Source organism: Gobius niger (assembly GCF_951799975.1).
Source record: "Gobius niger genome assembly, chromosome: 4".
NCBI lineage: Eukaryota > Metazoa > Chordata > Actinopteri > Gobiiformes > Gobiidae > Gobius > Gobius niger.
In genome coordinates, this window is record NC_136855.1 from 13,125,801 (window position 1) to 13,197,889 (window position 72,089).

General features: G+C 42.6%; 1 protein-coding gene across 2 annotated transcripts; it reads right to left on the reverse strand.

Annotated features, from left to right (window-relative positions):
• Window positions 1-17,939: 17,939 nt before the first annotated feature.
• sema6d (semaphorin 6D) lies at window positions 17,940-47,208 on the reverse strand. Of its 2 annotated transcripts, XM_079554823.1 has the most exons (20): window positions 46,956-47,208; window positions 37,408-37,573; window positions 34,986-35,097; window positions 33,454-33,514; window positions 33,230-33,292; window positions 32,754-32,855; window positions 32,490-32,580; window positions 31,541-31,660; window positions 30,566-30,654; window positions 27,764-27,981; window positions 27,371-27,502; window positions 25,434-25,589; window positions 25,017-25,190; window positions 24,313-24,453; window positions 23,839-23,916; window positions 23,696-23,754; window positions 23,027-23,083; window positions 22,335-22,514; window positions 20,923-21,164; window positions 17,940-20,812 (listed from the first exon to the last, which is right to left on the reverse strand). In XM_079554823.1, the coding sequence occupies exons 2-20, from the start codon at window positions 37,526-37,528 to the stop codon at window positions 19,739-19,741; spliced, it is 3,270 nt and encodes a 1,089-aa protein (XP_079410949.1). In that variant the 5' UTR covers window positions 37,529-37,573; window positions 46,956-47,208; the 3' UTR covers window positions 17,940-19,738. The 2 variants fall into 2 exon arrangements, with proteins under 2 accessions (XP_079410949.1, XP_079410950.1); XM_079554824.1 differs by lacking the exon at window positions 22,335-22,514.
• Window positions 47,209-72,089: the final 24,881 nt, after the last annotated feature.

Below are 72,089 nucleotides of genomic sequence, written 5' to 3' on the forward strand. Positions count from 1 at the left end.
CAACACACGGTAACCAAGGATCGGTGCTCTGTAAAGATCTGCGGGCGCGACAACAACTTTTTTTTCAGTTCTTTACAAATCATTCTTCTGGTGCTAATGATTAAGAGTGGACAGGACAGGACAAGCCGGGGTTTGTTGTGATGTGGGTGGCAGGCAGTTGAAAAGGTGTGACTAAAGGCTACGTTTGATTGCACCGATCAGGCGAAAAGTCAGACCAGATCAGCAGCCCCATGAAAGTCATTTTTTTTAGTCTGACCACCCTCATTAGCCTTCAATAAACTCACACGCCTCACCTTTTGCCAATTCCTTTTGGACCGCTTCAGTCTTGGAGATGCTCTGACCCAGGTTTTGAGCCATCACCTTCATGCCAGACTCATGAACTGTGAGGACAAAATGTTCATTCTCCGCGACACTAAATCCCGAGTTTGTGTCATGATGAAGAGATAATCTGTGTCACGCGGTGTCCGATTGCGGCAGCATAATGTCAGGTCTGTCTGAGGATTTCTTAACCCTTTAGAATAGTTAGCTACTTCATCTGAACTACCTGCAGGTTTAAAGCAACGACACTTAAGGGTTTGTTCTTTCTTTGCAAGGTCTTTTTCACATTGATCAGTGTTGATTTCCACTAGATTTTCTGTTTCCAATTCCCTCATATCATCCAGTAATTATTTTTGAACACCTTTGCATTTGTAAATACCAGATAGATGTACAGTAAGTGCGTGGAAACCAGGTAAAAGTAATCCATCCCTGAACTCTGTGGACTCAAAATGCCATTGTCGTCAGCAGCAGGGCACGTGAGAGGGAGTGGAGCAGTTTAACAAAAGGCAACACCTCGCCGCGTTTTTCATGTGATAACAACGATGAAAAGTTGATTTGCCGTATTTCAGGCCACGTAGCTTTTTTGGAACAAAAGAGATTCTTGTATCATGGCGCCGTCAAGCTCAAACCCCGCTATTATTCCGGATATAGCCACCTCTGTCAGAGGAGCTAAACACGGCAACGGCAATAATGTCCGAGGAGAGAGGCCCTGGTGCGGATGCGTTTTATTATTGCCTTTTTTTTTTACTGTGAGTCACTTCAGAGGAGGCGCTGGGATGACAACAGAAAACGAAGCGCCTGGTTGTTTCCCTACAGACAAAGCAGCGGTGGGTTACATAATGATCAGATGCCTTTTGTTTTCATAATCGTGGCCGTGAACAATGACACCCAGGCTCTAGCTTGCCCCTGCACTCTCAACACTGGTAACATGCAACAGTACATGAAATATTCCAATGTATTTAATTTGGTTTAAAGGTATACAAATCTTATCGTTGTGGCACATATGTTTGAGGGGTTAGGCAATAACATAAACAAAAACAACAGCATGATGTTCTTGATACTTACAGTAAACATTATTCACTTATAAATTCTTGAACAGTTACCTAGAGCTTTATTCTGCTCTTCTTCAAGGTAATAGTTGCGTTTTCCCACTTACATAACTTGATAGAAGTAGAAATGTATCTGTTCATGTTAGAGCTACATTAAAGCAGTACTAAGTAACTTGTTTACCTTAATACATCCTTTTCGTAGTCCCTCTGGGGGTAGTACAAGTGTTAATGGGATGATTGGGGGGTCTTTCATCTCCCCCTGGTGTCTCTGGCCAGATAACCACAATTACAACTTTCCTGCCACCGGGTCGACGCCACCAATACACACTAATGGAATCACGAAGAAGAAGCTAACAGGCTAACGGGCAAAGCTAACTGCAGGCTAGCCCCACTTTAGAAGTATTTACAGCCAAGTTTGAGTGAAAAAAATGATCTTCATTCTGTAATTGGATGAACCGTATCTCTCTCTCTAGCATGCTACCACACCTGCAGTGGCGTTTATGGCCTCTAGGGGCACGAGTTGCTTAGTGCTGCTTTAAAACGGGGGGTGGGGTAGGAACTGAAATAACTGAAACTTGAAATACGGCGGTTGTCTAGTGCAAGGAAGGAAGATTAACCTCTTAACTCCCACCTGAACCAAGCACAACCAAATCTAAAAGTTTCTTGAAAAAAGCGTCAAAATTAGGAAGAAAACGCAACAAAAATGAGCCAAAAACACCACAAAAAAGCTACGAAAAAAGGTGATGACAAAGCAACAAAAAAGCCACAAAAGAGCGACAAAAACGTGATGAAAAAAAGCAACAATAACACAACAAAAGAAACTATGAAAACACGTCAAAAGAGCAACATAAAACCAGCAACGCATCAAAAAAGTTACAGTTTTGTAGGCCTCAGCTTTCAAATTAGGCGTTACACGTTTGCCCTGCAGACCAGAAGCTTTTAGATTTGGGCAAAGCGGCACTGTTGAAAATTAGCTCGGTAAGGCGAGGGTTAAGAGGTTAACATATGCCTAAACAATATGGCGAAGAAGACAAAAGCAAGTTGTATCCCAACGGATTATAGGATTCCCATCACAAGACATACAATATGAATCGAATATGTATTTATGGAGCTGTGGGAGCGGCCCGAGAGAAAAGTTAAAGGGTGGACCAATAACTGTCAGGTGTGGCGCTTCAGAGACGGTTTGTCCGTGCCCGTGCATTTAAAATTACAAAACAAATTAAAACATCTAGTTTGGATTTTATCTGTTTGTCATTGTTTTTCCATATGTACAATCTATGGATGGGCATTCATGACCAGACTTTTTACTTCGGTATTTTTTCATTCACCACAGTGTTTCGCCCTTTGCACGCATTCATCAACTCCACTACAATATGAAAATAAGGAGTAGTTTTCGCCATTGTCTATTTCCTGTCCTGCAGTGTAACCGGTAAACAGTTCTACTATATAAACCTAATGGGCCTGCTCCTGCTTGCCCTCTCTCACCTCCTGTATCCACACGCAGACCACACCTGGACAGGCACAAATAAGCACCTCTGCTCACAGGTGCAGGGGAGTATGTCTGTTTAAGGCTTAGTAAGCTCCAGGACGGCTCTGTACGCCGTGAAAATTGATGGTTATCACACACAGTGCACTGGCTTATCTGCGCTTTATAAATAGAACGTGCAGCCAGACCCTCAACTGTGTTTACCTGTACAGAACAGCTCCTAAAATGTAGCTCAAAAGACAAAGGCACACATCTGCCCCGGTATAGTTCTGTAAGGCCCTGGTTCTCAAACAGTGGTGCGCGACCATCAGTATTTTGGAGTGGATCATTATAGACATGGTATACTTTCCGTAATCACATTGATTTGCTTTCCAACTCACTGGTTCTCCTTCATATTAATAATGATTTGTGCATTAGAAGTTATTTTCTGTTTACCACATGGTTATACAGTTTGGGCATCATTCAGTTTTCAGTTGGTCTACTTTAGAATAGGGATGGCCGATATATCGGTGCCGCCGATATTATCGGCCGATATTTGTCCTTTTTTCACATATCGGTATCGGTCCGATATGGGAAAATATCGGCCGATATTTTTTTTTCTTTGAATTATTTACTACACCGTAATGTCATAGCGCACCTGAATGCAGCAGCAGTGTAGACGGGGCAACAATTTATTCAAATTATCTCAAATAAACAGTGGCTCTTAAAAATAAAGAACCTCCAGCATAAATTCACACGTCTCCAAAAGAAAATATGTTTTTACTAAATTTAAACAAAGTGGAGCGGACACTTGGACACCACAGAGACAGACACAAGTTGCTGCTGCAACAAACTGGACTAAAACTGCCTCCATGGACATGATTCTGAGTCAGGATTAACAGGAATCATTTTCTGATGGATTATTTGTCGCTACATCTGAGGTGAGTGTTGCGAAAGTTTCTCCGTCCTGACGCCAGATTTATAACTTTGTTTGTTAGCGCTAGCATAGCTGCTAACAGGCTAAAGGCTACGACACGTAAACATGACCTTTCTGTCATCATGTAGGTCTAACTACAGTGATGATAATGTCTGTATTCACGTTTACTCTGCTCACCTTTGTCATGATAATGACCTGTGAAAACGAGGCGTTTTGTCATGTCGCATTTTCGCGCATATTTAATTAGACGCATTTGCCATCGTTCGCGCATTTATCATTGAAAACGGTGCAGTTCAAAGCTCATGCTAATCTTGTAAATCTACTGTTTGCTTTTTGCCAGCTCTAAACCAACTCTAAATATTCAGTCTGGCCTCATAAGTTCATATAAGGTGCTGTTAAAGTGACATTATGATATTTCCAATTCCAAAGCTTCATACAGAGCTGTGTGTCCTTTATCAGATTTGTTTAAAGTTAAAACATGTAGCTTAAACAACATGGTATGCTACATATTTTAATAAGAAATACAATAAATAGTAGCCTAGCATATTCCCAGTGTCAGTGTTTACCATTAATAGAGGACATGGGTGAAAGTATAATAATAAGTAGGTCTGAGTAAATATTTAGCCAAAAACAAAATTACATTTCACTCCAACATTGCATTTGGTCTTTTTAATATTTTTCTAATAAAAAGGATTGTTTCATCCTGGTTTGTGAGATGTGTCCGAGGCATAAGCAGAAGACATTCCAATAATGGAACAATTTACAAACTTTACCACATTTGAGTAAGCCTTTCTATTGATTTTTAACGTTGAAATAAATATCGGCAAATATCGGATATCGGCCACACCAGTGAGGCAAATATCGGATATCGGTATCGGCAGAAAATTTTCATATCGGACCATCCCTACTTTAGAAGAGTTTTGATTTGAGTTTCTGACATTGATCTAGTTCGGATGGCACTTGCTATAGGTCAAATATTTGATGAGGTCCTACTTTGTGTGGAAAAGTTTATGCGCCGCTCATATTATGTGATAAACAAGCCAACTTTTACAAATCTGGTTTATATCTGGATTCAGTGTTGCCAGTGTTTGTTGTTGTCTTTTCTCAGCTAGAGTTGGTTGATCTAAACATAACCACTGTGTTATATCGTGTGACACTTGGAAATCCCATGTTGGGAACTTGTAAGGAAACTCGGGTTGTATTTTAAAACTGGTGATTACAGTCTTTTGATGCACACTCACTGTCTGGAAATCTGTATCACCTCCTCGGAAAGCATGGTCTGGTCTGGAATAATGCTTTTAACACTTAAACTTGGCATCATTGCATTATTTTACTGTTGAAAAACAAACTAGTACAGCATTGTTGTCTTTACCAAACTTCACAAGTTGCCAGATGTGTCAGAATGATGTGAGGAAACAATAAACCCTTACGGTAATGTTTCTCAAACTGGGTTGTCCTGTTCTGATTTAGATCTGCTGGTTCTCAGGAAGACAAATCTGTTTTCGGTGGTACTTGTTGTGGCCTTTAGAAACTATATGCCAGGTGTTTTGTTGAATGAGTTTTTTCTTTTGGTGAACTTTCCCACGACTGGTTTTCGAAGTTCCCAGGAGCTGATAGTGCCTTGTATTTGTGGTTCGACCTGTGGAATGTTTTAAACCAATCAATGATAAGGTTCATTTCTAGAGGCAGATGGTGTTTTCAAAGCTACAGCACATTTTACATTTTCTACAACATAATAGTTTGGGAAATCCATGTGTCCTATACCAGACTGGCCTATAAATATGTGGACATAAACTTATATGACTTTGGAGGTTTGTGCCATTTATTTTATGCTCGTAATGTAACTGCTACTATGATGTTTTTTTTAGATAAATTCAGAGGCTCAGGCTTCCCAGGCTGTTTCCTCAGGTTTTTCCAGTTTTCTTCCACTGTCAAATTACTTACATACTCTATATAGTTGCAGCTACACGACAAAGTCAAAGGTTAATTCCCCACACAACGGCTATGCAGTCTGCATGTGACTATGGGCACACAGAAGCTTTGTCAATGTACATGTCCCTTGGTTAAAACCTGCCCAGGCCCAAACAGGCATTTATAAAATCACTACCTCTGGGACAATAAGTGAGTTGCTTATCTTTAAACATGAACAACTCAAGGATCCAAGTGAAGTTTCCAAACTTTTCAAGATGGTGACCTCCCACCTATGGCAACATCCCACCTGGAAATGTAATTGATGTTAGTAATATTTATGAGCACCGTATTACCCAAATCTACTTTAATGATGTGTTTTATAATTCATCTGACCCTTACTGCCCAGTTTTCAGAACTACCATAGTAAATAAATAAATGTCTTCAATGTTTTATTGCATCTTTAACTCAGCTTTTGACCTGCGGCACCTCGTCTCACTACCCCCAGGGTGGTCCTGACTCCACTTAAGGAGGCCCTGCAGCTGTAGGTGATAGACTCTTCTTTAGTATAACCAGATATGGGCCTCGACGTAATGATTGTATGGGTAGATCATTGGTGTACTTACAAACTCATATTAGAAGCTGGGCAATAGGAATAATGATGAAAAACGTTGTTGTCCCTTTTACCTTTTAGTCCAAGTTCTAAAGTCTTGCCTCAAAGTCAATAAAAAGTACAAAGGCGTGTTAATAAATGTACGTGTGACCTTATTAAAAGCTTCATAAACAGATCCCTTGTCCTTGATGCTGTTTGATTTATGCCGGGAAAGCCCTCCGATGACTTGACATTTCTCCCCGCATTACCATAGCCGCACGGACACGCTTCGTTTGTTTGGTCCGCTCAAACTGCAAAACTCCGCTACACACTCGACTACACCACACGGCGAAAAACTTTATTATTATTTTTTTTCTACGATTTCCTCGATCTGGAGACAGCTGCTCTTTCACTCTGGCAACTTACTCCAGTAGATCCATCACAATGAGCATAACCATTGACATTTTTAGAGCGACCTTGCCCGGGTGGAGCGGAAAAGAGAAGACATGCGGGAGCTGCTTTGGTGGTCAACTCGGACTGGAATGAATCTACTGAATTTGTGACTTCTGAACCATAAGTATTTGTTGCTTTTGCACACTGTAACTATTAAGAAATGAGTCTCACGCTGAATCGCAAAGTTGGAATTGTAATGTGAATGGGTGCAATTAGCAAACCACAAAGCTATTATTAAAAGCGTGTGCAATGCCCTACAAACAACAATCAAAATCAGTCTCCATGGGGTTTTTATTATTTTTTAAATCCGGTCACCCCAGGACTTTTGAAAATGTTAATCCTGGGCAAAAAAAAAAACAAAGAAGAATGATTAGAACATGTTTTGAAGTCTTTTTGGTTGAGAACTACAACCTACGCTTACTTGGTTATGCAGAATTTTGGAAGAACCACCGGAAATGCGTCGTATTTCAGCGTTTTGCCAGAAAGAGTGGGATTGATCACATCTTTTCTTTTTTTTTTTTTTTACTGGGGATAGCTGTGAGTGTTGTCTCTGCAAGAGATCGAAAGCTACCAAGACAAGTGGTAAACGTTAGGGAGCAGTGAATATTTTTACCACTGTGATTTGTGAGGTACAAAGTGCTTAGTAATTTCCTGTAGCATCCCGACCGACGAGAATGCTGTTAGTTTGAAGTGCGCTCAGTTTTCTTTTTCATTTTGTGGTAGATGAAACCACTTGGAGGAAACTCACAGAAGCAAAACGCAAAGTCCACACAGACAAATAGTTGCAGCTACACAGCGAGGTCAAAAGTTCAATCTCTTCACAATGGCTAATCGGTCTGGAGGTTGCTTATTACCATGGGTTCAGTGGCTTTGTGAATTGGCTTGTTATTTAAACCCGCTGAAATCTGTTTTTTTCCCCCCTCTATACACAAATTGATGATCAGTAAAGCACTTGCTAACCCTTTCCACATGTTCCCATACCCCCTTAATAGCGTTGTCCCACAGTAAAACGCAGGTGGCTATGCAGATGTGTCCATAAAATCGGCACGCTGGGGTGAATTTCCTGGAGGTTATCTGGGAGCAAAGCGACCGCTCAGTGCTGGGAAGGCTTCAGTCATTATATAACCCGGCCAGCGCATTAAACCCTCCGCAGCCCAGCTCTCTGTGGGCTCTGTCTCGCGCTGTCTCTACTCGTGTTGTCAATGCCGCTGATTGGAGAGCTGCAGTTTAGCGATAGGCGCCAAGGCAAAGTCCCCCCCCCTTCAACATGCAATGATGTCTGCGCTCATCAGGCTACTTTGTTTATCCCAGCGCTTACACTAGTACGCGATGCCAGAGAAACATGTTCAGATTTGCAGCAGTCAATTCGTGAAATTGCCCTTAGATGGTTTAGGTATTTGCTATTTGAAGCCTTTTTTTGTCTCAGGAGGTTCTCTTTGACCAATCCTTCAAGCAATGGTTATTTGTGGGACTGAACAGTTCATCACAATCAATCGGTTTGATTGGTGGCCATTTGTGAATCAATATTACTGCAGTTGTTGCAGTCTTAAAGAGGGGGTATTATGCTTTTTTCAATCACATAGCACCAGTCTATAGCACATCACAATGATGACGAAACCTTCTGTTGGTCTGTAAATGCAGTAAATTAAAATAACTGCCTTGTAGTATAAAATTGCTCTCTCAAAATGGCTGGAGTGAATGTCTTGAAATAGGCCCCCGTCTCTTTAAGAACCTCTGACCCTTTCCGACACGCCCCCTCCACACTCTGTCTGTGGCATCAGTGGGGAGGGGGTTCTGCTGAGGAGCGTTATGTTGGTTACTCGGCTGGTGACGAAAGCTCGGAGGCGTCTCCAGGAGGTGGGGGCGTTCCTAGGAGGACTCAGGCAAACCTATCCCTAAGATGGCCGCCATCAGAGCTTTTACAGATTACTCAAAAATACGTGAATGTGCCAAGGCAACACTTCAGGCATGTTTTTAATGAGGGAATGACATAATAACATGATGTAAAGCTTGAAAAAGTCGATTTTGCATAATACCCCCCCTTTAATGGACTCTTCTTCATATGTGCTTACCCTGTTATTAGACCTCCAGGGTTTATGCATGATTCTGCTGAACAAGTTTAAAATAGTTTGTAATGTTTTAAAAACATCCTCTACATAAATCTGTCTTTTAGTTTTAAAGCAATACAACCGGACTTGGAAAATTTTTTCATCCAGAACAGGCAGGTTTTCGTGTCCCCCCCCCTAAAAAAAACTACTTAAAGGGACTACACGTAATTTAAAAATGCATGTGCATAAAGGGATATTTCATGATTTTTGACATTGGGCCTCATTTCCTACTTTATCCTAGCGTTGTTGATTTCTGGAGATAGTTGCTAGTGCTTGGCTAGCGCATGTCTATGGTAACTAGTAGCCTGCATTAAAAACCTCTTCAAAATCATGGGGTAGTCCTCCAATTGTTGCCATATCTGATTTGTAGAAAGCTCCTTTGTGAATTCCACGTGTGGTAAGGCCGCAAGTAAACAAACTACTGTAGATCCTGTAACTTAGCAGATCACTCCGCCGCTGCGTAGCTGACAACCAGGAAGCTGATGCTGCTCAGTTATTTTAAACACAAAATGGTTATATTTCAAAAATGATTCAGTCAACACAGACATTTATATTGGTAGTCTGGTGTTATAAGTGATTTGCCTCAGATGCACTGTGCTTGGGTCAGACTGTTTTTGATGCAGGCTACTAGTTACCATAGACATACAGAAAGAAATCCTAAGTATAAAGTAGCTTGTCAGAGCAGTGCAGCACCAACCGGCCGTTCTCCAGATCTTAATCCAGGATATTGGTCATCAGTACTGAGCCGGAAGATTTGCTCACTGCATGCTTAGCTTAGCTTAGCTTAGTTTAGTTTCGGTAAAGTACTGATTGCCACAAAGACCAGTGGCCAAATCAAAATCTTACAGCCAAATTGGCCCCATCATAATAATACAAGATGAAACATTTACTTACTGTATTGGCAAAGTGCATTATACAGCCATTGTGTTCAGGGTGACAGGGTGTCTGTATGGATAGTATCGTCTTTTTGCAAGACATTTTGCCTTGCCCAAGTGTGTTTATATCATGTGTAGTTGTGCTTTTAGTGATGATCATCCCAAATTGGCAGTCACACTCATGGGGTGTTGGTATTTTGGGATGAAGTGTACCGTTTACCCAGGGCCCAGGGCATAGAGGAGCCCCCAAAAAGCCTGATATAGAAACATGTGGCAAAGGCCCACCAAAATGATCAAGGGACTACAATTCTTTGTTGCATCCCTGCTGAAACTGTTGACTTGAAGAAGGTTCTTGTACTGAAAGTGAGTGAAGTGAGTGAATATAGAGCTCTTAAATATAAGAAACAGCAACAGCAACACAAAAGGTCTTGGCTTTTGTATGTTGCGTTTCAAATAAACTTGCCTATGCCTATGGAAAGTGGCCTGACGATTTAGATGTTGTTCCTTTGTTGTTTCAACTGTTAACGCAATTTAAATAATATTTTGACAATAAAACTGACTTTGATACGTTTATCTTTTCCAGTTGAAGCTCCACATCCATCATGCTTTACTTCGACATTGCCCTATATAGAGTCTCTGGGAGCTGAAAGAGCCAGCTTATTCACAAAAAAAAAAAAAAAAAACACACAAAGAAAGTGTCTAAGCACCTTCCCGCGTGAGAGCCTGGTAAATGTAATTGCTGGTTTCACCTCTGGGCTTTTAAGTAAAGAGGACACGGCGGAGGCGCACAGATGGATGATTTCAGCGTAATCAAATTTAAATTTCCGAGATGTACCACGCCGAGGAAGTCAGAAACGCGGAGAAATGGACCTAATAAGTCTCGGCTTTGTGAGTGGGCCGCTGCGCCGTTTCAAAGCACATTTTAATCAGTGCTTTCTGCTCATGCCATTGACTTTCATCTGAGCCCGCCGAGGGACGACCTTGGCCGGCTCCACACACACAAGACTCCCAACTCTTTCATCGCATCATTGTGTCCGTCTTAGGCCCGTCCCGTGAGAGAAGAGTGCATCCAAAAACATGCATTAGCCTCAAAATTCAGATCAATGTCACATCAAGGTATATTCAAGGTAAAGCCCGATTATATGGTCATAGACAAGGATATGTTTATTACTTAGTTTGATGGGATCATGTTGGATGTCAATCATTGTTTTATACAAAAAAAGTGGTCATTTTATCAAGAAAAGTTATTCACATAGGAAGAGCAATCATTCTGTATTCCTCATGGTCAGTTGGTAAAGTTTGTTTACAGCACGATCTTTGTCCAATAAGGAAATGAAATGATAAACATCACAAAAAAAGTAACAACAAACTCGGTAAATTATTAATTATATCATTAATATTTGTTTTATTCTACCTTGTTGTCGCAAAATACAGTACACAGGAGAGATGTGGCTCGCTAAGTTTGGTTGAGACTGAGCCATGAACTTTTGGAATAAGGGGCAAATGTCTCGAAGGACTTCACTTCTGCGTGATGACCCACTTATTGTGGTTAAAGCGACTTTACGTAGTTTAAAAATGTTCAAATTAAGTATTTCCTCCCGCTACATGTTCCAGTAATGTCCTAGTGAGTAGAATGAGCTCAGACCTGTTCACCACAACTGCCTCTAAAATCCTAAACTGTCACTCAAAATGTTGTTAATTCGGGTCTGAAGTGCCGTCATGCACGAGCTTAATATAGAAGCTGCAGTTACGCGTAAGACCTGAGGTGGCAGTAGTGAGTATAAAATGACTAACTTGCATCTAGTCCCTTTAAGTATGAGCTTTATATTAAATTGAGTTTATTTGTTTCAACGGGGAGACGATTGCAAAGTCTCTATCAGGACCAACTGACACAAGTCTGCTGATCACTGTGTGTAGGCTACATATACTTGATTTATTTATTATTGTTTTGTGTTATGAAGTCAAGGCTGATGCACATATGCACTCTTGCTGACAAAACGTTGCGTTAGTTAAGTTAATTTAGATGTGTCTCATTTTCTTTGTCACTTGTTTTTTGTTATTAGGCCGAGCGTGACTTGTTTTGGAGATACTCGTTTTTGTTTACCTTTCGTACATGTTGTAAATATTCCCTTTTGTTGGAATTGTTTTGTTACCTTTTGTTATCTTAACCTTTTACATTCCTTTTTTTAAATTACAACTTTATTTAACTTTATTTCACATCTTGGTTTTTGTAAACTTTTTGACCTAGCTGAGCCGGGTTGAATGCTGAATTTTGGACATAGTTTTCCACTAAATAAAGATACAAAGGCACGGAGAGGAGCAAAGTGGTTAAACACCCCATAAATATGTAAAAAACTGACAATGCTTACATTATCACACTCTCATTATGAATGAGAGTGTGAATGGGTGACTGGTTCCTTACTATAAAGCGCTTTGGGCCTGATAAAGGTAGAAAAGCGCTATATAAGTTGAGTCCATTTACCATTATGCTCCATGTTAACGTCATGCTACATGCTAACGCTAGCTAAAACTGCGGTTTTTCGCTTCTGCTGAACAATCTGCTGTGCAAAAACATCCATATAGACCAGATTTTGACTTGACTTTATTTGTATGTTATAAATAAGTCTATAGTCCGCCAGAAATCGGCTAAAAAGAGTGACAAATGGTGTTTCCCAAAACGTACTTCCCCCTTGCCGAGGCCACGCCCCCTTGTATGACGCGATGCCGTCTGTGTCTATACGGGCCAAGAATTATTTCAAACTAAACAAAAACGCAAAATGAATGTTAATCATTAAAGGAGTCATTTCAAACTAAACTTCTTGAATTCCAGCCATTACAAAAGCAATCCACTGACCGCAGTTGGTGCTATCTTAGCTTTAACTGGCTATTACTGAGCCTAGAGACTTGGACTTCCAAATGCACAATGCTAATGTAATGTTGAGTGCTTTTATCTGGGCTGTGGGGGTGCGCACTGCAGAGGGGGGGCTGTTTGAGGGCTGTAATGGGAGTAAAGTGTGTCCAGGCTGGAGGACAAATGAATGAAATGGCTCCAGAATCGCTAGCGCTGTTTGCCTTCGCCTCTCCTAATTCAAAGAGACCATCTGATAAATTGAGAGGATGGGATGTACCCCGGAATAGCAAGAGGCGCCTTTTTTGTTGTGCCCCATTCCCAAGCAGATCACTCCCCCCCACCCATTGCCCACCAGCCCCCACACAGCCCCTGTCAGAGCGGCCCAAAGGGGGACGTGTGCGCGTGGGAGTGTGTTGCCGCGTTGCTAGGAGGTGCGAGTTCTCGGGACGTCCTGTGGAAAGCAAATGAAGGAGCACTTGTGTCAACAGTCTGACGGCAGAGATGGGCCCGAGGAGCCTGCTGCACAAACATCCCAAAGACGGCGTCACCTCCATGTAAAAACCCAAGGGGCGCGCTCTCAAAGGCCCCTGCGCCCCTCTGTCATGAGAACACAAGAGCGAACAGTTTACCGTGGCACATCAAATGATTTCACCGGGACAGTTTGGTCCGTGCCAGGGTTTTGAAGGAGTAGAATAAAGCACTTTTGAAGCTTTTGTTTGTTTGTTTGACTGTCCAATTTGAGGCGCAAGCACTGGGATACTGGCATAATCCCACTGTTAATCCTAACGTATCCTAACAAATAGAAGTATAAAGAGCACCGTATCATAAAACTACTCTTGGTACTTGTGTAAATGTAACTGAGTACTGTGAACAGGCAAAGTGTAAAACAGGGCAAAGCAGTTGTGCTGATTTACACTCTCCATGTTAGATTTATTCATTTTTTAAATCGCTATATTTAGATGCTAGCTGCTCATGTGGTTTATTTTTCTGTCTGACAAATGCGGTGTTTACTGCCTTTGGTGGGAAATAAATAAACAAACTTTTCTACAAGACAAAAAGTCAGCTTCCCCTGCTTGGACTTTTTTATATTCTGGAGTCTGATTTACTACTTTATCAGCATTAAACCTGCAGTAGTTGTACCTTAAAGATAATAAACTGCTAAGACGGCGAGACAGCTTTAGGTGGTGATTCTGACCCTTTTTGGTTCAATCAGAAACTTGAATGAATCACAATGAGACAGGCCCCTCTGTTCACTGCCTGGTTGTCTTCTCCAATTCGATGTGCGGTAAAGCATCCTTAAAGACCAGCTCAAATCACCTGATAGGTTCTAAATGCCATCCTGAATAGAGATTGTTTTCTCTTCGCCAGCGCTGGATGAAGGTCTAAACGCATTAATGTGGATGTGTCCTGACTGAGAGCTATAGTTGAAGTGAGGACACTGGCGGCTTGGAAGTGCTCCACGGTGAACCGTCGCGGCATCTAGTACGAAACGTTCAACTGAAATTACTGGAGCAGTGCAAGTAACCAAATTCTTACTGATTATGTCGATCCCATATTTAATTTATGGAAGAATGAGCTTTTAGATGTGAAAATCTACAGCCAATCCTGGACTACTAAATCTGGCACATTTACACAAAGTAACTGTGCTGAGTGTTCATTAATGTGCACTGTCCTCTCCAAATAAACAAATAAAGTGAAGTATCCTGTGGTAGTAACGGTTCATTTTTAGAGTGGAGTTTGGGCTTCAGAGCACTGTTCCCAGTTTAGATACAATTTAGTTCTTTATCAAACGTGTCACTGCTTTAAACAATGGCTTATACTCATTCTTTTGAAGAAAATGAAATGAAGTGATTATTATTTTTGCCTGAAACCTTACTGTTAGGTTAAGGGTTAAGGGTTGAGGCGTCTTAAATGTATACGGCTGTCCTCTCTATTTGACCCAGCCTTCGATGCTGCGAGGGCGAGCCATAACGAGCAGTGGTCAACCGCTGCACAGCGCCCAGGGACCCATCTCCAGATGTCGAGCCAGGCTCATGGTCAGGATTCATCTCTTGTGGATGTTTTTGGTTGATGGGGGAACCCAGGGAGCACCCAGAGGAAACCCATCCAGGAGAGAAACATGCAAACTCCCCACAGAAAGGCCCGTCCAGGGATTGAACCCAGGACCTTCTTGCTGTGAGGCAGGAGCGCTAACCGCTGAGCCTGCACTGTGCTGGTTTGTTTTTATAGTCAAATTTCTTTCTTTTGACAGTGTATGACTTTCAAAAGTGTGTCACAAAAGCCAAAAAGATGTTTTTGTGTCTTTTAGGCTACCCACTGAGCCAGAAAATTAATTGTTTTGCAGTCTACAGATTAAAAAAACACACGAGGGATGATTAGCACTCCTCCAACCATCTCTTCTTTAGTCTTTGTTGTTTGAAGCTCATCTTATCACGATTTAATCAATGCATGTCATCACTGTTTACAATGTACAGTATCCAGTGCGTCCAAACCTACTGCTCCTGCCTGGGCATGCAATCCACTTTGATGGCTCAGATCTGATGCTTTGAGCTCTACTTAGTCCAGATGTTTGGCTCAGGAGAGAGCATACCACTTTGGAAAGTTTCCCACACGCTATTTGGTGTGGCTGACTCCGCGCTGGCCTCCCAACTTCAAAACAACCAGGGCTAAAAATAGGGCAAAGCTCTTAATCATTCTAGGGGCTTGTAATGTCTCTGTTCATGGGCTCAGTGGCTCTGATGAACTCCACCCTGCCTCGGGCTCAAAGCGGCACAGTCCATCTCACAGCTCTCAGGCCTGATTCACACTGACTGTAAACCCCTCTACAGCGCCTCAACCTCCACATGACGTGACATAAAGCAGGCTTGTCCAGAGAGCGATCCACGGGCCAATCACAGCCCCCGTGCTCTGATACAACACTCTGTAAAAGGCCTTGGCAGGTTTTTAAGAGGGGCTGAAAGAAGGAAAGATGCAGGCCCAGCAATGTACAAAAATAGAACTGCTGCAAAATCTAAAGTGCAAGTTCTCTTAAGTGCAGCATGGGCCCTGGTCATCTTGCAATGCCAAAGCTACAGCGCCAGGATCAAGCATGAAGAAAAGTTGGTGAAAGCTAGGAACGAGTTAATGTAATAGTTTAAACTTTTTCAGCTGATGACCCGGGCATCCTGAATGGCCAGGTTATTCCATGTATGGATTCCTCCTTCTCTGACGGCACGGGCATATTCCAAGATGACAATGCCAGGATTCATCAGGCTCACACTGTGAAAGAGTGGATCAGGGAGCGTAAAGCATCACATTCACAGATGGATTGGTCAAAGAGTGCAGATCTTAACCCCATTGAGAATCTTTGGGATGTGCTGGAGAAGGCTTTGTGCAGTGGTCACACTCTCCCATCGTCAATACAATATCAAAGTGGTCCAACCGGATATTTGAGCCTGCAAGCCATCTTTTTGGCGACTTTTTATTTTGGTCGGGCAGTGTTCAGTGTCATGAATGCTTTTGTAATGGGCAGGTTTTGTTGTTTGCTTTTTTACGTAGTCAAGGCATGATTTATTCCATGCCAAGTTCAGTCTGATTTGATGCTTTTCTACCCTGGTGGCACTTGGAAAGCTAAATATACTGGAGTTGTATTTGTAAAAAGTTTGAGAACCATGATCTACCCGGAGAAAAAAATCCCATATTTCACTACATTTAAGTTGGTTCCTTGCAATGTGTCAGAGGATAATTGTCTGCCTCCTGGTGTGCAGTGATTTGCATGTTGATTTGGCACTGGATAGCCGAGTAAACAGAATGATTTGCTTTTGTATGTTTTCAAGCAGTCATCAACGTATCATGGAGTGTTACCCAAACAGAGATTTTCGCAATATATTCCATTCTGGTTATCCACAGCGTGATCTAGCAGCTCCTCTGTTGTCAATGGCCATAAACAAACTCTCGGCATTACAGCAGATGAAGAAGCTCCGTGCTATTGCTGACGGTGCTCATGCGTTAATACATTTGGCTGCCGGAGGGATGAGCTGCACAGTGCAAGGTCTAACCACCGACGTCCCACTGACAAGAAAATACATTCACTGCATGGCACCGCTACGTGGTGGATTAACAGCGCTCTTTTCAATACTGACAGTGAACCAGAATCCATTCCCTAAATAAATTACTTTTCAGACTGACTTTTTTTTGTCGAGGAGTGTTTGTCATTGAAACGACTCTTCTTTCACTTTGACTCAGAAGACTTTCCCACACTCTGCTAAATTAAAGATCCAATTGAATAGCAAGTAACAGCCCCTTTTAACTAAGTAAGAATATCCCCTCTCCGGGGGTAATGGAGTACTACGGAAAAGGTACTTTGTTGTTGTTATTATTAGGGAAATTTGTACTTTGCATTTGACCCATGCTCCAGTATCACAAGAACCATTACAACAGTGGGAATAACAGGTTTACTCTGTACAACATAGCTGGGGGATTTGCCTGTTTTGCTTTTTATTGTATAGTTTACCAATTCTCCCCCAGGGTTTACCAGTGAACTAGAGCTACAGTAAATACAAAAGCGTAAAACTAGTTGTACATGAACAATGTACAAACCAGGTCTGAACATCAAGACTTAATCCATTTCCAAATGAGGTCTGAACTTGGACTAAACCATGCTACAAGATCGTACAAGGTCTGTAGCAAATCTAAATCAGGATTAAGCCAGATATGAAATCTAAACAACTGGATTTAGAGCTAAATTAAGAAAATCTTGATTCTACATAAGACTTCTGATAAGCGTGAACTGTTACACCAGCGTTTGGCAAACAAATACGATTTCTAATTTGTAAATATAAAATATAAATGTAAATATTCATATTAGCTTTTGTTTGTTTGTTTGTATACTTTATTGTCCCCGTAGGGAAATTTGTCCTCTGCATTTAACCCATCCTTCGATGCCACTGGGGCAACCCGTAAGGAGCAGTGGTCGACGGCCGCGCCGCGCCCGGGGACCCATCTCCATGATGTGGAGCCAGGCTGATGGTCAGAATCACCTGGCTGGAGGATTCACCTATTGCACATGTTTTTAGTGGTAGGGGAAACCGGAGTACCCGGAGGAAACCTACGCAAACACGGGGAGAACATGCAAACTCCACACAGAAAGGCCCCGTCCTGGTGGGAATCGAACCCGGGACATTCTAGCTGTGAAGCGGAGGCGCTAACCGCTGCGCTACCGTGCCGCTCAGAAATAACAATTATTTGAATACAGTTTGGACGTGTTGGTGCAGTGAGGTCATTCTCAGAAGCTGAACAGAGAATATCAGCAGCATGGCCGCTGTTGCTTCATCCCTGTATTGTTCGTGAGTGAAGTTAATCAATTTTGAATGAGATTGAACAAGGAAGGAAGGAGCTCCGGAGGAAAAGTAGTGTTCTTTTATTAGACACAAAATAAAAATACACATGCCCTGAAATGTTGATACAAGGGCTTAACATCGGTGTTGCTTTGGTATAAAGGGACTATATGCAGCAGATTCACCTCACAACATTAGTTTGACTGATATGAAATTTGGAAATTAACAATACTCACTTGCCATGCTTTTGTCACAAATTATTCCGTGGAAACATTTCTTTAACTCTATGCTTAGGAGTGGATGACCTTTTTCCATACAATACCTCAATGCAATCAGAGCTTCATATAGTCCCCTTAATCAAAACATTACAAAGGCATATCCATTTTGTTCATAATTCAGATGAGATGAGACACAAATGTTCCTTTTAATACCATTGCTACATAAAATCGTCTCTTGAGCCACCAGTGTCACTCCTATATTTGACAATGAATGCCCCCCTCTTTACAGTACGTTTTGTTGCTTGGCCTCTGTCCGTGATCAAACTCAAACTCTCACAACAACCCACCCCACCACTATCAGGAGCCATCTTTGTTCTGGTAGATTTGAAATAAGCATCAAGAGACTTGCTTGAAACCACATGACCGACAGCTATCTAAAAACCAATAGCAGCAATGTAAGATAAATGTAAGTACAGTTCCCAGTGAGTCGGGCTCGAGCTCCTCTCCCACGGCCTCAGCCTAAACTAGGAGTCACCTAAACACTACCAAAAAAAATGACACAGAGTATGGTTTAGGCTTCGGTTTGCACGGAAAGGAGTTGAGATACCAGTGAGCATGTCTGTGATAACTGATGGACATTAAGGTGCTTCTTCAGCATGTGGCACCGTTCTTTAAGTGAAGGCCAGAATGTCTTTACACAAACCTGCTGGACTACTCATTCAACATACAAGCAGCAGATCCTTCAGTAGGGACAGATGACAGACCAAAGCTAGTTAACTCGCTCCCAGTTTAGAAAAGGAGGTCACTGGATACAATTGTAATGCCTTTGAAGTTATATTGTCTAGCACAGTGCATTAGTCTCATTGATGGAAATGTGGTTACATACAGGCAGCTGAACGTGGCATCTGAGTTGCAAAATTAATTTATAAAACTGGAAATGAAATGCTTGTATTATTTTTTCACAATAGCTTGAAAGTTATGATGGCACTTTTAACACTGAAAATAAGCACATATATGAAATACCATGGGGAGTTGAAGTCTGAAATCGCTCCATAATAAAGGATCCGAGTAGAAACACGCACTCTTTCACTCACGAAATCAGATACACTTTTCTCTACTGACATTTAGTTTGACAAACATACTGTATCAGGCAGCACGCACACTTTGATTATTGACTTTCTTCCCCGCTGCCCCAAGCTGTCTTACTTACAAAGGCATAGCCCAGCGCTTTTCTCTCTTCAGTTCACATTAGTGGGAAGACAGTGCTCAAGGGCAGTGACAAATGAGACCCATTCTTCAAGTATTCCTCTGCTTCGACCAGCTCCTGCTCAGAGAGACTCCTCTCTGCAAGGCAACCGTTACCTTGAACTGGGACGGTCAAGCCCAAATACAAAAGTAGATTCACTAATGTCCACTTTATATTCTGTGGCTACCGTGACGAGGGCAGAGATGGGACATCTTGGGAGTATCTTTGGCCGTGTGTGATTTTCCCTTTGTCATGAGTGAATGTGCATATCTTTAAAGGGGCACACACCTTCAGCTCAAACCACAGTGGGCCGTACCCCATCCCATCCAGTGCCCTTCCCTTTCAGGGATCAAAGCTCTTCAGTAGTCCAGCTGAGAGCTGCTTTTAAGTCAGTGCTTAGTCACTAATAACTGTATTTATTCACCACCCGCATCTGAGGAGTCTGTGGGGAGAACCCATTGGGTTTGGGGGGCACATCAGGCTTTAGGGATGGGGTTCGTTTCAGTCCTGTCCGGGGCAGAGACCCGTGCCCACTGTAGCTGCTCTGTCGGGACACTGACGATGGGTGACCCCCCGGCCCCAAGTGAGAGTCCAGTCTAGAGGGCGGGGTGGGGGGTATGTACCCTCTGTTCATACTGTGTTGGCGGGTGACAGACACCCCCATGGTTACCCCATTTGGGGAGGTGGACAGAGCACCCCTGTGAGAGGCACTCCGGTGGAGCGGGTACCTTGGCCGCTCCAGTGTGCCCCCCATACTCAGGCTGCCTGAGGGGCTGGTGGGGGAGGGAGGGATGGGCACGTCCACTCTCTTGGTTGGACTGTGCCGGGGCAGGGAGGAGGAGGGGGAGTATAGGGATGCCTCTCGGCTGGGCACCTTGGGGGGTATTTCAGTCAGTTCCTCCATAGGCTCCAGGGTGAGATGTTGTCGTGGGCGGGGTCCGCCCTCCTCTTGGATAATGGCGTTGGGGTTGGCCACAGAGTCATTGAGGTGCTTTAAAAGGTCATTGAGAGTATTCCTGGCATCCACAGACCTCTTTGGATCTTTGTGGCTCCGTTTGGAGTCCGGGTTCTTGGACCTCTTCTCTGAAGAGCGCGGCAGCGAGTCGTCCTCTATCGAATCCATGCTGGGCAGCTCGTGCGTGGCGTTAGGCAGCACCACTGCACTGGGGATGTGAGAGTGTCCCAGGGCCAGCTGAGCGTGAGCTGGAGATGAAGACAGAAACTGAGGGCTCTTGGGCGCTGAGTTGGCCTCTTTTCGAGACACTTTCCCATGAGCCCTTTCCCACTGGTTTTTGATGGGCGTCAGGCCCTTCTGCTGCAGCACTGGGGTTGACTCAGGAGTGGGCAGAGCAGCGAGCTCCGGGGGCTGGCATCCATCTCTGAGGATCATGGTCTTTGTGTCGGCGCCGGGTGCATTCAGGTCCTTGCTCAGGAGGTTGGTGTAGAGCTTGGGGCAGTCCATGTTGGCCTGGTATTCCTGCAAAAAAAAAGAAAAGGGCAGTGTTAAAACTCATTACCAGATTTTCCTCCAAACACATCTATTATGGTGACTTTGATGAAGGGAGGCCATTCTAATGAGAACTGTACCTTCACTGGGCTGTCAAACAGTCCATTGAGTTTGACAAAGCTCCCAGTGGAGTCAGAGGAGGAGGGCGCACACTCCGCGTCTTTGTGAATCTGTCTTGGCTTTCGCAGAAATGAATCTCGGTAACAAAAGACAAACAGCCCGGCCATGAGCGCCCCCATCAGGAAGGCGGCGAACACACAGGTAATCAGGATGTTCATGTGCACCATCTGGTTAGTGTCTCCTGCCTGGATGTCCCATATACCTACAACACATTATGCCAATATGTTAACGCTCTGCTGAGAACTAGCTATCAAAAACGTTCTCTCAATCACCCGCCGAAATGTGCATGTCCGTGAAGACACAACCATGCATGACTCTCTCAGCTCGAACCAGTCAACCACATTGAAACCTCATACATATTGATCGATTTTTATTCACAGATGAATAACAAATGGTGTCACAAGCTGTTAGGTACCCACATCCAATTCGCCATCTATAAGAAGCAGCGTTGTGTTAGTCCAGGAAAACCTGATTGTATTTTTGTCATGCTTTTTTTTTTTACCAAGAGGTTTATCAGAGGTCAGACAGCTCAATCGATTCAGAAGCTGTAAGGGAGAAAATTGGGACGGTTTGTCTTTTAGATAGTTTGTTAGTAACCACAGACATTGAAAGAGTTAGTCATTCCCGTGTGCAGCCACTATAGAGATGTCAGGCCCGGACAATGATCTACCAGCCCAGAGGTAAACTGTTACTACAAGTGGAGTTAAAAGATCTACACCGGCAGCCAGAAGGTAAACAAAAGAAAGAAAGAAAAAAAAACGTGTGAAAGAATCAATAAAAGTAAGTGAAAGGGGTAATGATTAAAAGGAAGAAAATAGATTTTTTTTTACCAAATGTGTACTAAGAAAGAAACGTATAGCCAAGGGAATAGACTACAAAATGCGATCAAAGTAACAGAAATCACAAACATTAGATATAGAAATAATAGATACAAGTTAAATAAAAAGGTGTACATTTAATATTGTTGCAGCAAGACAGAAAATATGTATCTATTTTATTTTATCATCCACTATTTATTTATTTATTTATTTATGTTTTTAGAAATTACATTAGAAGCTCACTGAACTTGCACAAAATAAGTCATTATTGTATATTTCCTACATCAGATGGGTCGGGTCCAAATGTAGACCGCAGGATTTTCAGTGGGCTTTTGTTAATTAATAGCCTGCTGTCTTATATTGTACCATCAACATGAATTGAGATACCAGAGATACAATGATTCTTTTTTTTTGCCAAACAGCAACAATATTAAAATAAAAGTGAATAAAACAATAAACTGCCATTAAGTGCATTGATCTATTCATCTAATTTGAGCTTCTGCATAGAGGAGCTCTTTGGGGAAGCGCTTTAGCGGCTCCCCTATGGGCCTTACCCTCTTGCCCCCTTGAGCCTAAAGAATTGGACGTGGAGGGGTCGTCCTGCAGCACAAAGCCCTGGTCGTAGAGCTCTGGGCCAGGTACGGGGCTGGGGGTCTGAGTGGGCATGTCTATGGGGGGCAGAATACGCCCTCCGCGGGGCTGCCCTGTGACTGGCATGGCTGACAACTCCATGTCTGCGGTAACAAACAAAAGGGTTAACACACTTGGGCAACACCGTTATTGTGTCTGGGTTAGTAGCAACAACAAGTAGAAGAAGAAGTCACTTTTGTTGTTAGTCTTAAACTTTTTATCAATTATTCATTAGCTGTGGGAGTCCAATAGAAATTCATAACTTTTTTTTTTAGAGAAAGAAAGTAAGGAGTGTGTACACAACAGTAGAAATGATTGGGATGGTGCTCGGTCATGCATGAAGGGGGTGATAAAACAGAAAGTCACAAAACAAGTAAAGTGATTTTCTTTTTTTTTTCTTTTTTTTTTGCAGAGGAAGATGTGCAGTGAATTGTTTTGGAAATGATTTGGAGACAGCGATGCAACGTGATGATTAGCATTCAAGGAGCGAGTGGTGACGAAAATAAAAGAATGGAGGTGGTAGTGGTGGTGGTGGCGGTGAGGAAGGTTCAGATCGGAGAGGGCTGAACTCATGGTAACATAAAAACTATTGGGAGTAAAAAGAGATCAAACTAACCAGAGGTGGGATCGCCAAATGATTTGTAATCTGGAGCGGACGTAGTGCCCAAAAACGCTACAAAAATAAAAAGGATTCAAAAGGACAAGCAGTCAGCACCAAGGGCATTCAAAGAGCTAAGAAACTAAGAAAACTACCAATCGAGTGCAGGTTATTTTCTGTGGCGCTAATGACAAATAGCACTCCGTTCGCCGTGTCCTTTTAGCTTTGCTCTGGGTCTGATCGATATGGGGTTCAGCGGCGGTCATGTTCAGCGGGTATCAATGAAGAGTCAAATAAAAAAAAATAAAAAAAAGAAACTATGGCGCTTACTTAGGCCTTAAACCTCAAAATAAACTTCTATTCACACCAGCTGAGCATGACAAAAGTGTACATGTCCTGATTTGCTGCATTAGTTTAAGGAGGGCCATGTACTATGTGTGTTCTGTAATAGACTTACACTGAGCAGCCATAACAATATGACCGGGAAAGAGATATGCTTTTGCAATAACACTTGATTGTGTTTGTCGTAATGTTATGGCCGGTCAGTGTGTACTGGGAAAGTTAGCAAAAGGGGAGTTACTTGCAAGATGCCTGTGTGTTCATATGTTTTTGTAAGCGGTTTTGCCATTTGATATTTTGGTTGTACTGTAGGACATATGGCACGATTTGAGGTTTTTTTTTTTTTACCTTGGCAATCTCCCAAATGAGCCGTGTTTCCAAGCTCGACATCTTGTTCATAGCCACTCCTAAAGATAAAAAACAGACGATACGGTTGAGACAAACAACATTTATTTACTCTACATTTACTACATTGTCAATTTTACACTTACGCAACATCAGGCGGGATCCTCTCACAGGCTCCGCTAGCCATCCACCCACAATATGGATCCCTCGAAGCAATGCATGCCCTATTTTCACCAGAGCAAACAATTGGTTAGAGGGTGGTTTAATATTACCTGAACATAAAAGACCGTGTCAGGCTAAAGATTAACCGCAAAGCACAACGTGGAACTGGAGATATGACTTTTACAAGCCAGAACAAAGGCCGGACTAAACTAGGACTACTCCTGGACTGAAAACGTAACAAAATCCAGAACTAAACTAGCAGTGACTTTAGCTAATGTAAGACTATAAAAGGGTTAAAGCAAGGCCAAACCAGGATTAAATAAGAACTACACTAGGGCGATTTAAAGACTGAGAATGAAAGAGCGTGTAAACCAGGCCCAAACTTGCCGAAATGATTCCCCAGTACCATAAGAAGAAACCCAATAACTAGCCTTAACCACGCTGTTTTTGTATCTTACTTTTGGCAGTGCGAGTGCCTCTCGCAGCGGCTGAGGGGCAGGCGGATGACGCAGCTGGAGAAGGCCACGTACAGGCTGTGAGTCTCTTTGTCCAAATGCAGAGACAGCACGCGCCGGTCGTCCTCGTGGCCCGAAAGGCACCTGGGACACAGGACAGGGGACGAAACCTGATCAGAGGCTCATCTGATAACACTGTCTCCTGCTGCGGTCTCAGTAGATTCAATCAATTGTGAGGTGGCAGTGCGTTTTGTCAGCAGCGATTTAACCTTTTAACACGTCGGGCCCCAAAGCTCCCATTAAACCATTCATGCATTTAATCTTTTTCACCATTTTTTTGGAGGTCACAGACAGCTAGAGCATTCTTCTTTTTTTTTTTACTAGATTTAACCAACAGTGAGTTAGCTTAGCACATTGCATATGATCCCCAAATTCAGCAATACATGACCCCTAAACCAGTTTCAAATTGATTTTCTTTTTTTGCACACAAACAATGAAAAGGGAGCACAAAAATTTGAGTCAATTGTAGTGAAAGCATTTTCTAACAACCCGATTCTTCACAGGGACATGTTCCACCACTTTCAGGCACCACAGTAGACAATAGCCCTTTTATGCCAACACTAACAATCTTACAGGAAATTACAATAATAACCTAAAATAATGAAACTGTTTCGACACTGTTTTGAAAATGTTTGTGGGGTCCTTACTTGGCCTTGTTGAAGACGTCGATCTCCTCCACTAGAACGCTGTCATTCAGGGAGGAGCTGGAGGTCTTGGACAGGACTTTGAGAAGGATCCCGGACTCGGACCCGATGAAGACCACAGTGTAGTTCTTATAGGGGCCAGCCTCATTATCCACAGCCAGTGCGGTCATCCTGTACCTAAGCAAAATGAATGCATACAAATGTGTTAACGATTTTGATTTGATGCTCCTACTAATGCGTAACACTACTAGGCTGGCAAAAGTATAGCTAATAGGCTAGAGCAGTGGTTTTTCAAACTTTTCACACCAATTACTACCTCATAAATACATTTACCCGAGATGAAATCAGGACTAAACTGGGTGAAAAAAACATCAAACTCAAAACGTATTCCTATGATGGTGTCCACGCTCGTTGCCGTACCTGACTCGTGTCTTGGTGAACCAGGGCTCGTCCCGGATGGACGGCACGGCTGTGTCCATGAGCGGGTGCGACTTGATGAACTGCAGCGTCTCGTCGGGGAACTCCACGGAGCTCTTGAGGGACGCGGCCGGTCCGTGACCCACGCAGCAGCCGGGCCTAAACACAACAGGGGTCAGAGAGCTCAAAGGTCGGGCGTGCACGATGGCACTCCTGGGAGCCGTAATAATATCGCGCATTGAGATGGATCGGAGGGGAGCAGGTGCCTTTTAGAATCACACAAAGGTCGTCCCCTCTTTTTGGACATAAATTATACATATGCCCCGTTATGCCCCATCAATGATTCACGACGGTAACAAGGTTAGACTCCGTTATTTCGTAATGGAAGAAACAGACAGAAATAGACTATATGTTAGGTTCAGAAAGTACATGCCACCTCTATTTATGTTTGTGATGCTGTGGGTACTGAAAGTGAGTCAGAATGTTTTCCCAAAACTACATAATTATTTGAATGTTTTTATTTCATTACTGAAGGAAAATCAGTGTAGACTTTCTACAATTGTATACACATTTTAAGTATCTAATTTCCCTGGCTTTATATACTGTATGTTCTGATGTTTTTTCTCATTGATCCTTGGACACAGGAGGTAGGATTTCCATAATCATTGTGCTGACATATTGTACCAATGGGTCATGATTAAGTAAGTGTTCTTTGAAAGCTTCCCTTTTGTTCTGTAATCTCAAACGTTCACTTTTTCAACATCTCTGTATAAAATTGCCACTTTGCTGTCGTAACACTATGATTAAAACTGCCCACAGGCATTATCCCATCAAACTAAGTGATAATTAGAATCCCTGCTTTAGTGTCAGACTGCAAAGTTACAAAATAGAAATGAATAAAAGGGGTCAGTGTCGTTTCTCAACCTGAAGTATATTACACGTCGATTATAAACAGGTTAAAAATGCAACGGGTCTTATTATTCCTCATTTATTATTCAGTCTTAGCAGATGGGGCGTGTGTGCGTGTGTTTGTTGGGTCATAGCTAATAAACAGAGCATTACAAGTAAAACAATTTTCAAGGAGCGAGTTTGAGGAGCCCGGTTGGACATCGCATTGTCTCTTCAGCAGGGGTCAGATTTAATGGTGTGGCTAAAATTACTCAATTAGCACCGACTTGGGCAATTACTTGTGAAGCGCTGCGTTATATATCAGATCCCTTTCACCGTTCCACTTGGCAGGTAATTGGGTTTGGGGCAATGCCGGACAGTGCTTTTTATAAGTGCTATCAATTTTGTAATTCTTTTAGGCAGCAGTATCAAAAGTATAGTATTTTGTGTGTTTTTTTTGTGTGTGTGTGTGACGAGACTATAAAAGGCACAAAAATGCTGCCATGCACTATTAAGCCCCTATTTTCAGAAGAAACAGTGTCTAAATTGATAATACACGCGCTAACAATAAGTTTCTATAGTTAAAGCAGTACTAAGTAACTCTTGCCCCTAGAGGCCATAAGCACAACTGCAGGTGTCGTAGCATGTTGCGTTTTTTTACTCATTAATTGTCCGTGAGAGTAAATACAACACTGACAGAAAAGACAAAGGGAGAGAGGGATATTGTTCATCCAATTACACAATGGAGATATCTCGTTTCACTCAAACTTGGCTGTAAATACTGTTTAAGTGGTGCTAGCCCGCAGTTAGCTTTGCCTGTTAGCTTCTTCTTTGTGATTCCATTAGTGTGTATTGGGGCCTCTGACCCGGTGCAGGAAAGCTACACTTGTATTACCCCCAGAGGGAATACGAAAAGGATTTATTAAAGGTAAACAAGTTTCTTAGTACTGCTTTGACTGTAGATTATTTCTACAAAAATGCTATTAAGCTATTTAGGAGCCTTCATTGAAAAATATTCCCTTTTTTTTAACAGGAATACAACCAATATTTACCGTGGCTTGGGTAGTTTCTCGTCTGGGAATGGTGTCCAAACAGAGTCTGGCGTTTTCTGTTCTTTGAAACGTCCCATGAAGACCTTCTCTATGTCGGCCATGGAAAAGGCACACACCGCTGAGCCGGGAATACTGGGCAAAACACACACAAAGAAACAAGATACTTCATTTACAAAAAGGTCAAGCTAGGGCAGACGCCAAAGAAACACTACTGTGCAATATGGCTTAAGTAGATCCTTGGCAATATGTGAACGGTGGTTTACGACATTAAATGCATTTATGGTCAAAGCCAAGCCTTTCATCTAAATTAAATGATTAGGTACAACAATTAATCTTTCTCGTCCCCTCAAAGTGACTTGATTCATGCTGCAAAAGGCCATTTTTCAAGCTAACCTGTTCATCTGGGTGGTAAAGACGCCGACCACAGATGGGACCCCGTTGATGTCGATGATGTCTGTGATGGACTGCAGCACGTCAAAGTAGAAAAAGGATTCTCCCGGGACCGAGCAGTTGAGCCGGGCCTTCACGAACGACGTCCAGTGCTTCTCCAAAACCCTCTGCGACCCCCCTACGTCATTCTTGCAGATACGGGCCACTCGCGAATACACAACCTGGAGATGTCGGAGAAACACGAAGGGAATGGGTTTAGAGAGGTTGGAGAAATGACAAATCCAAACTTTTGAGACACATACTGTGATAATTTCATTTGAGTTTAAACACAAGGATTTGGCTCAGTGTGCATTTTATAAACATCCCAAACTTGTACCATTGAAGATAAATTACTTAACTAAGACAAGAATCCCAAGTATTTCAGAACATGATTGGAATACATTTCTAAATGTCTAAATCTTTCTACCAAAGAAAGAGAGATACAGAGACATGGCAATGAGCAAAGTGGTTCAACAGCCCATAACAGCGAATTCTAATGCTCATTTTAGCTTCATGCTACATACTAATGGTAAGCTTTAGTGCCAGTTTCAAGAATGAGACGAATATTTACATGGGCCCAATTTTTTTTTTACCCGACTTTACTTATATTCCGCTAAAAAATGTCTAAAAGAGTAAAAATGTGATTCCCATTACAAGCTTCCTTCCCCTACTTGGCCACACCCCCTAGTACGACGCATTGCCGTCTGTATCCAAAGACATCTCCTCTGGTGGTGCCCAACGAGCCGTTTTATTTTGTTTGAGAGTACGTGGTGGGAAAAGTGTGAGAACCACAGACCTAAATACCTGCAGCCTTTCTCAATGCGTTAATACAAACCTGCAATTTTGATTTCGATTCGATTGCAAACAACCTCACAGCTGCGGCTTAGAGCGAGCCACTAAAACACTCCCAGCGCCTTAAATAATGCATTGTGCCTCGCTGAAACGCACAGGCGACTTAGCAAACCCATCTTTAGCTTTGTGCCTGAAAAGTGTTTGGCCTAACTGGAGCACAAACATAAAAAAAAAAAGGCTGTGGTGCATTACGGAGGGTGCATAAACGCGGCTGCCATGGAGGCAGTTGGTTCAGACATTTTGAATAATTTACCGACGCAAAGCTCCGTCAGAGGCCAGGTGTCGCCCCAGCATTAGTCGAACTGAAATATTTATGAGCCGGGTGCTGATGGAGGACTTCCTGTTTGAGGACGAAGCGCACAATGACGTTAAATTCAAATGCGGGATGTTCGGATACCCTTTAATACACTAATACTTCTGCTGAACTTTAGTCATACACTGATTATGCACAACAGCTCAAAACAAGGAAGATTGAGATTTGAAAATGGTCTAGGATTATCACTGTAATGGCTAGACCACTCCGTATTACCTGTACATTTTATTACATATTATGTTATTTTTTTCCACAACCCAGAAACCATTGATGAAAATTAGCTAATTGTCATAACTCGGATACCTAAAAATTATCACAAGAAGCCACAATATATCGGAAAATCCCTGAGGACCTCCATTTGACTGCGATTGTGTGTTACATTTTACCTATGGGTTTCCTTCTGTTTGTTCCGTTTTAGCCCTTGGGCCCAATATGATGATTGTAAAGCATTAATGAAACGCACTGTGCTGACATAGTTCAGTAAAATACCATTATGGTCATATGTTATCAAATATGCATTTTTTTTTCTTGTAAAACAATACATAAATAATTGATCAATCCAGTAGTGAGTTTGTGGAGAGAACTTGATGGATAAAGATGATAAATAAAGACAAGCATCCTCTATCATCAAGAAACTGGAGGTCTCTGCATGAAGAGTTCTCCAAACGCCAACTGGAAGTACTTGTCAACCAACAAATAAACATCTGACAGCAGTGAAAAAGCATTTTGCCAATGGTTGTTGAGTGTGCGGGAAATTTTGGAGATGGCCATTACGGTTTTTATGCACCAGAATGCCTTATGCTGCTTATGCTACTTCACTACTTCCAGCCAGAACAGATCCTTTCACTAAATAAAAATCGCTTTCACTGAAATTTTGGCCTGAAAAACGAACAATTTTGCGTGAACGTGTGAGACCAAAGCGTGTTATATCTAAGGGACAAATCCTCTCACTGCATGCAATGGTTTTAGTACATTAGCGGGACATTCACAGGAAACGCTCGCTGTTGAAATTTCCAGTACATCCTGTCATCACCCAAACAAAAAAAGGACTCAGGCAGCTCGCTGCCAAAGACTGACTACAAGCCGTTTTTCTGGCTAGCGGCCCTCGCTGAATCCACACAGAATATGTAATGGAATCTAAAGCGGTGGATTGCAAAGTTTTCACACCATGTACCACCTCATTGAAAATATTTGGCTTCATCATCATCACTAATGGGCTAAGAATGGGTATTTTGAAATTAAGATGCAACAGGGACTGAGTGAAGGTCTCGAAGAGGATTTGCAAGATTATTCGGGATTTGGATGTAAACATTTACTAAAACTGGACTAAATCAGATGAAAGGACTGAGCCAGGGATAAACAACCAGGCCAAAACCGGGACAAAACTCATGCGGCTTAACAAACTCTAAACTACTTCTTTATTTATATCACCTTTAATCTAGAAAGGCTACAATCATTTCATACGACTAACCTAGGACTTAACCAAGACCATACTAGACCTGCCCACGATCCGGCCTACAGCAGGTTCACGCTAGGACTTGCAGCCGTGATACACTCTGAGAACCACCGCAGCCCTAAACGGTAGGTGTTTGTGGTCTTACCTTGCCCAGATTGCTGTGCTCCACTGCAATCTCGCGGTAGAAAAAGTACACATAATTCCCGTATTCTGCTGCGTGCAGGAAATGGGGCTCTGGAAGGAGAGAGAGAGAGGTGGAGAGCGACTGTTGAGAAGTGTATTTGTGCAGCGTCACCAACAGCAGCAGGGGAAGCATGTTGAATATTTCAGGGATTTGTACAAGCTGCATATGACGAGGGGTGACCTAGATTGCCTGCGAGGGTGCCGGCCATATCCCCTTCGGAGCTTGGCAGAAGAGGGAAAGGGAGAACGTTTTAACTTGCCAAAAACAGCTCTGACAACCGGTGTGGACCCGGTACAAAGCGCCATTTATCATAGGCTGTTTATGGAGAGCTTTAGGAGAGGCCCATCAGGTCGTTTTACCTCTCTCTGAGTCAGGCCAAAAACTTATGAATGAACTCTACAGCCACATTACACGTGTTTTGAGGCCGTTGTAAGTCATCCCACTGGTCTAGTAATGTCATTGAAATAGTCATGCATGAACAGGTTTCAACAACTAGCCTGGTCGTCATGATCAAGTTAATCTGGTTATTTGTGCCTAAGGAAATCAGGTTTTACATTTACATTTGTCTTTGCACTTGTAGAGATTACACAAATGTTGTTGACTGAACTGGGTTGAGTTCAGTTCCATCTTAGAAGTGAAACATCCTCAACTCAACCCAGTCCAGTCAATGATGTTTGAAAATCTCTACTACGATAGACACTCCCTTGATGTCTTCACAAGCATATTTTGACTCACTTCTAAACCAGAGTATGCAGAGATGGATCCCCCCAAAAGCTATTTTCATAATCCATCTCTTCTACATATTCAAAAGTTTGGATAAGTTTGGTTGAAAAGTTTGCGGCTCCCGAAGCAGAGTGGCAGGCTTGTTGTGCGATTACCGTCAAGCGAAGTGTGGGGGGGGAGGGGGATATGATGTAGACTGATGAGGTGGCTTACCTTTCAGCCATTTAGAGTCATATTTAATGGTCCTCAGTGCAGATCCATCACCCATGCTCCGATAGATGACAGAATCACTCGCCTGGAAGTCTGCAACTGTGGCAGAATACAGCTTCCCCTCTGGAATGAAGCAAAAAAGCTTTGTTATTTTTTTTTACAGTAACAGCCACACACAAAAAAAGGCTGTGTTGTCTTTATTGCAGTTTTTACAAAACATTTCATACTTTGTATCACCTTAGAAAATGATGTGCTTTCAGAAAGGCAGCATTACCAGATTAAAATTAACTGCAGCTAAAACACGGAACCAAACGAGATCTAAAACAAGTCAAGAGAGGAATTTAGGACTCAACAAGCCCAGCACTAAAGAAGTAATGATTAGAATAACTATGGGGCTAATTCAGTACCCTGAGGTCCGCTTCTTTTTTTTCTTTCTTTTTTTTTAACCATGCTACAATGTTGTTCTCTCATCAAAAACTTACCTGGAACATCTTTGAGTAGTCTTTGAATCAATTACATTTTCTAATACAGTGTAAGATAGTAATTAAGATGTGTCAAGACATTATTACCAAATATAGCATACACCTGCAGCCGTTAAACCCGATTAAACCCAGGTCTTCCAGATCCACCCTCAGAATAAAGTCACACAGGACTCAGCAGTGCCCTACGCTTCAAATTTAATGGGCCGACATAACCTGAACATCGAACGTGTGGAACAAGAAGTCACAAACATCCCTGGTTGTTGCAATGCTACTCCTGCTCATTGCCTTTTCCTCTGCTCTTACAAGGGCCTAATTGGCTGAGTTGTTATCGCTGCGGGCATTGTTTTAGACACAGTGGTGATAATGAGAGCGCGGGGTAGGAACACATTCGGCGCTCTCCGGCTAGAACAAGTGGATTTTTACTGTATGTTTGTGCGGATGCGTGTGGGAGGGCTCGGCCTGACCCTTACCGGCGAACAGGGCCACGTTGGTTTGCTTGGAGTCGAACGGGCAGCGCGCCAGGCCATTGATCTCCTCTCCGTCGAATTCAAGGTTATCCAGCTGCAACATGCACCCACACAGTCAGGCACAGGGGACATGGGGGGGGGGGGGGGAAACAATAAGCGCAAAGCAAGCGTGAATGTGCTCTAGTCACATTTACTTTAAGTGGATGTCCGTGAGAACAAAGACATTTACATTTGGGGGTATTATAAAGTGTGATAATAAATACTGACCCTGTAGTATCTGCACATAGGGTTGAAGCCGTTGGTACCGCAGATAAAAACCAAGTCGTCGTTCCGAGGGACAAGGACTTTGATGAAGTTGTGACACTCATCCTAAAGCAATAAAAAAAAAGTTCAACAATGGATTTCCAAACAATGATCTAGGGGAGATATGTATCCTACTCGCTTCTTTCAATGTGAATAGCTGATGTGCAGCTTTGTCAATAAATCAGAGCTTTCCCGTCCACCAATATTGATTGAGATAATGGAACACCTACTTTATAGGCAGTATATGTGGTTAGTAGTTTGCGTTTGTGCATTTATACATTAAAAAGGCACATGATACTGCATGTAGCCTTGACATAGTGTCAAATCTGTTGAATCTTACAAGTTAAGCCGTAGGCACTATATTGATTGCTTTCTTCACATTAACAATACAATCCTTTAACATGAAAATCACATAAGACGAGTGCGATTTTGATACATACCCTGTGCTTGCCTCTCACAGCACACATATTTCTATCCGATTGTCCCGACCGCCACGTTAGCTTCTGCAACAAACCAAAAACAACCCCACAATATTTAGACATACAGGACTAGAAGGCGCATATCCAAGCGTCTCATTTAACAAAGCTGTCCACTGCGGTGATGAATGGCCCCTGTACATGTCGTACGGGGCCCTGAAGAGAGCAGCTCTTGGCCAGTATCTTACCCGGTATGGGATGATCTCATTCCTGTAGCTCTCGCGCAGACTGACGAGGTACACCTGATCTCTGCAAACACAACACAGCAGGCGGCATATCAGTGACCCAACAGCTTTAACCGCACTCTGCCAGTACCAAGATGAATATTAATGTCCATTTACTAATAGAGCCTTAATTACTTGTAGTAAAAGCGGTAGTTTCAATTTTTAAATGGGGGTTTTACATGCCACTTATCAATAGGTAATGAACTCAAGTGTCCGTTGTCGGGTTTGAGGCCTGCACATGCACGGCTACAGTTTTATTCTATTACAGGAAGTCATTCGAGGCAGTGTGACATTTGGCAATATAGAAAGTAATCTATACTTTCACAAAATAGGGCTGCACATAGTTTGGGAAAAATTGTAAATAGATGTGTTGGACATTTTAAACGACTTCAGTTGCATTAACACTAAAGAGGAGACTGTAATAGGAACTAAAAAAAACATAGTATCACTCAAGAATCACATGCATTTCAGAACAGATCCAAACTACAGGGTTAGCAGGTTTATACATGATAAATCCCAATGGAGACAGATGATTCTGGGGTTTCACGTTATATTACCTGAATAATTGCTAATTAGGACCATTAAAATTGCAATTTAGATTCTATTGTGATGAATTACTTATGCCTATTTCACTATTCTGTCTTCATTATGTGTAATAATTTCATGTATTTGTGCCCTATCCCTGCAAATTTGGGCTGAAGACATGTGCAGTTAGTTGAAGGACTAATTACTCTCTCTTTCATTGACTTGTTTTTTACGTACAAAAACAATTTACATCTAGATAAAACTTCAATATAATACATTGCATGTATTGGATGACCCTAGATGCACACGTATACATAGGTTTTGAGATAAAAATGTACTTTTTTGTCTTTAAAGTATTATTGTAACAGCTCAGCTGTTTCTTTAAAACTGTTGATATAGGAAGTGTGACTAAGCTTTTTTATTTGGCTAACACGTAGCAATGACTTACTTTGGTGAAAGAAATGCCATAATATAACCAAGCTAATGTTCAGGGATTTACCTTTTACTGACATAGCCTGCAACAACATCTTATCAGGCTGTACAGAGCATGTTGTGTAACTTACAGTAAACCGCACCTAAACCACATGCGCGGGATCTCAGTCCACCTGTTATCCTTTATACGTGACAAGATAAATTCGCCTTAGGGCCTAGATTTTTTTCTCCACGCTGCGTGTCAAAATGATTTCCAGCCACTGTATTTGCACATGTGGCTCGGCTCATCCAAGTGGCCATAAACAGCGGCAGAGACGTGTAGCTAACAGATGCCAAGAAATCCCAGATAGCACGTCAGAGCTGGATGACGGACGCCTTTCCGTAGGTCGATAACGCTATATACATCAAGACGCATGCCTCGAAACCTCAGATGCAATAACGCTAAGAGCTTTTCCCTCAGCAGGCTGTTTACCGGCTACAGGACAGGACACTGGATGATATTGGTATGGGGGAGGTGTACGGGGGAGAAGGGTATTTACCTGCCAGCAATGAACAATGTGTCCTGGATCTTGGTCATGAGCTGAAAGTCGAGGCGATGCTGGGACTCGTTTCCAGAGGGCCTGCCTCTGAAGACGGGGTACCGGCGAGCAACTGTGGGCACAGACAGTACAGTCACTTTAGGAGAATGTGAGCAAGATATAAGGCTGTCCAAAAGGAGTGCATTTTCTCCAGTTCAGCTTTACCCAAATCTTGAAGCTTGTCGACCGGAGAGCAACAGTGTAATGCCTCATCTGAAAGCCACGGCCTACATAATTGATCCTAGCCTTTTTTGTTGCATCGTCGCTACATTTTTGAAGTGTTTTTGTTGCGTTTTCATCACATTTTTTTGCTCTTTCGTCACATTTTTGTTGTAGTATTGCTGGCACGTTTTTTTGTCACCCTTTTATTGCTTCTTTGTCTTATATGTTGTGTTTTTGTGTCACTTATAATACATTCTGTTTGTGGAAAGAACACTTTAGAACCAAATCCAAAATCTGTTTGGGTCTGAAACATTGGTTGGAGTGCCCCCCCCCCCCCCCACTGGTAGCAGGGAAAAAAAAATCAAAAACAATATACAAGCCCTCGTTTTTAGTTAACGACATGTTAACAAATGGATGGCACTGTGATAAAGGCAGTTTAATTGCAGAGAAGCTCAGAACGGGTCCAGTGAGGTCTCTTAGCGATAATATATAAGATCTAAGAGATAAATCTAAGAGATGTGACTCAAAGCGCTTCTGCAGTAGAACATGAAACGGGATTACAAAAAAAAGAAACTCAAAAAGTCCCCATAAATCTTATCCTGTGCCTTGAATGATATTGCACTTTGTTTCTTTCTTTGTTGCCTCCAGTTGACCTCATACTTTGACATATGCACAGCCACGCAGAGACCTGACTACGCTCATATATCATCAAATGGCTCACTGCTGCGGACCATGATACTTTGAATAAATGCAAAGTTGATCGCAACAGTGACAATTACTTCCTGGTTGTTTGCTATCGCTTCTTTTGAATACAACCCGTGCATTTTAATACTGTGTCTTCATGACCCCATTTCAACAGCAGTACCTTGAACAGATAGCGTCGTTCCTGAAGCCCAAATTGAAAATGCATTAGCATAGATGGAGTTAAATGAATCGACAGAGGATGCAAACAAGCTGTAATAGTAGAACTAATGAAAGCTGCTCCAGACACTTACGCACTGATCAGCTCTTGCATTCAGCTCAAGTCTGCTGTGTTGATATAATTACGCCTCATGTGCTTTCTACAAATCCTCCTGCAATTAAGGTAATGGTAGAGCAGTAATATTTTTATTCCATGTAATTATACGTGCGCCGGGGCAGTGTTGTTTGGAGTCGGGGCAACGGCGGCTTGCGTCAGCACATCTTTGGATCTCTCTGTTGCACGAAAATCCACTTAATGTTTGAGCTGACCAGGCAGAGGATTGATTTTATTACAATGGGAAATCGCAGTTGATGAACCAGAAGGAATGCTCCGCTCAGTTAGGGACATCGCCGCGAAATTTAATTATGTTGAGCTTTATCTGGAAACTAAATTGCTATTTTACTTTCTTGCATTTAGATATAGCTGCTCCACAGTCCTTTCCTTTATTGAATATGCAATCGCGCCGTCTGAGGGATAAGACGGGGATTGTGTTCAATTTCTGCTCCAGCTCCAGTCCATTTTTTTTCAAGGTCATATTTGCATTTTCTAACGACAGTCTTCCATTATGTTTTCCCCTCTCGCAGTCACCTCAGAAAATCTTTCGGTCGTACTGTGACTTGCATGTTAATTTAGGGAAGGTTTTATGCACCTTTTGATGCAGCCATGTCTAAGAGCACACAGGCTTGGAACCACTTGATGCTTTATCTTGGAATATTTACCTGTACCTGGAATAGGGTTTTAAGCTTTTCACTTAATCTCTTCAATTAGTGTATCCGGAGTATAAGTCGCACCAGCCTTGGACACTACCTTGGCCGGGAGGCGTCACTGCACCATTGACAAGCCTCTCCCGGCAGCACGTTGTTCGAACCATCCATTTGCGAGCTTGTTCCTCTAGCCGTGGCCATCTAGCTTTTTTTGTTTTCTTCATTGCAGTAAGAGAAGCCTCAGCTTTTCGCCAGTCCCTCACAGGTTTCTCACTCACACCACACTTTTTTCCTACTTGATGACCGTTTTTTAAATCTTCAGTGGTACAGGGGTAGCAGATACTGGTGCACAAGCCTAGAGTGTCCTCTAGCGGCTGTCAGTATGTTGATAACAAACATGTGAAATTATATATTTTGATATACGAGTCGCACTTGAGTATAAATCACACCCCAGGCCAAACTATGACAAAGGTGCGACTTATAGTTCGGAAAATACGGTACTTTGATTTAACCGAAACCAAACGGGAAGATCTGAGCTTTTCGATGTGTAACTTACAGTGTGTGTCCACCACATCCAGGGCAGGCGTGTCCTCCGGGAAGCTGACAGCGATGGTGGTGCCTGTCCCCAGCAGCAGCAGCAGCAGCGCAGTGAGCAGAAGCGCAGCCCTCTGGCCCATGGCTGCTCTCTCTCCACAACCTCTTTCCACTCACCAAGATGTTACCTGCAAAGGCAAAGATACAGCCGTGTCAACCAAAGAGTAAGCAACGAGCAACTTAACACATGTGCTCTGTCGGGGTTTGGGGAAGAAGAAGAAGTAAAAGCAGAAGTAGTTTGTAAAGCAGAACGATTACCCAGCTCTTAGATATTAAGGCAATACATCAAACTTTTCATACCAAGTACAACCAGGCCAAGATCAAGGTCAAATCGGGATTAAACCGGGTCTGAAAAGTATAGACCTAAATTCTGCAATTCTAATTCTCTAACATCTACAATAGCAGCCGATCTGAATCCCCTGAAGAACCACTTAAAACATTTAACGACGCATCAAGGTATGAAATTACACAATGCACATTTCAATCTTTGGTGGCTTCATTCGATTAGAAGAGAGTTTTGTCACAAAATCATGGGTGAGGAAATGTGTACCGTGTTTATGTGCAGTGAGCAATGAAAATTAAATATTACAGCACCATTTATCGAGACAATCCCCCCCCATAAGGCATAAACTTTGCCCATTTGTGTTACCCTCACAGTCAGCCTGTTTAATCTTCATCATTATGATTATACAACATATGCATAAAATAGCTTAACGGTCTTGGAGCCCGTATTTATAAAAAGGGTCTGTAAGGGAGACATGCTTCACATTCATGGCAGTGTGGCGCAGTAAAAAGTCATAAAAGTGCACTTTGTCCGGCGTGTTTTGACAACAGTAGGCTTAACTCTCCGCGGCGCAGTCCCATAATAGTCAAAGTTATATCATGCGTTCAGCCAAAGCGCGAGCCCATTCAAATTTCTGTCTAGCCACGGCGCTCTAAACTCGGCCAAGAGAGAAGCAGATCGCCGTATTGAATGTTGAGTGTTAAAGTTTCAAATGGGCGCGTGTGACCTGCTCTGTGTGTTGCTGTATTGATTTATGGGCTCGCTGTGCCATTACCCTGCACCCTCCTCTCTCTCCCTCTCTCTCTACATCTGCTGTTACTGTCTGAGTGGAAGGTCAGCCAAATGACCGGTGGGGCGCCTCTGTGTGGGCCGGGTACAGAGGAAGTCCACTCAGTTTGGGGCACCGCGGGCCTGCTGTCTCTGTGCATCTGTGCCGGGTTTGGACCGCAGCGCAACAGCAATCAGCACATTTTCAAAACTTCATCAACAGCAAAGATGACCTCAGATGACCTCGGGGGGAGAAGCAGGAACACAAGACGCAGCAGCTCGGAATTTAAATGATGCAGAGTTGTGGTTTGCAAACTTCTCACTCTGGCCCAGAGATGATTTGGCTTACAATTCTCAATGAAAAGAACATTAGAAATATTTAAGTGGCGGCTGAACCGCGTAGAGAAAGTCAAGTGTCTTCATTGTAAAATGCGTGAGGGCTACAAGGAAAGAGCAGCTGATAGACGGCAAGCTCAGCCAGAGATTTTTATATTTTTAGCCAAATTATGATATTATATGATTATCTAGGCACAGCTCCACAATAGTTTTTAGACGTGCAAAAATACCCTCAAGTATTCAAACAAACCCTCATGAAATAAAAGAACACATTGGTCTTTAATAACACTTCACGGCCGGTAGCTGATATTCTTAAAAGAATAAACATCGTCCCAATAGATTGAGTAGATCTATGACCGTTATATTGCTCTATCACCGCACAAAGTCACAGAAATATTCCTTCATCTATGTGCTCTGCGTTTATTTTCCAGAAGCTAGATCCAAAACAAGACTAAAGACTTGGACTACACCTTCTAAAGCTGTGGTTCTCAACTGACATGGCATCAGGACCCGCCTTCACCCGCATATGACATGCCGTGATCCAAGTAACAATTTGATGTGTTATATACAACGCAAAATACTGTAATTTCCTCACAAATTATAATGGAATAAGCATTAGATAAGCTTTTAAAGATTACAATGATCAAAACAACCTGATAACAGTGATTGTAGCAGACTATTTATACTTTTTCAGAGTGATAATATGGAAATAAATGCCAACCCACTGATAATGCATCTGCGTTGAGAACCACTGCTCTAAAGGTTCACTCAACAGGACGAGTTGGACTAAACCAGGTCAGGTCTTTACTCTAACATCATCAAAAGACTGAAACTTTCCCCCTATAAGCACCAAAAGAAGCCTTACCACAGTGAATACACCAGTCCCATTGTTTCAAAGGCAAGTAAACAATTGGAAGACCATGGATGATTACCCCATGTTGACAGAAAGAGTAACAGATTGTTCTTCGAGTACGTCAGGCTTATGGTCTGGCGCAGCTCAGTGAATGCAAATTAGCAACAACAACAGTGCAAAAATGTACAGCAAACATAAAGCTGTCATTTCATATTAAAACAATCACTGCCTCGGTCTTTCCTGGGGGCTGCCGCGCTCTCGTTCCCGTGATTTGCGCTGTCTGCCCGTGGACGTGTTACATAGGCAGATGCTGTGATTATTCATATTGGGAGTGGCAGGAGTTTAGTTTATGCGAACGTGCATCTGAGCGCTGCTTTGGAGACTCAGGTCTGTGCATATTAATGATTAGTGTACATTCAAATATTTATGAAGCAAACAAATTATTCATGCCAGCAAAGCCCGAACGGATATAAACAATTTACTGAGACGTCATGCGGGGAAGACCATGGATTAGCTTACACACACACACGCACACGCACACAAAAGGGCAGTTCTGACTGAGGGGCCGTAATGCACCGGGCGGACGCACACTCCAAAACACGCGCGCGCCATATTGAGTCATTTTTCAATTAGCTCGCAGCACACCTGCTCCAGTGCCGCCTGTGAGCCGCGCTGCCAGCCCATTAGTGCCGTGATTGATCCACACAGGAAGCACGCCCCAGCCGCGGCAGCAAAGACAATCTATGGGATTGGGAGTTCGACCGCTCCGAGGGGGAAACTTAGTTACGCGGGATCGAACCGGTGAAGGCCAACTTTTCCCGACTAACGAAAACAAAGTAGGTCAGTAGTTTGATTAAGGTTTGGTTTTAAAGTGGTGCCCCAAATTAGAGCGCGGCAATGAGCGGAGTAGTGTGAAATGTGATGAAATGGCAGGCAATCTTAAGCACAAATTGGACGATGTGGACCATTGTGACTATTTCCCAGTGTGGTATATCTCTGTGAATGGTCCCCTCTAAGACTAAACTATGATCATTTGTTTCTGTGACCAAAGAAGCATAAACTGCCTGAAAACATGCAATATCGACAGTGCTGTGTTCAAGTACTGCTGTTCTATTCTATCAACTGGAATCATGCTCCCACTGTGCAACTAAGTGCAGACAAAAACATTGTCAAACACATTTCAATGGCTGCACAATCGATGGCCAAATTATCGTCAGTGCAATTTCTGGTGACACAATACTCGTGCCACAATCGTATATCACAACATTACTAGTTTCATCTGCCTGAGATTTATCAAAACATGGAAAGGTTCAGTTACAGCCATGACTTTAGTTGCAATTCTAGCCTTGTTTTAAACTTTATGAAAAAAAAGACTTTCAATCACATATAAAGGAACACACAGAGTTGATGTCTGCGTTATGTAAAGTGTTAAAACATACAACTTTATGATGATACTCACAATACAAATGCAGTGTTTCATTCAGTGCAAAAGTGTGAAATTTCCTGGAACACTGATCCCTATTTTTATACTTGATCTAACCATCAAAGTGCCATTTCTTCAAAAGCGCCAATGCACTGGTGTAACTGTATTATTACGTGCCACTTGGACCCTTCAGTGCAAGTGCTGCCGAGACCGACTTAAGTGTTTTAGCCGTCAATAGCGTCTAATCATAGCTATTCGGCCCTCTGCGGGATACTGCTCTGCCTTTAAAAGGCCAATGTCATTATGAATGAACAACACAGGCCCCTCACATTAGGGACCACTTCATCTTAATTAATCTTTGGAATCACTAAATTTGGGGGTTCACGTTTGGACAAAGGAGTAGAGGGAGGGGGCATTTAACTCGACTTAAATGTATGCATATGTACAGTTGATGATTTATGGGCACTGGCCCTACAAAAGGTGCTCATCCTACAGTATAAATCAACAGTAATATAGTAAACATTCAGTAAATGTGCCTTAAAAGTAGCGGGCAAATTGCGATGACAGCTTTTGGGTGCCAACAAAAGTGCCAAGTTAAATCCCCGCCAAAGCACTTGAGGAGTTTCTAGAGTAGTGACAAAAATAGACTCCAGACACGTGACAATGCCAGCTATGAAATACTTAACTCTGTTGTGCTAGAGCTTGCAGACTTCTCTCCTTCACCGGTCATATCTCTAGTCATATCCTGCAGTGAAAGCGGATATTTGTAGTTAAAAAAAAAAGACATTTGTGCGCTGTGCGGCTAATTATAAAACATTGTAATCACTCATAAACTAGCAGGCTGGTTTTTGTTTACCGTCATCCTGACAACTTTGCTCCCTTAAAGTTGGAAAAAGTGCTTTGAAACTCATCCCACGTGGAGAACTGAGATGTCAGAAATGTGTTAGGAAAGACGTTTGGACCACCACTGACATTCTTCATTGGTTGTAAACTAAAAACAAATGCTTAATGGAATTTAAAAACAAATGCTTTTCACTACAGCACCATTTAACACTGAATGCCTCCCATTTTTCTGGTCAAGGCCTAAAGTCACTGGATGTAGACTGTGGAATAAAAAAGCATCATGCAAAGAATTAAGATTGATAGATTTAACGACAGCTTGTGTGAGAATGTAATCACACAAACCTAATGTCACCGACCAGTTTAAGGAAAGAAAACTGTCTCTCGTCAAGTTGCGGATCTCCCCTTATTCCCCTGTCGACAGAAATAGCTCCTTCGTCAGAAATTTTAATGTAAAACAGAAACGCAGCACATCCAGAGGTCAGCGGGCTAAAATTACTCCTCCGTCACTACACTAAGCCCATAGTGTGTTTTTCTATTGACTAGATCGTGTTCCTCGCCTCCAGTCGGTGCGTGTGTTTTGGCGTGTGTGCGTGTGTGTGTATATTCACGTATGTAGGCCTCGACAAGCCTAGAGCCAGAGCTTGTCACGCAACGCTGTGCCATTCAAAATCACTGTACTCGTGCGCTGTTGTTATTGCAGACCCGGTTGGTGGAGTAAAGCCACGCTCTTTCCTCCCCGCTGAGGTCGCTGGTTTGAAGCCAAGGTGCTAAAGAGGGAAGTTGTGGCGGTGTTTTGTCTGTGGCGACTAGTGGGTGTCCCTGTAGCTGGATATTTCAAGCTTTGGCTGCTCAGTATTGGAAAAGTATACATTATTTAAAAATAAAAAACAACAACACGGGTAGTCTGCTGGTTTTAGATTGATAGTTTACGGTTCAGTTGGGTGTAAATAGGACTAGAGCTTTCAAAACTGGAAGTAAATGTGAACTATGGGGCCGAACCACTACCGATGCAGGTAAACAGGGACTTAGCCAGTACTAGGAAATGATGTCATTGTAATTATTCTGACAAGAGAACAGACTGAAATACAGTGTGAGCTGCTAAACCGATGCAAGAATCTTGTTGCTGTTTGGAGAAGTCTAAACTACATGCCGGTTTCATACATGAGAAATCCTTTTGGAGAAAGATTCTTCGCAATTTGCAAATTTTTATCGTTGAAATTGCGTTTTTAGTTGATTGTAAGCAATTGTGCAGCCCTCTACTGTATTTAGATATATAGGTTTAAGTTTATTGTGGTGAAACAGGATGAGAGCTTTCGAACAAGGATCCAACTGTAGCACTAAATGAGGAACAGACAGGATTGGACGAAAGATTTCAAACACCTGCTTAACAAGAACCCCAACAAGGGACTATACCAGGTCAATTCTGAACTAAACAAAGAAATTGAGTGTATTGACTAAAAACTTGAAGGACTAAACCTCACGCATGGAATAAACAAGGACTAAATCGGGACGTGTTTTGTTCCAACGATCAAAACAACAAGTTAGTTTTGCTGTGCCATTGTTGTTTCAGTAGTCTATTCCTGTCATAATCATTTGCGCTGCTCGGTGACACATCATCACATGCACTTGTCAGAGGTGGCTTGTGTCGCGTTTGTCTGTGAAAGAAACAGAATTGATTGGGGGTAATAAAAGCTGGCGATCAACGGCAGGGCGCGAGGTTCGGTTTGGTTGTGTGCGAACGTAGTCCTGGCAGAACAATGGGCAGCGCCGCTCCGGGCGGCAACACTTGTCATCAGGCACCGCAATGAGGTGTAATCCTAACAGCGCGGGGTAAAAGATAGCACAGGCGTCGGTTTACCTCCCTCGCACCCTTATGTCTACGGCAAGCGAGAGGGGTCAAGCAAGTGAAGGCGTTCTCCGGCGTAGAGGTGTCAAACACAAACTTAGTTACACAAGTGATCTCCCGGGCTTTCACTTTTGTGGTGCCAAATTATCGGCACCGCCACGTCATGCAATATCGGTATCGCAAGAAGCTGCAAGATATCCCAAGATCGACACATTTACAAGTTTAAAGGTTTTTCCTAATATTGTGTAACTTATTATCAATTTTATCAGCCCTTTATCGTCTATCATCTACCTCATCGAGTGCCGAACATACGCACTTCCTGACACAACTCAACATGGCTCACAAAGAGTAGGCTACTCCATCTTATAATCCAAATGTTGCTGGATCGTTCCACCCATAAAGTTCACTTTTTATTAAGTTGCACCGTACTGTCTCGCCATTTTCAATATGCTCCACCAATCCATTTAGGGCGTGCCAGCTCATTTCTCAAGTAGGGACCATATTTTTGCAAGGATGCAGAGTTGGTCCGATTGCATTAAGAGTAATCAAGATGCATCACCACCAGCCACCGAGTCAGCCAAGTTGTTAGCCAGCGCTCATGAGCCCAGAAATGATTACCACAGCACCCCTTGCGAGCGGTTAAAAACACGCTAACCCCAATCACCGCCAATTTCACAGGAAGCTCTCTTGTTAACGGGCGCGGACTTGTTGCTGCGTACAGATTTTGGCACAGGGAGCAGCAAGAAAAGATCACGACGGTGCCACCCTGAACCTGATTTCTCGTGCGAGCGGAGGGGCGTAACAGGAGAAAGGCAGATCTCAGCAGTAGCTCAAGCCATAGTCAGATACAAAGAGTGGGCTGAGTTGCAGGTGTGACCAAGCAAACAAAAGGGGCTTTGGGCACATCGGCACAATGGGGGCCCCACCCCCGGTTCAAGCAAAGGCACCGCTGCTATTAGGGAGGACTTTTGACAAAACAAACTATAGGCAGTCGCAGTCACGGCATGTTAGTGCCAAATGTGGCACAAAAGGGGGCAAAGTTTTTTATCAAACGGACGATTAACTTTCAATATGATATGAAAGGAAGCGGCACGCCTTTGGTGGTTATGTTGAGAGGGTTGTAACCGCGCAATGAATACGGAGTTTAATACTTCACAATTATAAGAACACTTTTAAGAACTGCACTGTGTTTATATTCTGACAGAAAATAGAATCATTATCCCATCACAGCAATCCGAGTCAAGTTGCAATTTGTTTTGAATGACCATTATGTGTCTTTGTTAAGAGCTGCACAATCTATCGCCAAAGGATTGTCTCAGTATGAGGCCAGGCAGCACTCATATCGCAAGAAGCCACCATTCATAGCAAAATCACTGATGTCTTCCCTTCGGATTTACACATTTTTGCTTACACACAACTCCCCGAAAGCATGGCAACTTAAAAGTGTGAAGAAGTTCAGTACTTGTCATTTGCTTCCACTTACATTTATAATCTATGGAGAGTTTAATACCTTCAAGCAGTAAACAGGCAGTAATTCTAATATGGGGGTAAAGTTGGGTGGTTCCGGTCAGTGGGACCTGACCCTTTGTGACCGCCGCAGCTCAGTGACACACACAGCAGCAGCTGGCTCTCTCGCTCTCTGGTGGTGACCGGGCGGCCGCTCTGTAAAGCCTGTATTTTGGGGTAATTAGCCTTGTTGGTCTCTGGGAAGGATCTGAGGCTCTCCAGATGCGCACATCTGGCAGGGAGATTAAAGAAACAGCCCCTGCCTTTCATTCTATAAAGAGCAACACGGGGAAAGGTCATTTATTATGGGCTTTGAGGCAGCTCTGTTGGCGATATTAAGCCATGCAAACAAAGATGAAACGACTTATTTCACATCCAATCCACAGTGATGAGGTGTCGTTATGCTCGCAACAATATGTCCAAACATGGGCTGGACTGATTTGTAATATCATGTGGTGATGGGTTACAACAGGTCGTACATATGTCAAAACAATGCACACTGCCACTGCCAAGCCACATCTCAAACCAAAGGCATTGATGGATAACAGTGGCACACACCACACACACGCACAACCAGGCGTTTCTCGATCATTATTAAACAACAAAGTCATTTTAACCGCTCCCTGCTCTTGACTTTCACGCAATCCCTGTCCAGTTCATGATTCACACCGGCGAGGTTTTGAAATACGCACAGGACTTTGGGGAAAATGCCCTCGGGTCACAGCCGGAAAATGTATCTGCTGCGTAATGCCAATTGAGCTCATCCTTGCGTAAAACGAGCACATCATTGCAAGATCGCGAGCGCGTTTCCAGGCTCGGACACACACGTTTTTTGCTCAACAAGTGCGGATCAAACTTACAATATCAATTTGGCTCCCGTTGGTTTTAAGTTTTTTACGCGTGGATCTCCCGGTGCTGCGTGTTCGCTCCACGCCTGAGCTGCGAGGCGCACGTAATGCCAAGCTTTTGTGCCAACATCAGGGGGAGTGAAAGCCTTCAGATTTTTTTTTTTGCCCCCGTACTAAACCTATTCATGTCCCTTTAGTCCACATGTAGGACCCGCACAAAAGACAACAAAGGCGCGGGGGGACAGCGGTGCAGTGTCAACAACAGAGCGCTGATGTGGAGAGCCAGAGGAGGCAGCAGTGAACGCAGCTCGGCACAGGGCAGGGCTGGGACTGCTGATCCTAAAGGTTACGAGCGCGAGCGACGTTTGTTATCACCGGTAGTAAAGAAAACCGCGAATGCACTGTGCGTAAATGCGTAAAACTGATATGGAACCAGTTCGCGTGCCGTTCTACCCTAATCTCGTGCTCATCTCTCCATTGTTTGAAAGATAACTCACAGTGTGTTACAGTGAAGTAGATATCGAGATCTAGAGTTAACACTCTGGGGCGCTAGATCCAATCAAAAACCTCGAATCATCTGTTCGCACGAATATCGCAAAGTACACAGTCAACATGGCACACAACACAAAGGTTACCTCAAAGAGCAAAGGGGGAAAATGCACTTTTATTACTGGTGAGCAGCACGTACGCTGGGCTCCCAAAGGAAATGCACAAATCAATGTTATCAAACCTGTTTTTTAAGTTTTATTTTAAAATATGTGGTCTAGGTTACTTCAATTTGAACTTATTAAATACAAAACCTACCTTGAAAATCCACTCATGAATCGGGCACTCCACAATGTTATAGTCCTCTGGTAATCCATTAAAAGCCCAGTGCGTAAAAACGTGTAAATCCTCATAAACAAACATCCATTTGGAGCTGTTGGTGTTGATCCACTTTTGCGCACGGAAATACTGTTTTACGCTCGCGTTTCACTGTTTTTCTCTCGCTCTCCTGGACTCTCTGAGCACCGTCCGCTCTCGTCCTCGGCTCCCTGCGCTCTGACGATGACTGATCTTCAAAAAAATCTCAGCAGCAGCAGCCACCCTCCCCCCTCTCCCTCTCTCTCTCCCTCTCTCGCCTCCCTTTCCACTACTATTAACTTTGGGAAAGCAGAGGGAAAAAGCATAAACATTAACGACGCGTACTGCTTTACACTGCCGCCAACTCACTTTGTATACACACATATATCAAACATTAACCATAAGATATTAATATCAAACATTAACTATAAGATATTAATATCAAACATTAACTAGCCTATAAGATATTAAAATTTACCACATGGCTTTAAATGGCAAAGTCTGATGTCACAAAGTTAAACGTTCATGGTCCAATTGTTGGTTGCAAAAACCTCTGCAAGCTTCTACCACGCCTCCAAAGTGGCACGGTTGTACTTTTAAAACACAAAAGTTTAAGTTTTACTTCACACATGAGCAGAACAGGGGGGGGGGGGAGAGTAGAAAGACAAGCGAGTCCTATAAGGAATGAATGAACATAGCGTTGAAGTAAAAATAGTCGGAACTATTTTCGGTCCTGCGCGCTTTTGCAGAGCTGCACAGCCACGGGTCCCCGGAATATTTCGTTTACCCCCAAAGCAAAACACCCTCCACGCTTCTTCCGCCGTGCAACGCGAAGAGACCAGCGCACAAAACCCACGTAGTCGCACGGAAACTCACCTCATCTGAGTGTTTAGTATCCCCCCGTTTAGCGTCGCCGCGTAATCCAAAAAGCGCGTCGAAAGTCCTCTTGCCTGGCTGGCCGAGAGAAAAACAAACTAATGCACGGCAAATGGTGTAATTCGACCCGTGCTAAGTCAATCCATCCAGCGAGAGGTCTGCCGCCACCAATGAGCTTGCGAGCTGGCTCCAGTCCCTCCCCCCCCCCAGCCCCGTGTCCGTCTCTGCTGCGCCGGGTTCGGGCTTTTGCTGCTTCTCCCCCTTGGCTTCCTTCCTTTCTTTTTTTTTGCTCTCTGTCCGTCGACCCCCACTCCTGCTGCCGCCTCTCCGGTGTGACCCCGTGTTGCCCACTCCCCCCACTCCCCTTCGACACCCCCCTTTTAAAAACCCATCCCCCTGAGCACAAGTTCTGGCAAAGCTGCTTTGTAAAGGAAAGTGCTGAAAAGTGTGTGCAGATAATTACTATACCTCACACACTAACAGAAGGGCCGCTTTTTCTTGTCTTTTTTTTTTTCTGTCTTTTCCACAACTTCGTCCACGCTACTATTTTCCAAAAGTGCAAAAAGCAACTTCGCAAAACAAGCTCTCACTTATTAATCATTTTGTGTAAACAGTTTGTAATGTGCTTCTAAAGCCCATTCACACTGTTTGCAGCACATGAGCTGTTGAATCACAACTCCCTCCAGTCTGCAGCTTTGATTCTGCATACTAACTTTTATTTTTCTGACCATTCAAATTCCTGTTGGGAGCGTAATGCAGAGTTCTGTTGCTTTCAGACAGATGCCTATAAATAGCATTATAAACAAAAGACCGAAGAAAACGTTTAGCTCTTTAACCACTAGATGGAGTCTGCTCAATCAGGTTTTTTTTTTGTATGTACATAATTCCCAATAATCATTTACTTTGGTTTTCTGACACTGTCCTCCTTTCACTCTACTCAATTGTATGCATTGATTTAAAAAAAAAAAATAATCAAATAACTCTGCTCAAATAGTACTTTTTCAACCCCATCCTACACTCGCCCGCCATAGCAGTGTTGTATCTATGTATTTGTTCATACTCAAGCCTATACAGTCATTGCTATTTATGTGTTTGTAAGTGTTAAAGCTTTGCAAATGTTGTGAGTTTGAATATTTGTAGTTATTATTGGTATTTTTTTTTTATATATAAGCTTTGTAAATGGCGTATCACCCTTCCTCTGCCAGAAGTGCCAAAACACATTAGATAGTCATCTCTGGCACTGAGCCCACACTACCACAAAAGACATTCCTTAACAAATAAATGGTACTACTATGGCGTCTTGTCAGAGGTGTTAATCCCTGACGGCAATGCAGAGTGATCCAGTTTGTTTGCTATAGATAAACACGGGCGGTTTGCAGGACGCACATGTCAGGGCGGCATTCATGTATGCAGCAAGCGGACGCCTTGGGTCGTTCAGCCAGCTCTGCCAGGCCCGCTGCTGCATTGAGCCCCATTTGCACCCCATTAGAGGTGCAGGTTAGCAGATGTGGGAGAGAGCGGGCCTGTCCCCCGCACTGACAGCCCGCATTAAAGGCCCAGGAGTCCCATCTGCATCTCAATACCCACAGGAAGCGCGGGTTTGTGCTGGAGCGAGCCCACTCATCCGAGCTCTGGCATTTCATAAGGGCTTTATCTCTGCGGCCCCTGCCTCTATCAAACCCTTTTCTTACATTTTAAGTTTGGGAGATATGATATTTGATTATATAAGGTCATATGCTGTTTAAAAAAATAATAATTATATATACTTATTAAAAAAAATGTATGAAATGCAACACCAGGATATAAAGGGCATGTAATATCACAACATGAGCCAAAAGCATGTACATTTTGCACATATTTGTTTTGCCTACTCACTTCTATTCTATTCTATTCTATTAAAAACTATATATTACTTCACATCACTTGCATTACTAATTGCATCTAATATGATCTAATGTAAATTGAACAATGATCTCCACAGCAACCTTCTAATCCAGATTGTATTATGCCTCTGCCAGTCCTCGTTCGGCCACTATTGAATTCTTCTCCGCCTTGTCCCATAGTCTCAGAATGGGCCTAAGCCTGTGTCATCTGTCTGTGGCATCCTGTGGGGACTGAATCAGCAGCAGCATCTATTATCCCAGGACAGCAGGACCACAGCGGATCAATGAGTCGGAGGTGTCAGGACGGCCAATGGACGTATGGATCGAGGGGCGTCTGCTGATTGGACACTGTATTGATCGGACTATTTCTCCCCAAAAAAAGGAGACGGATGTAAATATGGTGTGATGGGAAAGTGACATCCTCTCAGTGCGTTTTAATGGGCTGATGACCAGGCTTTGTCTTAATAGGAAGGAAGTATAATTACATGGATTCTCTGAAATATAGGGACAGCAGAAATTGTGATGGTTTTGCATGCATATTGGAAAACGAAAAAGTCTGTTGCCAATTTTGTTTAGTCTTTCACAACACAAAGTTCAAAGCTTTATACATATTTGAAATGAAATTGAAGTGCAATGTCAGTGGCTATTCCAACCTTAGAAATCGCGGAATTGGCAAGCGTCTTTTTTTTCTTTTTTTAAGTTGATCATATTCAATTCTACTACTATATGTTTAAAATATATAGGTAAGGCAAGAAGGTAAGTTTATTTGTAGAGCACAGTTCGTACACAAAGTATTGAAATTGCTTTATGTGTAAAGTACATCAAATTACACTTTGAAGGCGAAAAAAAAAAAAAAATCAATACAACGTAATTAAAACCAAAGCAATTTCAAATGCCTTTTCAAACAGACCGTTACAAATCTTATGAAAAATGTATAGGACAAGCTATTAACATGTTCCATTTTTACATTTGATTATTTTAGGTGTATTATGTTTAATTACACATCAGTCTGGTTAGAGTAGTCAATGGTCCCCACTGAACCCATAATAATCCAATTCAGACCTGGCACCTCTGCACTCCATTGTTCCCCACCTCAGCCTTTGTTACTTCTCCGCAGGTACTCGCTCGCTCTTTGCATCTGAAGGCGAGAGTGCAGCTTAACGATGCTGGTTGCTAAGGGTAACGTTAGCATATTAGCTATTTGACACCTCTCACCCCCAATCTTTTAAAATAACTTTTTTTTTTTTTTTTACAAAGGTTTTTGTTGCATCATTTCTTATTATTTTCCTGCCGAATTTTGAAAGATATGAAAAATTATAGATGAATGTCCAGGTGTCAGCGTGCAGTGTGGTGGATTATTTGTTGATTAAAATGTTTTGGCTCAACAACAATGATCTGGCAGGGTCTACTTCAGTCATCTGGCTTTCCTGCATCAAAGTGGATGTGGAATCTTATGTGCTTAACGTTTAGTAGATGACTGGTTGTATAGAGGCAGACGGCATCGCGGCATACAATGGGGCGTGGCCTAGCCGAGGGGTTCGAAATGAGAGACACACGTAATTTTTCACACTTTTTTCTGGCAGACTATGAACAATATTTATCACACACAAATAAAATCAAGTCTAAATTGGGTCCATGTGGATGTTTTTTCATAGCAAATGTTCAGGAGAAGTGAAAAACAGCACTCGTTAGCTAACGTAGCATGAAGCTAACGTTAGCGTCCTGGCTAGCTTTGTCGATTTTTATAGTATTTATAGGCTGTTGAGCCACTCTACTCCTCTCCATGTCTCTTTCGTTTTGTTTAGTTTAAAAATATATTAATAATTCAGCATTTGTTAAAGTAGTTTTGCAGTAATTTTAGAGAGTTTAGATTTTTCTCCTCTCAGTTTTCCCCCTCAACTGCATCAAACATGACCATATATGGGCGATTCCAGAGTGCCGCCTGTATCTATTGTGTTTTGCGTGATCTATGTCGCCCCACATTATGATGCTATCGGTCAAAACATTTACTTATTGACCCCCTTTTTAGATTGCGCAAGATGTGTGCCACGCGCAGATTATCTAATCAAGTGCCATTTCATATTTAGATCACTGTCCCCTAAAACCCTACCCCTGCATCGGGCCCACTCAGGACGAGTTAGCCTACATATAATTAAATGAAGACGTGCGCAGTCAGGCAGATGGGTCCGTGACAATGGGGAGGGGCAGATGAATGCATTGGTGTGAAGATTGAGGGCTGTGGGACAGGACTTAAGCTAAGAAGGTAGATAGAGCACATAATACTGCAAAACACAAATACCAACATGAGGTTTAAGTATTTATCGCTTTGTCTGGAAATATTTGTGTAAATACAGGAGTATTCCATCATAGACAGCTCATCTTCATTGTCCCAAAGGGAAAATATGTTTGAATGTGATGGTACAAACCGTGTCAGTGACAGGATAGTAAATAAAGGCAACAGTGAAGCACAGCCTGGAAATGATCTCCAATAAATATACGTAGCAAACAGGTTTAAAAAGAGAGAACATTTCTTTTTGCTGACGTTTCCCCTGTTTGCAAGAAGCTTCATCAGCGACTAATGATCTTTTAGCAGCCGGCGAAATATTTACCCATCCTGTAAGCCCACTTGAAATCTGTTCTTTCTCTATGATAAATTTTCCGAATAATACTACTCATAATTATATTTAAGGCCACACTATCACGATTCAATGTTGTGTTGTGATTCCGGTCCAGGCGTGTTTTTTTTTTATGCTAGCTAAAAAGTTAGGGCTCATTATCTGTTTCCCTATATAGATTAATAGTAAAAAATGTCATTAAACTATCATTGCTGCATGTGAAAAATAAATGGAAACTGCAGGACTAATATTTTCAATTGAAGCCACTTTAACTCAAGCAAGAATATTTTGTCCTCCCCTCTCAGGGCTCAGTCCCCTGGGCCGAAGCAGGGCGTGGGTCAGGTCAAAAGAGGAGTGTCCAGAGGGCCTCGGGGTGTTCAGGAGAATGTGAGGAGTCTCTGCATGGGACGTCCCGGGAGCAGCACCCCACTTTGTGTTATTTACTGCCGGGACCAGAGCTACAGATGGCCAAGTGTCAAAGCCGTACATGGCAGTACACGAGAAACACATGAGCGGAAAACACGCCGCATTTGTGGAGGTGTGAAGGGACGTTTATGACAGGGCGCTCGAGAGACCCCAGCCGTAATAACTCTCACACCTATAACACGCTTTACAGTGTTTATTTCAAATGTTATACAGTCAGAGGATAGTATAGTTGACCCATAACAGAAACTGGCCTTAAGATTAAAAAAAAAAGAGATTTTATATAATTTTGTCCGATCTAATCATTGCTGCCTCCTGACCAACATAACGCTCATATTATTACATGAATCTTAGCAAAAGTCCAATTCATCTGTTAAATTGAATGTCTACTGTATACCCATTTGCTCACGCTATAATTTGAATAATTAAATGTTGCTATAATAAATGCTTTCTTTAAGTAACAACCCAACCAGAGATAATAAACCAATTTACGAAGCCACTGGTTGTTAAAACGGGCCTGGAAGCCACACCGGTGGTAGTTCTCAAAGATTGCCAATTTGTGGCCGCAGCTGAAGAGAGCCCTGGGCAAACCCCACCTCTTTCATTGATCCACAACACCTACAAAAGGTTCGCCCCTGGCCCAGGCCCTCGCTTTAAATTATTTTATTACAATGGGTGGGGTCTGCCCAATTGACTTAGCAAAACAGACCGAAGGAGAAAGGCAAGAGCTTTGCAATGTTTGCTCAAGCTATCTATTTGTTTACATTAATTATAGCCATTGGACTCAGCATCATCAGCCGTACTTCAACTGATATGATTATTGTACAATTTTCTCCAGTATTTCAGACAAAGAGAGAAAATGCTTTCACTATTTTATTTAGGGATAGATCGGTTGCAGAACACGATGAGATGAAACAAATAAAAATATTTAACTCGGCGATTTATTTTTGGGTTGTTTGTTATTTTCACCCCTCCATGAACCGCCACCTTAACGTGGTGGAGGGGTTTGAGCACCCGAATGATCCTGGGGGCTCTGTTGTCGGGGGCTTCGTGCCCCTGGTAGGGTCTTCCATGGCAAACAGGTCCTAGGTGACGGGTCAGACAAAGAGCGGTTCAGAAACCCCTTATGAGAGACCAACAGGCCCGGTTAGAATCGTGAGGCCGTCCTTCTGTGGGCCCACCACCTGCAGGAAGAGTCATAAGGGGGTGGTGCAATGTGAACTGGGAAGCTCCAACAGCTGCCCCCACGACCCGGCAACAGACAGGGGAAGAAAATGGATGGATGGATGGATGGATTGTTATTTTCATTGCTTTTCTTAAACTTGTATTTTTCATTAACTGTACACATTTGATTATTCCAGTTCTGATTCCTCAATACAGTTAAGAGCATTTCATTTACTGCTAGTCAGTTCAATGGATGACCACTATAAACCCACCCATTTCAATAAAATAATGTTCGAGGACGGGCCTGGCCAGGGGCGAGCCTCTGTAGGTGTTGTAGATAGGTGTAGATCAATGAAAGGGGCGGGGTTTGCCCAAGGCCGACCTCTGCTGTGGCTACAAATTAGTTCCTTCTCCATGAATTTAATTAGGGCTATACATCCGTAAAGGTTTATGGCCCATTTTGACAAAACAGAGATAGCTTCCTTTCTAATCCTTTCTGTTATTACATATCACTTACTATAATAGTTTATTCAATGTGTCTGTATTTGTCTGGGGATTTTCTGCCAGAAGCCGTGAGCGACGGCAGTGCAGCAGCGGCCGGGGACACGTCTCCAGATCTTGCGCTATGATTGGTCAGGATTTGCCCTTTGTGCAAATTCCTGTTATACTGTAAAAAAAAAAATCTGTATATTTAAGGATTAGCTTAGTTTCTCCTGATTGACCTTCATGTTATTTTTCGTTGCTAAATGATTGCTGAGGTGTCAGTGGTTCTTAAATCTTTCACACCAATTACGACCTCATACAATACTGTTTTTGCCCATCCAAATATCACCATATCATCAGGACTTTAAATGATAGTCTGTAAGTTTAAATGTTTTACAAATGTAATGCGTATAATTGGCTGCATGGGCCTACAATTTCATGGAAAATGTGTATATATTTTCTAAAGTGTCACCCTTTGCTGATCTTAGCAACTAATCCCCACTGCCATAACTTTGACCAATGAGACAAGCTTTAACAAGATTTAAGAAGACCTCAATTGGACTCAGTTATGTCTAAACTGTGTAGATCATGTTCAAACCAGAGGAAAACACATAACAAAAATGCATTAGTGAAGCATACATTAAATAATGTAATTCAAAGTTTCTAAAATTGCTGATGACTCCGAATACCACACGTACCACAGAACCACTGTGGTAGATCATTGTAACCAAGCAACAGAAGGCTGCCATGATACAATCTTGTGTTGATTTGCGGCTCGGTGGGAAGCGTCCAATCAGCTGTTCTCATTGAGCCCTCCTGGTCTGCCCTGTACATTCACACCGACCCTGATTGATTAAAAGTCTTGTTTTTTTCTGTGTGTGTCTCTTCTTTGGCCTCGGACGGCGTTTGCCACCTGCACTGCCCCGCCGAGCTGCCTCATGTCCTCCACCCTCTATTCCCTGTACTGTAACAACTAACCCAGCTCTGCTCTCTCTCCAAATGTCCAGCCTAGAGAGATCTTCCAGGACCACCCATGTCACCGGTCTGTTCTCCCACTCGGTGCTCAGCGCTTTGGACCGTCGCCCTCGGCAAATGCCATGCGCAGATTATCACCAACACTGTCTGAGGAGGTCTGTCCACTCGTTTATAGTTCATAGTCTATCCGCGCTGAATAAATAAAGTACTCCTAAGTTGTTCTTCCTAGAAACAAATTGGCAGCAGCCTCCAACTTGGCAAGAAGAGAAAATATCTGTTTAAATTCACATCTACATGTGCTTCCTACGTACATTGATAAAGATTGACATGGCAGGAAAGAATAAAGATACATTTGCCAACATAAGCAATCAGCATTCATTTTTCACACCCTTGTTCTAAAGGATTGTGCACTGTCAATCATTTACCAGTAGTTTGGATATTGTTTTTATGCCAGTTGTCCAGTTATCTCGTCAGCCGAGTTTAGGACCAGCACAAAGACTTGTCCAAAACGGCCTATGGTTGAATTAGAATAGAAGTTGGAATAGAAAGGGCAAGCAAAAAAACAGAAAAAACCTACACAGTATGTTCTTGGAAGATTAATTCAAACCTTAACCTGTTACCTGTCATCTTAGGGTTTGGTTTAGGGTTAGAGCTAGGGTTAGAAAATCTCATAGCATGTTGACGGGAGAGCTTACAGCCTGCCAGTGTGAAGCCTCATTTGAAAGGAAGAGAAGAAAGAACCTCTAGTTTCTAATAATATGAGTGAGATCTTTGCAAATGAAACACAACTTAAATCACTGTTGCCATTCCTAACCCTAATCATAACAAGAACCCCTGGCCCTAAACCTAACCTTAGGCCCCTGATCAGAGGGGACGACAAGTAACAAATATGGATTCCTGGTCAAGTGGGGTCTTTCTTTGTGGCGCTCAAGCTCAGCACCCCGACCAAAATCTCAGCTCAAGATCTAAGGCTAGGTCTCCAGGCGCTGCACGTCTTCCCATCGCTCGCTTTCACACAAGTCGAGTGAAGGATCCTTACCTGGTTGTGTGTGCTTTGTTCTAAGCTTCTGCTGCCCTTTTACATTAACCATGTAGAACATAAATAAAGTTATTTGTACTGAATTGAACTGCCCAAGGACACAAACCTCCAACCTCTTCACTCCTTCGCGGACCACTCTACCACCTGAGCAACTGTTGCCTTCACAAACACGCCTTGCCCTCCGAGTAACCTCTTTTCGCACTGATAAAATTATGACTGATCCGTGAATTGATTTTTGTGATCAAGGTCATATTGTTTAGCCCCGCTCGGAGACATAATGTGGCACGATAAGCACACACATATTCCACGGCCCCGGGTTAAATGTCCTATATCTAAATGTCAAAAACGCTTTATGTCCACTGACTCATTGGTCACAAATCTAAATTCAAATAGTAATACGCTGTCCAATTTACCTCAACGACCGCAAATATAATCTCCACTAAAGGTCACAGAGAGGTGGCAATTTAAAGCATCAAAGCAATATCTTAAATTTAAAAGGCAGCATCCTGGCCTCTCATCGCGCATCATGCATTATTGTAAGGTAAAGATTGAGGCAAATCCATTTAGACATTGCTATTTGTGAACTTGGGTTGCCTCAACCTGCATATGAGGACACACGTTTCACGATAACAGGACATGCCAGTCCTCATTTGAAAACTATTAACCTCCAGAATTCAGTCTCTGAGCTTTAATTACCGGAGGAGTAGCTAGCACTAGCACTGATTCAAACTTGATTGAGAACAGACGCTGAGATTGTTGAAGTAGTTAGGAGTCACTTTATGGTAATTTACAATCTGGTTGTGGCCATTGCGTCTGGCAACATGGATATATGCTTTGGGAAAGAGAAATCAAAACATAAACAACTGCAAAACTTCACAATTGTTATCAAAATCAGTTTTCGAATTGAATACTAATTGGTTTGTGAAATATGTACACTTTTGTTTTTGCATAGGGAAACTAGAATACCCATGATCAAATTTAGCAAGTACAATAAAAAGTTTATCTTAGTTTGTTACTTACTTTCTTACAAAAGATATGGACTGCACAGTGGTACAAGGGATATCTTAGCACTCCTGGCTCTCGAGCAAGGCGGTTATGGGGTAAATCCTCAAATGCATAGTCTCACATCACATATGGAAGTGAGGGTTAAAAAGTCTTATGTATTTTTTATTGTGTTTTTACATCAAATATAACCTGTACTCTCCAGGAAAGCAGAGCGCATAATTTAAATAAAATGCATCTCTTTATTATACAGCTTTCGTTTAGGGCAAATATAAATGCTAATCATATTCATAGCTACTGCAATAGACAATTTTCAACCGCCTATTTCATTGTGAACGCCTTATGGTTGAGTGACATATATGGCCTTTTGTAACCATTATTTATTTAGTACAGACACATACCGGTACTTATAAGGTCCAATCATTAATCATTATTTATTGATTCCAAACTCAATTCTCACCTTTTTTTCAATCTTTCTGGCAGTTGCATCAAAGTCAGTGGTTCTGTTACCTAAACTGCTGATATAGGGGTATTTCTTTTTTTTTTGTCCTGCGTAATATAAAGTTTTCACTAATTGGCCCTCAAACTGTTTTTATCCAGGCCTTGACTTTGAGTGTAATTAATCCTTGTTTTGGTTCAGTTCAGATATGCCCCGAGGTTCAGTTCAGATATGCCCCGAGGTTCAGTTCATTATGCCCCGAGGTTCAGTTCAGATACGCCCCGAGGTTCAGTTCAGATATGCTCCGAGGTTCAGTTCAGATATGCTCCGAGGTTCAGTTCAGATATGCCCCGAGGTTCAGTTCAGATATGCCCTGAGGTTCAGTTCAGATATGCTCCGAGGTTCAGTTCAGATATGCCCCGAGGTTCAGTTCAGATATGCTCCGAGGTTCAGTTCAGATATGCCCCGAGGTTCATTCCAGATATGCCCTGAGGTTCAGTTCAGATATGCCCTGAGGTTCAGTTCAGATATGCTCCGAGGTTCAGTTCAGATATGCTCCGAGATTCAGTTCAGATATGCCCCGAGGTTCAGTTCAGATATGCCCCGAGGTTCAGTTCAGATATGCTCCGAGGTTCAGTTCAGATATGCCCCGAGGTTCAGTTCAGATATGCTCCGAGGTTCAGTTCAGATATGCCCCGAGGTTCATTCCAGATATGCCCTGAGGTTCAGTTCAGATATGCCCTGAGGTTCAGTTCAGATATGCTCCGAGGTTCAATTCAGATATGCCCCGAGGTTCAATTCAGATATGCTCCGAGGTTCAGTTCAGATATACTCCGAAGTTCAGTTCAGATATGCCCCGAGGTTCAGTTCAGATATGCTCCGAGGTTCAGTTCAGATATGCTCCGAGGTTCAATTCAGATATGCTCCGAGGTTCAGTTCAGATATACTCCGAAGTTCAGTTCAGATATGCCCCGAGGTTCAGTTCAGATATGCTTCGAGGTTCAGTTCAGATATGCCCCGAGGTTCAGTTCAGATATGCTTCGAGGTTCAGTTCAGATATGCCCCGAGGTTCAGTTCAGATATGCTCTGTGGTAGACTGATGGAAGCCAAACTTGATGATCATGATTAACTCACTCACCACTTTGATTTATTTGACCTTTATTTAACCTGAAAAGTCCCTATGAGATTGTGAACTTCACTTCCAGGGTGATCCTGGCCCCACAGTTGAACCGACTGTACATATTTTTAATGGTAGGGCAGACTTGAGCACCCAGAAGAAGTATATGGCTCCATGTGGCCCTGGGGATCAAACATGTGACCTTCTTGTTGTCAGGCACGAGCACTAACCGCTGCTCCGCCCTCACTCACAAACGGCATTCACCCAGTTAGAAGGGGGATTTTGTTAAAGCATCAAAATCAGTGTTGACTATCCTTGATATTTTAGTTTTGTGACATTCTTCCTAGGTAAGATGGCATCATTCTGTGAAAAATGTGGAAAACTACTAATCTACGATTTGAACTTTTGCCCCCATTTCTTTAAAAATTGCGTGAGGACTGGCCCACTATACGCATTGCAAGACAACCTTGACACCGTTGGGACAATTCACCAATTAGGCCGGTGTCCCGGTTTAGGCCTTACACGGTGGCAGTGGGAGTGAGTTCATTGTTAGGGGCCAAAGTTTCACCACTCTTGAAAACGATGATACATTTTTTCCAGCCACGCAACATAGACCTCCATTACTGAGATTGTCCAATCACGTCTCGGCAAAAATCCATCAGTGGGGGGTTTGTTAATGAGCATTCAAACAGGAGCAGTCAGGCGGGGGGAAGATGCACGGCCTTGTCACGTTTAAAGGCACAGGAGATAATGAACAAACACATCCGGAGCGCGGAGATAACGGCTTCATTTAGGGCGGAACTGTGGCAGGATGTGACAGGCAGAGGTGTGATGTATAGAGTGACACGTGTTTCGAAACTATGGCAATGGATATTGTGTGAAGTCACAATCTGTTTTGTTAATACTTGTTAATACTTGTTAATACTCTTGATGTAGGAAGATACTTTTCTAGCCTCTAAATGCATCTGCCTGACCAAAAAAAGTCACCTCAGGAAAAAAGCTTCAGGCAGTTTCAACCTCTTGGCCCTCCACATACTGTCCCGGGTTCAATTCCAGATTATATTGTCCATTCTATACTGGGTTTGCAAGATCTCTCGGTATCTGGGTGGGTTTTCATACAAAGTGAGGGGACAATATAGTATACCTTAACCTCTTAAACCCTTCCCCTTTAACCAAGTCCATTTTTTCCAGCTCCGTTTTACCCAAATCTAAAAGTTTAAAGATTACAACAGGCCTGTGTAACGCCTCAACTTGAAGGCTAAGACCTACCGAACTCATCTAAACTGATCTTTCTCCTTGCATTGTTACCATGTTACCGTCACACATTTTTATCACTTTTTCATCGCCATTGTGTCACTTTCTTGTTGCTCTCCTACGCCGTTTTTGTTGCTTTTTCATCACGTTTTTCTGTTATCTTTGGTTGCCTTTTTGTTGCTCTGTCGTCACTTTTTTTAATCGCTCTTTTGTCAATTTCTTCAAGACGCTTTTAGATTTGGATAAACTGGAGGAAATGTGCTTGCTTCAGGAAGGGATTAAGAGGTTAAGCGTGTTGGCAACAGACCACAGGGTTGAGACTTTTTTTTTAATCCCACCTGACCCAATACATGCCATGTCATTGTCTGTTGACTTCAATTCTAACTTTAAAATAAAGGAATAAAGCATTGAACCATTCCATGCACAAAGCTACTCAATCCAGTGCTATATTCTCCCTCATCCAACATTTGTTTAAACCTGTAAAAAAAAAAAAAAAATACTGTACAATACAGAAATAAAACTGTCCTGTTGTAACACAGTGAGGCTGACACGGGAATACTTCACCTTTGGGAATAGGACAGAGCTGGTGGTTTGTGTTGTTGAAGTGACTGCGCTGAGACAGGTGCAGGAGGCTGTGGTGGGCTGAGCAGCTGTGTGTGTGTGTGTGTGTGTGTGTGTGGGAGACCGGAGACGTGACTGGTGCATTCTGGGAGAGCAGAGGCGGACGCAGCATGTGACCCGGTGCCGGCAGACAGGGCGACGCGCGCACAGAGAGGGGGGCTTAGGGGCAGCTGCGCCGGACCTGAGCGTCAACTGCTGCCACCCACACAACCACACACACACACACACACACACACACACACTGCCGCGCTTGTTTTCCGCCATCATCTGTGTCCTCAAAATCGCAAATCTAATAGCGGCAATCATTGCATCACAAAGCTTTCAATTAGGCAGCGTAATACCCAGCGAGCGACGTGATGTATCGTTTCCGCGTGACATTTTGTTTTGCGCACAACGGGGGCGCCAAACTTTTCAGGACGCGACTTTCCTTCTGGCTTTGACTTGCACTCGCTCCAAACATCAAATCTCCCACGGGGGCTACAATTACAGCGCCTCATTTACATACACCACACATGTTTGTTTGTGCGGATTCGGCTTAAAAGTGCCGAAAAAACTGCATCTGTTAACTCTCTCTTAGCGCTAAAACGGAAGAAAAACAATGAAAGTTTGTGAGTTTGTTTTGTTGTGCTTGAAAAGATTCCCTGCCTACCCACTAATGCTTCTTTTAAAAAATAATAACGGGCTTGATTATACTGCACTCCACACGTTTCTTAAAGTGCTTTCAAGTGAGTCCAATATCCATTCACTTGTCAGTCAATCTCCGCTTGGGATAACGCAGCTGCCCGGGGGCAAAGCGGCGACGGCGTGACTGTGCACACCGCCGCTCCCTCTCTCTTCTTGTTCGACCTGCATTAATACGGAGCAGGCAAGGTTAGGTGCAGCAGGAGTTGAACCACAGCAGTGAAGGCTTTTATCATTTTAACAACAGCCGCTTGCTTTCGGACCTCATCTCGAAAACGCGCTGGAGGAAAATCGTCCATTGTTCCCATGAGCCACTAGACCAAGGAGACGAGCGGAACTAGACGAGCACTTCATTTAAATGCATTACAGTGTAAAATTGCAGATGGACTCCCACCAGTTTGCAAACCAGTTTGTTGTACTTGACCCATTTTAATCTGAATATTTATCTGAAATGTCTGAAAGCATTTTTTTTTTTCTTCAAGAAATATTTTATTTCATTATTTACTTAAAGGAACAGGCCAGCGTTTTTCCATACTGTGATATGTTCCTACCTGAGCTTAGACAAGTTGATACATACATGTCTGGTCTTTGTGCGTGCCCGTGGAAGAGCTTGGTCGCTTCTAAGTTCACCCCGTTTGGAGCTATAGGAATATACTGGGAGAGGCTAAATGCTAACACCATCTTTGGTCTTTTTACGTGACTGAGGGCACGCAGTTCTTCCATACTGAGATATGTTCTTACCTGAGCTTAGACGAGTTTATACATACCGGTACATACAACGACCAGACAGGTACGCATCAACTTGTCTAAGCTCAGGTAAGAACATATAACAGTATGGAAAAACGGTGGCCTGTTCCTTTAACGTTTAGCTAATTAACTGTCATTCCTTTAACCTCTTACCCCCTACCTGAACCAAGCACATTTTCTCCAGTTTGGCTTTACCTAAATCTAAAAGCTTTTTGACTGGAGATCAACAGAGTAATGTCTCATTTGAAAGCTAAAACCTACAAAAGTGATTGTACCTTTTTTTTTGCGTTGTCGCCGCATTTGTGTTGCTATTTTGTTGCGTTTTCGTCGCTATTTTGATGCCTTTTTTATTTATTTTTTTAAAGCTCATAGATTTAGGTAAGGCCAAACTGGAGAAAATGTGCTTGGGTCAGGTAGGGGTTAAGAGGTTAAAGTACTAAGTAACTCATGCCTCAGTACCCCTAGGCATAAGCGCCACCGCAGGTGTCGTAGCATGTTGCCTTTTTTACTCATTAATTGTCTGTGAGAGTAAATACTAAAATAGGGAGAGAGGGATATTTTACATCCAATTACACATCATTTTTTTCACTCAAACTTGGCTGTAAACACTGCCAAAGTGGCGCTAGCCCGCAGTTAGCTTTGCCCGTTAGCCTGTTAGCTTCTTCTTCGTGATTCTATCAGTGTGTATTGGTGACTCCGACCCAGTGCAGGAAAAGTTGCAAGTGTGGTTTTCTGGCCAGAGGGAGATGAAAGACCCCCCAAATCATATCGCTAACACTTGTATTACCCCTAGAGGAACAACAAAAAGGATTTATTAAGGTAAACAAGTTATTTAGTGCTGCTTTAAATTTGATAAAAAACCTATGAGATAAGAAAAAGAAAGAAAATAGGGGTCGAAGATCTCCACTGGACAGTACAGTTATTATTTTTTCATGGAGTTATTGGCTTACATTTACCCTCTTGCCACTTACCTTAACCAAACGCAGTGGCCAGTGCAACGCATCATTTGAAAGCTAAGACTAAACTGACCCAAACGGATCTTTTCCCCTGTGCTGTTGCCGTGTTTTCGTCACTTTTATCAAATTATGTGTCATCTCACTTTGTCACTTTTATGTTGCCCTTTTCTTGATTTTGCGTGGCTTTTCTTATTGCGTTTTTGTCACATTTTTGCCACTTTTATGTGTAGTTTTTGCTACTTTCTTGTTGCACTTTCATCACTGTTTTGTCACATTTTTGTCGCTTGCTATTGTTACGATTTTGTGGTTTTTTTTTTTACTACTGTTTTTTCCATATATGCTTTTAGATTCGGGTGAAGCCACTGGAGAAAATGTGCTTGGTTCAGGTGGGGGTTAAGAGGTTCATGAACTCATCTTTGCAGAAAACACTGGGTGCAATGGTGGTGTATTGCTACCTTTTGTACCTACCTTTTATGCTTTGAGCTATTTGTCCCAACATGTTTAAACAAATTGAGAAATGTTGGCTTCATCCGTTGCGCTCGGTTGAGTTCGGCGTGCGAAGGTAACCTGTAGCCCCTCCCCGTCTTGCCGCTGCCAGTCCAGAGTAAAGCCCTACGACTGCAAACGTTGCCCCCTCGCGTGTTTACCCAACCCCCTCCTCAGACATACAACTCCAGCCATAAGCCCCCAAAATCAACACCCATCCCGCCCAGCATCCTCCTGTCAGTCGCCGCATAAGTCCTCCTTGGAGCTGCGGAGGCTATCAGGGATTTAATGGAAAAGCCCTTTATCCCGGGACTTTCTCTGCGGCCAGGAGCAGGCAAATGCCCCGTGTCAGCACAAAAAAACACACCACAAACTCAGCAAACGGCGCCACGGGGGGCTCAGAGGTGACGGGCAGGAGTTTGGACAGCGCAGGAACATGATGGAGGGGGGATTTGTGAAACGAGTGGTAACCTACACCTATACCTATACCACATGGTGCATTACACAAACATGGAGATTTCAATGGGGAGCTCTGGATCTCCTCAAAGGCTGAGAAAACACACTTTTGGTCAAATGCATATGTTTAATTGACACAGACCAGAAACCAAGGAATTGTGACAACGCAAAGAAAAATAAATAAATCATCGACAACAACAAAAGTAACAGAGCAAGCTTTCATTTGGGCTGTTGTAACATGCTGTAAATCAGGTTTGCTTTGGGGAAAAGAATAGACGGTTAATATGCTAATTCTGGCCTGGATGTTTGTTGCTTGTTTTTCTGTCGCCATTAAAATTAAAAATACAATGCTGTTAATTAATTATATGTTTGTTCATCTCCATGTTGGGCAAGCTAGGGTTTCTGAAAGTGTTTTCCAAACAGAGGTTCAGAAGCATTTAGCTATGGGGGAATGATTTTTATTTCAGAATCAAAATAGGAACACTTTATGACACTTACATTGATTGTTTGTAAATGTGTGTATTCTCATTGTAGTAACTTTAGTTCTCGGCTGGAGCTTACAGTCTATAGGCCAGAGTAACGCCTCATTTGAAAGCTAAGATCTACAAAATTGATTGTGACTTTTGTCTTTTGTTTGTTTCTATTGTTTTTAAAAAAAAAATGTTTTTGTCACTTTTTGTCACTTCCTTCATCGCTTTTTGATGCTTATTAATCGTGTTTTCATGTTTTTGTCACTTTTTCATTGTGTTGTGGTTGCTTTTCCGGCACGTTTTTGCCGCTTTTCTTGCGTTTTCATCCTCATTTTCGTCGCTGTTTTTAGGCTTTTTCAGGAAGCTTTTAGATTTGGGTAATACCAACCTGGAGAAAATGTGTTTGCCAACTCGAGATGGGGGCTCTGCGAGTGAAATTCCGATTCTACCAAGATCAAGACCTAGACCAAGACCAAACAGGACTAAACTGGGTCTGATAAAATGAATTGTGCTTAATTATGTCTAAACTGGATGCAAATATTGTCTAAATCACAAAAACTGACTTAAATCCATCATAAAGCTTAAATGAAATTGTCTTTGATTAATGTGAACAATGTCTAAAATTGCAGGTGACCCTGAGTTTCTCCCAATGCCCAAATACCACCAGTACAGCTAGAAAATGTCTGGTCTAGAGCGCCTAATAATAGGTGATAAATGGTGATACATAGTGAAACGTGTTTGTAATTCCATTCTACAAATGTTCCAGTCTTTCATGTTAGTTAGTCTGATTATTTTCAACTTGTGTGGTAGTACAAAGTAGCTGAGCTTGAGATACTGATTAACCTTTAAAGTGGATTTTATTGGCTAATCTGGGGTATTAAGCTCTGAGGAATGCCATTGGCCTTATATCCAGGCCAGGTGTCCACTCTGGAAGTCAGCTCGGGGCGTGTGGGCGTGGGATGGATGAAAACAACATGAATAAAGGCCTGCCTGCATGACAATGCCACATGCTTTGGTTTGGATGCAGGGCTTGTAAGGAATGCACTGGCCCATCCTCTGATGCTATCACATTTGCATCAACTGTTCATATGCATGCAGAGCAAATGGTAAAGCCCACATCACGCCTGCATTCTCTCCAGCCAAGGGTGCAGCTGTGGAAGAATTGGGTTTGGTAGCATCCAATACACATACACACGCACAAAATGGAGGGTTTTTAGTACAATCTCAAAAGACATTGCAATAGATCGTTGTGTAAAGGCTTTTATCAGTCTTTCAGAATGCCTGGTACGGTGGCTGAGTGAGCGCTCTGGCCTCACAGAAAGATTTCCGGACTGTGTTGCTCCCGACATCATTGAAGGTCAAATAAAGAATAAACTTCCCGTGAGAACAGTAAAGCAGTGGTTCTCAACCGGTCGGCCCGGGACCCAAAAGCCGGTCGCAGAACCATTATGGGCCACAAGCCTGTCCCAGAGAACAATTCTTTCAATATTAATGTAATATACTGTACAGTACTTTATACCGAGTCTGTTAAAAAAAGCTGTCATTATGATTGTCTGCTTTATATAGGCTTACAGTTTTAATACTTACTCTATGATCATTTGTGGGACTGGATTATACATTGTGGTTTGTCATTCCTGGGTCTAGTAAAATACCTTCTGATACTCTGTTATGACCACCTATGAACAACAATTTTATTATTACATTAAAATAATTTAAATTATATATTCAACAAATTCAAACTGTACAGTGTTGGAATAAATGTTTTCTTTGGGTCGTGGCTTGTTGTCAGATGATGCCTGATGCCACACCATGGAAACCACTGGTGTGAGGAGCAACTGGTCTGCTAGTTCACGATAGATAAGACTATTGCTACTAACCTTTAAACAGACATTAGCAACTGTTGTGTTTCGTGTCCAGCTAAACGCGACACACCTTGTTACCAGACGCCCTCCCTGCCCCCTGCCCCCCCGCGACCCCTGCGGCTGTGCTCTGGCCGCGTCACCTGCCCCGTTAATGAAGGTGGCTGTATAGCAGAGGCAGCTGGAGAGAGAAGCTAATCCATCTCTCCGGGTCAACTACAACCAGACAAGCTGAAGCAGGCTCACTAACTCAGGCCTATTAGCGCTCACCATCGGGGAGATCGGCCCGGCTCCTAAAAGCGGCCGCTTCAGGGTTAATGCTTTCCAGGCTCCTCCACTCGGTGCTTTGTGACCAGCTCCAACACGCTCGTCCCGCTTTCTGTGTCACAACTCCTCCAGGGATCCGATGAGCAAATGGGATTAAAGAAGAGTCACACATGTAAGGTTGTGATATCTTTGTTTTATTAGGGTTGCACAATCATCCTCGTGTAATCATGTGAAATCTGATGAAATTTGTTTATATCTTTGTGGAGCGGATACGTTTACTGGTGGCATTTGCTTTAGCCAATCATTGCTTTGGTAAAATATCTGTGAGATTATGATCTAAAAAAATGCCATCTATTTTGTCTAATATTTCACAAAATGCTTCTCTCTACACTGCTTTACTGTGCCCTTCACAGTCAGCCTTGTGCCAACAGTGTACTCAACCAAACCCGCACAGCTTCCACTCACAATTCACACCCGGCAAAGACTCCTGTGAATAATATCTGGAACAAGCTGCGAGAGCTATTCAAAAAAGCACTCTTTCAACTCTGCAAAATTGTTTTAATGAAAACGCCGCACAATGAAACGAAGGTTCTCTCCAGTCGTTGCTCTGCTTTTGTGGAGAAACGCGACTCTTGCAAACGTCCTTTTAAATACACGTAAAAAACAAAGGAGTTTTCTGCGACTGAAGGCTGCCGCAAAGTGAAGAAGAAAGTGGGTCACATGAACACGTTTGAGGTGGAGTAATTAACCTAGCCCAAATTACATTGTCGGGGGCTAAAAGTGGACTGGCATTAAGTGTATGCATAAATTAGTATAAGAAGGGACAGAACAAGAATATGTTTGCACATATTTAGTTTTTATCTTTTGAGTTCTTTTACGTTTTCCTCGTGAATAAGATAGTGTACATTATACTATTAAATCATACCGTATTTTACCATATTCCATACCTGCAGTGCAAAAGTATACAAATCCCTCACTGGACCCATTCTGCCTACCAAGTGGGTTCATCCCGGCCCCATCAATTTGCTAGCATGCTGTTAGCTGAAAGGGAAAGCCTGTTTTCACTGTTTCTTTTCACTATCTCAACACATAAAATACCAATGCTGAGGTACACAAAAGACTATTTCAAGGCTACGATTGTGTCCACTTTAAAGTTCCCAATCATCCAGATCATGGGGTTTGGTGTCAGAATCTGACAAGTCGCACCAAGGACCGTGTCAGGTCAAATTACTGAAATAAGCCGGCCTCTTCAACATAGATAAAAGCTTTCACAAATTGAGTTGGCCTACACCAAAATGATTTGGAGTGTTGTCATCATCACATGCTTTTTCATTTGCCAGTGCTATTAGCCCCTTTACTCTCTCATCCAGACCCTTGGCCTTCTACTCACAGCTCACCAAATAATCATAATAAGCTCTCCCAAATATATTCAAGTGTGTCCACAAATACACCAATGATCCAATTGGCTGTATGTATTTGCCTCATAACCAGTAAATGTCTGTATATACTGGTTGCAGCCTCCAGGTGACTTTAATGAGTATAGTAAATAATTATGTGCAATAGAAAGACTTGACAGATAGAAAGACACTGAAGACAGTGGTTCAGACTAAAAGAAGTGGTCTTGGTCGGGGACATAGTCTGGTTCCTTGTGACTTTGTTTATATAGCAACTTCCACAGTCATGGTCACAAAGCTCTTTACATGGGACAATTTAACATTCACTCCATATATGACGGTGGTAAGCTACAGTAGTAGCCACAGCTGCCTTGGACCCTCCGACAATCACCTTTCATTGACTCACAGGCACCATTATTGCTGGGCTAAAGGTTTTTTATTAGTAGAGGAACCAGAGAACCCAGAGGAAACCTACTCATAAAGGCCCCGTTGGTTCATGGATCGAAACCCACTAACCGCTGTGCCACTGTGGCCCCCACAACGCAGAGGGAGGTTCTTCTATTTAGGAACTCCTGGTTCCAGCGCAGAGAGCACAGCGGAAGGCACAATGCGATTAGTGATTTAAATCAAGCCCTAAACAAACTATTGATCATCATTGTAATTAATAGCACTGCTTTATTGATAACACTAAAGCGTCTTATGTGTCTCCATCACTTTAGATGAAATAGACTGATATTTGTTCTGAACTCATTAAACATTCTCCACATCGTGAGACCCGCCCACGTTGCATTCCTGGAAAAATCCGATCGTCTGGATGTTTGGAACATGGTGTGAAAGCAAAAGTTTACCGATTAAAAATGAAAAATACACAAACAGACACACAAGAGTTCCTCAGTCCAGACTTTGGTGCATACATTCAAGATGTGAAAATCTGTCTAGCCCAAGGACACAACAATAGAAAGAGTTTTTATATAAATAGGTTGGGAGGCAAATGTAGCTGACTGTGTGGCTAATGGTGATATGAGAGAAGATTATTGTTCTTCTTCTTCTTCTTCTTCTTCTTCTTCTTCTTCTTCTTCTTCTTCTTCTTCTTCTTCTTCTTCTTCTTCTTCTTCTTCTTCTTCTTCTTCGTAATTCTCCATGGCACCAGAGCCATGTTCACTTCAGTCATCACAGCCGTCAGCCCATATTAAAAGACAGATATGAATAACCATGTTGTGAGATATGGATCAAAGCAAACTGTTTTGGTGGCGTTCACTAAACACATGTTTAATGCATGTCAGATCTGCGCTACACGCCCACTGCACATTTGAATATTTAAGCAAACACATGTGATTCCTCTTTCCAACATGTTCACACTAGGACATGGGAGACAGGAGCCATGATGTACTGACACGCATCCAAATATATGGGACCAGTCATCACTGCGATGTTTTACATGTTTGGAATTCAAATGGAAACCGGTTCACACAGGTGTTGCATGATGGGATTGATGGCTCTCATGATGATACTTATGCCTGGATGGGTATATAGCAGGTCTCTAAATGAGGCTGCATACATGCTCAGCCATATGTGAGCTAAAGGGAATTGGGTCTTAATCTTTACAAAAATAACCTGTTGAAGCTTTGCATGCCTTTAATGTATTCTCCTTACTGTCCAGCAGCAAAGTATGTGGAAAAAGCAAAATACTGTTGAGTTACAATTTCAGTATAATAGTCAGAAGCAAACCCTAAATACTGTTTCAAATTGTAAATTGGTTAAATGTCAAACAAACAAACAGAACTAAATGTTGTATGATGAACACCCCCACCAGGTCAAAAAGCTGAATTACATCCTGTTATGAAATTCAGGACCATCATTGGTGTTGAAATGGAATTTTCATAAAGTGAAAATTGTGAGACATAACCTCATAATACAAAGGGCACACTTTGGATCCTTATTTGTGATTTGTAGACATAACTTGTAACAAATGTTGATACACTATATGACCAAAGAGTTTGCCTCTTCACAAAGAAGCATCATTGTTGTTGGTCTCAGTTATCCTCAAACAAACCATTCCGATGCACTGGCGCCTTTCCCCCCGTCAACAGTCAAGCACCGACTTTGCTGATTCTCAGTAATGTCAAATCCACTGTCATCAATGTCATGAAAAGACAAAGTCAACATCCAAAGCATACAGCGTCTTTTATTCATTTATCTTTGCAGAATGACAAATTCAATCACTGTAAGCGGCGGTAGACGGTGTATCCCACAGGTAAATCACCCGCATTGATTTTCACGGCCTCTCCTTCATTTGTCCCGACTATACTCCACGTACAGAGTGAGAATCCGCCCAGGGCTAAATGCCACTTCCTCTCATCGCGGTGATTGACAAGCATCAAAACACGAACTTGACCAGTGAGAACCAGGTCAGGACTAAAAATACACAGACATAGCCTCCAGGTGTTGCGACATGTGGGTCGACCTCATGGGAATTAATAAATGAAATGAAGATTCAGACCAGACCAAGATTTGTGAATTCTGGACTTTCTAAATCAACAAAGTTCTATTACTTCACCCACCTCGCCTCCAGTGTCCGTGCTGAACGGGTGAGTGGTTCCTTGATGCAAAGCGCCTTGAGTGCCTAATGTAGGTGCAAAGGCGCTTTTGAAACAGAGACCTTTTACCATTTGTGAATGCCAATTTGTCCTGCTCAGCTCGCTGCTCAGTTCACTGTTCAGGACACAACCTTGGGCTCCTCCAGACTTGGCTGTGATGGAGGAGAAAGTGCTGCTCTCAGGTCTGACAGATTGGGGCCTCCCTGTCACTAAATCAATCACCCAATTGCACTGGGGTAGCCCTGCCGAGAGTGGAACTATTTTGTCAAAAGCACTTGGCAGAATAGTTATCTGAAGAAAACAAGTCGGGACAGGAGTGACTTCAGTAAACGGGCCGAGAAGGAGAGCGAACCGAGACGGCAGTTTGAGACCTGCCAATGAAATGTTTCTCCATCTTTTTAAAGGTAGTGTATGAGGACACAAGCTTCACGAGACGTGGACCTCATTTGTAGCTTAAGTCCCTACAGAATACAGTCATTGAGCTTTTACTGGAGTGCAGGTCTCCAGTAAAAGCCAGGTTGATAATGCAGAGTAAGATCAACATGGAAAGGCCTCGATTTTTGAATTGTTAGGGAAGAGGACGGACTTTTCGGGTGCTTTAATGAGAAGTCACAAATCACGGGGGAATTCATCATGCATGTTTAGACCTGCACGAGCACTAACAAGGACTAGTTGGGGAACAGATGCTGGATCGTCGACATCGGAGAGAGTCCTCTTATGTCCATTTCCAAATGGGATACGATCGAACAACCCAACTTTTACAGATTGCGTTTATGACATATCGACAAAAAGATCTCACATAACTTAGATTTAAGTAGTTTGCCTTGTGTTTATCAGTAGAATTTACTAGGGCTGTGCAATTAATCGAAATTCAATTACGATTTTGATTATTACACTAAACGACTACAAAATCAGAATAATCGGGGGTGAAAATGCAATTATTCAAAAACGCAAACAAACAATTTCAACAGTTACAATGCATCTGTCAAGCTAACACCAAGACAGGATTACAAAACAACACAAAATTGACTAGACAGACAACAAAGCTCTTCAGCACAATGCATTTCAAAAAGGAGTGAAGAAATTGTGTCAGTTTTTATTGTGTCAGTATTTGTCTTTGGTCTCCTGGTTGACAGATAACCACATTTAGAATTTAAATGTAATCATTTCATTATTATCTCTTTAAACTTACATTCGAAGTATATATTTCTCAGGCATGCTTGGCCATATAAATAGACCAGATAATGTTGCTCGTCTGCAGTCAGAGAGTGAAAGCCAATCCTCTTTAGGA

Excerpts from the sequence above, each read along its gene's own strand:
- sema6d (XM_079554823.1), bottom strand. The coding sequence starts at position 37,528 with ATGGGCCAGAGGGCTGCGCTTCTGCTCACTGCGCTGCTGCTGCTGCTG. Across the intron at positions 33,293-33,453 it reads ATGAGATCATCCCATACCGG|AAGCTAACGTGGCGGTCGGG; the intron begins GTAAGATACTGG and ends GGTTTGTTGCAG. Across the intron at positions 32,581-32,753 it reads CTATGTGCAGATACTACAGG|CTGGATAACCTTGAATTCGA; the intron begins GTCAGTATTTAT and ends TGCATGTTGCAG.